The sequence below is a fragment of the Bubalus bubalis genome, chromosome 11 (assembly GCF_019923935.1).
Source record: "Bubalus bubalis isolate 160015118507 breed Murrah chromosome 11, NDDB_SH_1, whole genome shotgun sequence".
NCBI lineage: Eukaryota > Metazoa > Chordata > Mammalia > Artiodactyla > Bovidae > Bubalus > Bubalus bubalis.
In genome coordinates this window covers 9249654-9321742 of record NC_059167.1, presented here as the reverse complement: position 1 = coordinate 9321742, position 72089 = coordinate 9249654, and the positions used below count along the sequence as shown (strand labels likewise).

Sequence of the window (72089 nt, the reverse complement as noted above, 5' to 3'; positions counted from 1 at the left end):
ATTTAGACGACACAGAGTTAACTGATTTGCTAGTAACATCCACAAGGATCCATCAAAATAAAGAATTGTAAACAACTGCAGCAGACTGCTATTCTGGACTGGCACTGAGATCAATGGCCTCTGTATTGAATTGAGAATAAATAAAAGAAAACTCTTTCCAAAAATCTTTTTTTTTTAATTTTATTTTTTAACTTTACAATATTGTATTGGTTTTGCCGTATATCAACATGAATCTGCCACAGGTATACACGTGTTCCCCATCCTGAACCCTCCTCCCTCCTCCCTCCCCGTACCATCCCTCTGGGTTTCTTTTTGCCTCCTAAGACTCCTGTAAGGGCTTCCCAGGTGGTGCTAGTGGTAAAGAACCTGCCTACCAAAGCAGGAGAAGTAAGAGATGCAGGTTCCATCCCTGTGATGGGAAGATCCCTGGAGGACAGCATGGCAACCCACTCCAGTACTTCTGCCTGGAGAATCCCATGGACAGTTAAGCCTGGTGGGCTATAGTCCATAGAGTCACAAAGAGTCATACATGACTGAAGAGACTTAGCATGAATGTACACTGTATGACAAATGTTCGTATAGTCAGAGCTATGGCTTTTCTAGTAGTCATGTGTGGGTGTGAGAATTGGACTATAAAGAAAGTTGAGCACTGAAGAACTGATACTTTTGAACTGTGATGCTGGAAAAAAATCTTAAGAGTCCCTTGGACTGCAAGGACATTAAACCAGTCACTCCTAAAGGAAATCAGTCTTGACTGTTCATTGGAAGGACTGATGCTGAAGCTCCAATACTTTGGCCACCTGACACAAAAAGCTGACTCACTGGAGAGACCTTGATGATGGGAAACATTGAGGGCATGAGGAGAAGGGGATGGTACAGGATGAGATGGTTAGATGGCATCACCGACTCGATGGGCATGAGTTTGATCAAACTCAGGGAGATAGTGCAGGACAGGGAAGCCTGGAATGTTGCAGTCCGTGAGGTCACAAAGAATCGGACACTACAGAGCGACTGAAAATGGACGTGAATAAGAATATTTGCATCATTCCCTCTTTAATATATTATTGAAAGCTATACAGTTTGATCTTTGGACACACTGGGAGAGCACTTGATTGGGGGTGTAATAAGGTTTGAGCAGTTTATTATTTTGAAAAAGTAAGAAAGTGGGAAGAATAAGGTCATAGGACATCTGAAGTACTGCATCATCTATTTTCCAGTTTAGTTTAGACTAGTTCTGTTAATGGAACAGTTCTGCAAGTAGTAGGTATTTACTAAGTTCTGTATTGGAAGGTGGACTATTGAAGAAAGGAGCCTTCTTTCTCTACAACAATATGCTTTAGTTGAGAGAATATATAAATAAAAGGTGATGTACTGCTGAGTAAGATGGTGACTCTTCATGCAAAGGAGGTTTTGAAAGGGAAAGTTCAACATGAGCTAAAACAGGCAGAGATACTTCCTTGGAAAAGTACCAGTTAAACAGACCTTGGAACACAGACAGGGTTTTATAGGCAGGGGTTGTATTTGGTTGAGAGGAACACAGAATGAGAAAGTAAAAAAGAGCTAGGAGTCTAACAGTGGTTACAATTGGGCAGAGCAATTCTTGCTTTCTCAAGTCTGGATTTAATGCTTAAAGCCCTGCCTGAGTATGGAAGGAATGGAAGAAAAACTGAGCTTTAGACAGTTAATAAAAGACATTGTCCAATTTTATTCATTAGGTATGTGTTCATTTGGTTAATAATTGTATATAGGTGGATATTCATGATTTGATGGATGAAACAGGACCAGAGATGGTCCCAAAATTTATGCTCAACATATAATGAATGGCCTATTGGAATATGGTACATTTGTTGCTCTGAGCCTCAGAGTCTCCTAAGACTTGGTAGGTCTTCTGGGAAATTCTACAAATCTTCCCCTCTGCCCTGGGTTTATTTATTTATTTTTCTTCTGGGGCTTCTTGCAATATTAGAAGCCATTGTATTGAGGCTACTCAAGAACTTGAAAAGGAACTGGATTGCAATTGCAGATATTTGATACAAGAGATTAAACACAAATACACAAATCAAACATAAGACTAAATAAATGTGTACCAAGAGAACAACCAGTTCTCATAAGGCACATGCAAAATGCTGAGTTTGTTATAAAATACACACAAGGGCAAGCATGCATTTTATGTTTAACACTGGGGATTATTAACAGGATAGAACTAGGGAGGAGTCCTCCTCCTGGGCCTTTAGGAAGCTTTTTCTAATTCCCAACATAAACTCTTAAGCCTTCACCACCCCTCTCTCCATTCAAAACCATCCTCTCTAGCATTTCTTCCAGAGGTATTTCTTCATGACAATGTCACTATGAAATGATTTCATTTATTGTCTTTCTTTCATAGTAGAATAAAACTCCATGAAAGCAGAGACTTTGATTACCTTGGTTACTATACTTAGAATAGGGTCAGTCACATTGTGGGTGTTAATAAATATTTGTTGAGTCACAAGAGACTGAGCCAGACCTGCCTGTGTGTGTCTGAGGGTTTCCCGTGGAGGCAAGGGTCAGCGGTGGCCTGCTGCAGGGACAGGGCCCCTGGCGGGAGTCCTAGGATGCGTGGCACATGGCCTAAGTTCTCTCGGAGGAGGTCACCATTAGCCTCACCATCATAGAGCCACCGGGAGGGCGATTCACAAACCAGACAACAATTATACCAAAGAGCTATAACTTTCCACACTGCAGTGAAAGTTCTAGGTCCCATAATAGGCTTCCTGACCTGGGAATCCAGCAAAGGGACTGAGAATACCCAGGAGATCTGCCTTTGAAGGTCAGCAGGGTTTGATTACAGAACTTCCACAGGCCTGGGGAAAAAGAGACTCCTGAAGGGCACAAACAAAAACTTGTGTGCACCAGGACCCAGGGGAAAGGAGCCATGACCCCACAAGAGACTTGGCTAGACTCCTGGGAGTGTCTGGGAGTCTCCTGTGGAGGCGTGGGTCAACAATGGCCTGCTGTGCAGTCAGCGGCACTGGTGGCATGTGTAGAGGAGGTCCCCATTACCCCCACCATAGCTTGGCCTGAGGCCAAAATACAGGCAGGAAGCACAGCCCCACCCATCTGCAGAAAACTGAATTAAAGATTTACTGAGCATAGCTCTGCCCATCAGAGCAAAACCCAGGTTTCCTCACAGCCAGTCCTTCCCATCAGGAAGCTTGAATAAGCCTTTTATCCTCATCCATCAGAGGGCAGACAGAATGAAAACTACAATCACAGAAAACTAACCAAAATGATCACATGGATCATAGCTTTGTATAACACAATGAAACTATGAGCCATGCCGTGTAGGGCCACCCAAGACGGATGAGTCACGGTGGAGAGTTCTGACAAAAAGTAATCCACTGGAGAAGGGAATGGCAAAACACTTTGGAACTATTGCCTTGAGAACCCCATGAACAGTATGAAGAGACAAAAAGATATGACACAGAAAGATGAACCCCCTAGGTCAGTTGGTGCCCAATATACTACTAGAGAAAAGCTGAGAAACAGTCTAAGAAGGAATGAAGAGTCTGAGCAAAAGCATAAGTGATGCCCAGTTGTGGATGTGTCTGGTGATGAAAGTAAAGTTCAATGCTGTAAAGAGCAATATTGCATAGGAACCTGGAATGTTAATCCATGAATCAAGGTAAATTGGAAGTGGTCAAGCAGGAGATGGCAAGAATAAACATCAACATTTTAGGAATCAGTGAACTAAAATGGATGGGAATGGGCAAATTTAATTCAGATGACCACTGTTTATCTACTATTGTGGGCAAGAATCAGTTAGATGAAACAGAGTAGCCCTCATAGCCAAAAAAAGAGTCTGAAATGCAATACTTGGGTGCAATCTTTATTTGGCAAAACTAATACAATTATGTAAAGTTTAAAAATAAAATAAAATTTAAAAAATATCAAAAAAAATGACAGAATGATCTCAATTCATTTCCAAGGCAAACTGTTTATTATCACGGTGATTCAAGTCTATGCCCCAATCACTAATGCTGAAGACGAAGATGAACAGTTCTAGGAAGACCCACAAGACCTTCTAGAACTATCATCATCAAAAAAAAAAAAAAAAAAAGATGTCATTTTCATCAGAGGAGGCTGGAATGGGTAGGAAGTCAAGAGACACCTGGAGTAACAGACAAGTTTGGCCTTGGAGCACAAAATGAAGCAGGGCAAAGACTAACAGAGTTTTGTCAAGAGAATGCACTGGTCACAGCAAACATTTTTTTCCTAACAACCCAAAAGGTGACTCTATACATGGACATCACCAGAAGGTCAATACTAAAATCAGATTGATTACGTTCTTTGTAGGGGAAGATGGAGAAGCTTTATACAGTGACCAAAAAAAGACTGGAGCTGACCGTGGCTCAGATCATGAACTCCTTATTGCAAATTTTAGACTTAAATTGAACAAAGTAGGAAAAAACACTAGACCATTCAGGTATGACCTAAATCAAGTCCCTTATGATTATACAGTGGAGGTAACAAAAAGATTCCAGGGATTAGATCTAATAAGTGTGCCTGAAGAACTAGGGACTGAGGTTTATAACATTGTACAGGGTACAGGAGGCAGTGATCAAAACCATCCAAGAAAAAGAAATGCAATAAGGCAAAACGCTTGTCTGAGGAGGCCTTACAAATAGCTCAGAAAAGATGAGAAGCCAAGGGCTGAGGAGAAAAGGAAAGATACCCATGTGAATGCAGAGTTCCAAAAATAGCAAGGAGAGAGAAGAAAACCTTCTTAAGTTAACAGTGCAAAGCAATAGAGGAAAACTACAGAATGGGAAAGACTAGAGATGTCTTCAAGAAAATTAGAGATACCAAGGGAACATTTCATTCAGAGATGGGCATAATAAAGGACAAAAACAGTAAAGACCTAACAGAAGGAGAAGATATTAAGAGGAGGTGGCAAGAATATACAAAAGAACTGTAAAAAAAAAAAGTCTTAAGGACCCAGATAACCACAATGGTGTGATCACTCACTTAGAAACCACACATCCTGGAGTGTGAAGTCAAGTGGACTGTAGTAAGCATTACGACGAACAAAGCTAGTGGAGGTGATGGAACTCCAGCTGAGCTATTTCAAATCCTAAACGATGATGCTGTGAAAGTGCTGCACTCAATATGTCAACAAATTTGGAAAACTCAGCAGTGGCCACAGGATTAGAAAAGGTCAGTTTTCATTCTGATCCAAAGAAAGGCAATGCCAAAGAATTTTCAAACTACTGAACAATTGCACTCATTTCACACGCTAGCAAGGTAATGCTCAAAGTCCTTCAAGCTAAGTTTCAACACTATGTGAACCGATAACTTCCAGATGTACAAGGTGGATTCAGAAAAGGCAGAGGAACCAGAGATCCAATTGCCAACATCCATTGGATCATAGAAATAGCAAGAGAGTTCCAGAAAAAAAAAAAAATCTACTTCTGTTTCGTTGATTACGCTTAAGCCTTTGACTGCGTGGATCACAACAAACTGTGGAAAATTCTTCAAGATACTGGGATACCAGACCATCTGGCCTGCCTCCTGTGAAACCTGTATGCAGGTCAGCAAGCAACAGAACCAGACATGGAACAATGGACTGATTTAATATAGAGAAAGAATTATGTCAAAGTTATATATTGTTACCTGCTTATTTAACTTACATGCAGAGTATATCATGCAAAATGCTCAAATGGATGAAGCTCAAGCTGGAATCAAGATTGCTGGGAGAATATCAATAATCTCAAATATGCAGATGACACCACCCTTATGGCAGAAAGTGAAGAGGAACAAACAGCCTCTTGATGAAGGTTAAAGAAGATAGTGAAAAAGCCGGCTTAAAACTCAACATTCAAAAAATGAAGTTCATGGCATCGAGTTCCATCACTTCATGGCAAATGTAAGGGGAAAAAGTGGAAATAGAGAAAGACTTTATTTTCTTGGGCTCCAAAATCACTGAAGAAGGTGACTGCAGTCATGAAATTAAAAGATGCTTGCTCCTTGGAGGAAAAGCTATTATCAACCTAGACAGTGTATTAAAAACCAGAGACATCACTTTGCCAACAAAGGTCCATCTAGTCAAAATTATGGTTTTTCCAGTAGTCATGTATAGAAAAGAGAGTTGAACCATAATGTACGCAGAGTGCCAAAGAATTGATGCTTTTGAACTATGGTATTGGAAAAGACTCTTGAGAGTCCTTTGAACTGCAAGCACATCCAACCATTCAATCCTAGGGGAACTCAGCCCTGATTGTTCATTGGAAAGACTGATGCTGAAGCCCCATACTTTGGCCTCCTGATGGGAAAAGCCGACTCATTTGCAAAGACCCTGATGCTGGGAAAGATTGAAGACAGGAGGAAAAGGGTCAACAGAGGGTGAGCTGGGTGGATGGCATCACCCACTCGACGGACGTGGGTTTGAGTAAACTCCAGGCGACAGTGAAAGACAGTGAGGCCTGGTGTCCTGCAGCCCAAAGTGTCAGAAAGAGTCGGACACAACTGAGTGACTGAATAGCAACAAAGACTATACATTTTTTCTTGATCTCTTCCTTTAGAAAGAATGTGGAACAATAACCGAATTAGTAGTAACAACTTCTTGATGGTTCTTTACCATGAAAGTGAGATAGAAAAATAAGTATAGAGGATAAAGACACAATCTATTTTAGAAAAATAAGGAAGGCGATTGATGGCAATAATAGACACAAAGGAACTGAACAGCTTTAGAAAAGGGAAATTGATAGCTGATCCTGCCCCATAGTAAGCACTCATTAAATGCATAAAGTCTTCACCATGTTTAACTTCAAAAGTTGTAGAGTGCCTTATAATGCCCATTATAACATGTTAGACTCTTTTGCCCTTCATAAAAATCCTTAAAATGTTAGAATACAGTACCTAAAAATTTATTGCAACATCTTCCCTAATATAGAGAACTTGTACTGTCTTATCTGGGGTACAAACTAATATAAAGGGACTTTACCAATCTCATTCACCAAGTTTTACAAGTGCAGTAAAGATTATCTGTGGTGGGCCACAGTTCATGGGGTTGCAAAGTCAGACACGAGTGAGCAACTAAACCACCAAAGATTATCTGACACACTGAAGGTCTTGATTTTGGTCAAATTAATAACAAAAAAAAAACACATTAGTTATTCAGACTGTACACTTTGGTACATGCAGTTATGACATGAAATCTCCCAGTAGTTTAGGGGAAAAGAGCCTAATAAATTAATTATATAATATTCTCCACATGCAAAAACTACATGATTTAGTTGTTTTTAAAACAGCATATTAAAAAGCAGAGACATTACTTTGCCAACAAAGGTCCATCTAGTCAAGGCTATGGTTTTTCCAGTGGTCATGTATGGATGCGAGAGTTGTACTATAAAGAAAGCTGAGCACCAAAGAATTGATGCTTTTGAACTGTGGTGTTGGAGAAGACTCTTGAGAGTTCCTTGGACTGCAAGGAGATCCAACCAATCCATCCTAAAGGAGATCAGTCCTGGGTGTTCTTGGAAGGACTGATGTTGAGACTGAAACTCCAATACTTTGGCCACCTCATGTGAAGAGCTGACTCATTGGAAAAGACCCTGATGCTGGGAAAGATTGAGGGCAGGAGGAGAAGGGGATGACAGAGGATGAGATGGTTGGATGTCATCATCGACTCCATGGACATGGGTTTGGGTGGACTCCGGGAGTTGGTGATGGACAGGGAGGCCTGTCGTGCTGCAGTTCATGGGGTCGCAAAGAATCAGACACGACTGAGCATCTGAACCGAAAACCGCATTATCACCATTTTAAAGGTAGACCTTGAGAACATCATGGACTCATGGAGGTAATAAGATTAGTTAGATTTGACCTGACTTTCAATCAGTGACTTTGAGACAAATTATTTCCAGGTAAAAAATTAGCTTAAACAACTTTCAGGTGACTTAATTTTTTTTTAGGTGATTGTTTTTATTTTCCTCACTTTCATTGCCAACTTTAGACTCTGGACAAAAATCTCAAAATTTACAACTGAAATTTTACAAAGTTTATTGCTTGGTTTTTGAGATTTAAGAGTTGTGGACAGTTCGGATTAGGTTTTGCTAGAAAAGCATCAGTGAAAAAAAAAAAATCAAATAATTTTTTAAAGAAAAAAGTGACTTTTCTCCTATCAATAAAACTTCTAAAAGTCAGTACATATGACTTTGTCTTCAAAAACAGACATTAAAAATGGCAGATATAGGGCCTGTTCAGGCAAAGACTGCAAACAGAAGATAAAGGAAATTGGCTGAAAGAGGAATGTTTCTCCAGTAGAACCGGCAATGAAAGTGACCAGGCCCAGGGTAATGGTCCATGCAGCTAAGATTTGTGTGCAGTGGAAGGGTCTCAGGAAACTAAAGAAAGGTTTAGAAAAAAGCAGGATTAGGCAGGGGAAGTTGAAGTGCAAAGCTATTGAAAAGGAGGCCTCAGACAATCCTATGGGGAGTTCCCAACCTAGAAGAACCCTTTAAGACTTGTTCCAGTTTGAGGTCAAGGCCCAGGCCCTTATTCGGCTGCATGAGGCAGCTATGAGATTAGGACTACCTTCTCAGGGGACATCACAGTGGGTCTGCCTGAAGATAAGACCTGAAGAGGGACTCAGTTCTAAGAGCCATCAGCTGCACCACCATCAGCTAAGGCAATAAACAACTTAGTTTTGGTAGAGAATCTGGGTCACATATCACAGGATCCAGGCAGAGAATATTATGTTATTGAAAATGATAGCATTTAAAAAAACCTTCTTTTGATTTTATTCAGGAAACTCTAGTACAAAAACAAACACATGATAAAACACATGATAAAATAACATGCTGCCATTAAAAAAAAAAAAGAAGAAGAAAGAAAGAAAGAAAGGAAAGAGAAAGCACAGCACAGAGAAAAGGAATTGCCTCAGTGTGAGATTCTTGAGATAAAGGGCCCTGCCTAGATAGTTTACCACTTAAGAGTATTTGAAAATATTCTGACACATACACGTGTTCAAAACTTACTGTTTCACATAATCAATGCATTCATTATTCTTAGGCTGTTTTAAAATCAACAGAAACAGTTTTCCATGAAAACAATAGGTGGAAAAAATCTCCTTTGATTGCTTGGTTGACACTCTTGTAGCCTCTTTTCTGTAATGAACTACTTTTTTTCCTATTAAAAGCAACCCAACCAACACAGCTGGCTCAGCGGTCTTCTCAAAAAAGAAAGGAGAGAATCATCTAAAGGGATCATTGTGGATTTTCTTTAGGTTCATGTTAACTTGCCCACTGCTCTGAGTAGAGTTTGGTTTCAAACTTGGGCTCAGTCACTTAAGAGCTCTGTGACCAAAAGCTAGCTTCTCAACCTATCTCAGTCTCAGTTACCAGATTTCAAAAGTGGAATGTTGGTACAAAGTTGCAGGCTTGTTGTGAACTTTTAATTAAAGCTTTTTTGCAGAGCTAAAAGGATACTTGGGAAATTTTGTTAATAATTCTATTGAAGTGGGAAATTTCTTTACACAAAGCACAGAACCTAGAAATCACAAAGGACAACTTTGTGTGTGGTATCTTTTTTAGCCTTGCAGAGAGATTCAATTTATAAAACAAGAAGATATTTGTAACATTTAACAGAAGGCTGATATTTTAAATACATCAAAGCATTCTGGGCTTCCCCAGTGACTCAGTGGTAAAGAATCCGCTTGCAATGCAGGATATCCAGGCTTGACACCTAGGTTGGGAAGATCCTCTGGAGGAGGAAACGGCAACCCACTCCAGTATTCTTGCCTGGAGAATCCCATGGACAGAAGAGCATACAGTCCAGAACTTCACAAAGAACTGGACACGACGGAGCACACAGACACACACACAGACACACACACACACACACACACACACAAAGCATTTCATGGAATACTGAGGATAAGGCCAAGAACCCAATTGAAAGTTGAGTAAAGGACATACAGATGTAGTTCCAAGAAAACAAAATATAAATGATTCATAAATATGTGGCAAAGATTCAGTCTAGTGTCTCATTTAAAGATAAAATTTGCAATAATGATAACAAGTTTTCACTTTTCAAAAAGCAAAATGTAAAAAAGAAAGAGAAGGGACAGCATACACTGCCTCGTTGAAGGTCCAGCTATTCATGTTCATGGCTGGTAGAAGTGTAAATTAGTGTGATCTCATTGGAGAATAATTTGGAAATAGGTATTAAAATAAAGATAAACATTTTTTTGACTCAGAAATTTAATCTCTAGGAATGTGTATTATTGATAAATTTATTCCTATATAAATATTTGTTGCTGTATTATTTGCAGCAGGAAAAGACCAAAACAAACCTGTATTTATCTTAGGAAGGCATTTATTCAATAACAATATATGTATATACTCATAGCACTTATATATATATATATATATATATCTATGTATATATATACTGCTGCTGCTGCTAAGTCGCTTCAGTCGTGTCCGACTCTGTGCGACTCTAGAGACGGCAGCCCACCAGGCTTCCCCGTCCCTGGGATTCTCCAGGCAAGAACACTGGAGTGAGTTGCCATTTCCTTCTTCAATGCATGAAAGTGAAAAGTGAAAGTGAAGTCGCTCAATCGTGTCCGACTCTAGCGACCCCATGGACTGCAGCCCACCAGGCTCCTCCGTCCATGGGATTTTCTAGACAAAAGTACTGGAGTGGGATGCCATTGCCTTCTCCTATATATATACACACATATATAAATTTATGTTCTGAAAACAATAAGTAACTTATTGTACATGTTCCTGTGGAAAGAATTTAAAATTAAATAAGAAATAAAAGCAAAATATGGAAGACTGTAATATACTTCCAGTTACATAACTATATAAGAATATTCATATTAGTAGATAAATTATATTGAAAAGAAAAGATATTGGAGGCTTATTTGCAAATATTCACCTCAAAGAGGAGGCTGGAGGCTTGGGGTGAGAAAGAGAGATACTTTTTCATTGTATACACTTTATACAGCTTGATTTGTGAACTATACATGTATTGTTTTAAATTTCAAATACAGCAACTCAAAATGAAAACTTTAGAGAGCCCTTATCTAGTCTATTTCATTTAGTGCTATATGCTTACTACCTGAATCTCAGTCTGGCACATAGTAAACATTCAATATTGCTGCATTAATCCACATTGGAAAATTACATAGGAAATTTAGGATTCCCCCTTTATACCTCCAGCCCAGATTCTTCTGTTGAGCTTTCAAAAAGCATTTCAACTATGCTTTTGGAACCGCTACCTAAATGTGCCATCGTTACCGCATTCTCAGCACACTCAAGACCTTGGGTCCATAGTCACCTCTCCTCTAATATTTCCTGATCTTTTAAACTCTATCTCACTTAATGGTGTGACCACCCACTGAAAACAGAAGCCAAGATTTTGATTCCTTTTTATCACTAATGTTACTGACATTGATTTAGTTCACTTAAGCTAGTACAATTGAATTCTTCCCCTCTTCTTCTGCATTATAGATTTATGTAGCCAGAGAAAGATTGCTAAAGTATAATTATCATCATATAATTCCTGAGTTTACAACTCTTTCATGATCTCCCACTAACTGCAAGATAAAGTCCCAACTATTACCTATGGCCTATGTGGTGCTTCATATTTGAGATCCTTCCCAACTGCAGCCTTACCTATGGGCACTCTTACAGATACTGTACTACTTGTATTCTTCTTGTCACATGCTGTTTCACACTTATATACCTGTAATGCTCTCTCAACAGCCTCAGATATGGAGATGATACAACTCTAATGGCAGAAAGTGAAGAGGAACTGAAGAGTCTACTGATGAAGGTGAAAAGGGGGAGTAAAAAAGCTGGCATAAAACTCAACATTCAAAAAACTAAGATCATCACATCTGATCCCATCACTTCATGGAAATTAAATGGAGAAAACGTAGAAGCAGTGATGGATTTTCTTGGGCTCCAAAACCACTGTGGACAGTGACTGCAGCCACGAAATTAAAAGACGCTTGATCCTTGGAAAGGAAGCTAGAGACATCATTTTGCTGACAAAGGCCTGCATAGTCAAAGCTGTGGTTTTTCCACTAGTCATATACAGATGTGAAAGTTGAACCATAAAGAAGGTTGAATGCTGAAGATTGATGCTTTCCAATCCTGGCACTGGAGAGGATTCTTGACAGTCCCTTGGATTGCAAGGAGTTCAGAGCAGTCCATCCTAAAGGAAATCAGTCCTGAATATTCATTGGAAGGACTGATACTGAAGCTGAAGCTCCAATACTTTGGCCACTTGATGTGAAGAAGAACTGACTAATCAGAAAAGACCCTGATGCTCAGCTTCCCTGGTCGCTCAGGGGTAAAGAATTTGCCTGCAGTATAGGAGATGCAGGTTCAATCCCTGGGTCAGGAAGATTCCCTGTAGAAGGAAATGGAAACCCACTTCAGTATTCTTGCCTGGGAAATCGCATGGACAGAGGAGCCTGGTGGGCTACAGTCCATGGGGTTGCAAATGTGTCGGACACAGCTGAGTCATTAAACAACAAACAACAACTGATGCTGGGAAAGACTGAGGGCAGGAGGAGAAGGGGTTGAAAGAGGATGAAATGGTTGGATGACATCACTGACTCAATGGACTTGAGTTTAAGCAAACTCTGGGAGATAGTGAATGACAGGGAGGCCAGGCATGCTACAGTCTATGGAGCCGCAAAGAGCTGGACATGGCCTAGTGAGTGAACAGCAACAATAGTGTGCCTATAGACACACTTCTCTCCGGCTACATTACCCACTCCCTGTTTTATCCTAAAAAAATACTATCTCAACCCTTAATGTACAGCAGAGGTGTCCTTTGAGAAGCCGATAGTCAGACTAGCTGTTCTCACATTCTCAAATGGGCTTCTATAAATATATGTACACAACAATGAGGTAACTCTCTGCCTGTCTGGTTCTTCACTAGACTATCATTTAGAGGGTTGACTACCACTGAGCTAAAAGCAAGTAGGGAGACTGCTGTAGGTGAACATCAGGCAGGCAAAGTTGGAACGGATGGAATAAGTGTTATAATTTACAGAAAGGAGTTAAAAATTTATTATCTACTATATGCAAGTCTTTGTGACTTTCCTAAAACCTTCCCCAATTTTTGTTAATAGTATCTTTGTTAAACTCACCTAAAATTACCCACTTTGATGGAGCCATCTATTCTCTGCCTGTGCTGTGACTGATATGCAGTCTCACTCCTAGTTGGTGATTATGAGTTCATACTGCTAAACTGTGTTAAATTACTAATGTGTTTTCTCTAATTGATCTTATTAAAAAGAAAGTATTTGTGAGTGTTCTCACAGTTACTTTGTTTTGTCTGATGGATTTTGTAAGAACTAGTTTATAAGTCAATTTTTGTACTTCTAAGGACAATTTTGTAAAAAGTTGTTACTGATATTCTGGCATATAGGTTTAACCTTATCAAGGAACTGTCTCATCTTTCCTCTCACTTTTTACAGTCTCTGCCCTTTGTTCTTATCCTCAAAACCCATATCTTTATGTATATTTATAAGCACCGACTTAGTTATTCATCAATTTATTCACTTAAAACTATTTCCCCCAACTAATTTACATTATTGGCTATAAGGGCTAAGTTCCTTTATCAGAATTCAATCTCCTTTGTGTAAATCCAGTATCAAGAAAATTCTAAAAAGCAATTCATTCAAATTCAGTATTTCTGTTAATGATCTGCTAATATTTGATAAGAATTATTGATATAGAAATGGATAAGGAAATTTTTTATTTAAATTGATTACCAGTCAAGCTATAGTTACACAACAAATTTTAATCAAAGAATTTTTATTGTTCCTGTTAGTTCTAGGTGAGAATAACTGTTTGATTTTGTGGCTTATTGACTTTATAATGTTGAAATATAGAAAACTAATGCTAAAATGATAAATAAGTTAGCAAAAATAGAACTAAAAAAGAGAAATTATTCTATGCAATAAAGAGAATTAGATTTGTTTCTTTAATGGAAGAAAATTAATATCAGTTAAGCACATTATACAAGATATTGTTTAGTATTTTCATGTAGCATTTCATTCAATCAGCAGAGCAATTTTCTGATAAAGTATTTCTGAGAATAGTAATTTTGCTTTTGTTGTTGATGGAAATAATCATGGCTCAGAGAGATTTTGAATCTTGACAACAACCATATTCGGCAGATCAGTACTCAAATCTCAGACCCTACATGTATTTGTTACCATAACTATCTGCTAATAACAACTCCCAGATCCATATTTTCCCTTTTTTAAAAAAAATGCTGGGCTATTTCTCTTTATCAACTTGTCTAGCTATTTGAAGTAGCTATGTATGTACATAAGAATGAATGTATGGAAAACTGAAATGGCATTTATCTATTGTTAATCATGGATAGCTTATATAGTAGGTTTCAAATGACTTTAAAAATATTATTCTTTATTCTGGTTAATACTGATTCTTTAAAGAAATGAGCATGCATTTCTTTTACAATTTCTCATTCCAAATAACTAAAGAACATACTGCTTCTATACATATTTAGAAGGTCCCATAAAAGCAGAGATATTACTTTGCCAACAAAGGTCCATCTAGTCAAGGCTATAGTTTTTCCAGTGGTCATGTATGGATGTGAGAGTTGAACTATGAAGAAAGCTGAGCGCCAAAGAATTGATGCTTTTGAACTGTGGTGTTGGAGAAGACTTTTGAAGAGTCCCTTGGACTGCAAGGAGATCCAACCAGTCCATCCTAAAGGAGATCAGTCCTGGGTGTTCATCGGAAGGACTAATGCTGAAGCTGAAATGCCAATACTTTGGCCACCTGATGTGAAGAGTTGACTCATTGGAAAAGACCCTGATGCTGGGAGGGATTGGGGGCAGAAGAGGAAGGGGACGTAGGGGATGAGATAGCTGGATGGCATCCCCGATTCGATGGACATGAGTTTGAGTGAACTCCGGGAGTTGGTGATGGACCGGGAGGCCTGGCATGCTGCGATTCAGGACACAACTGAGCGACTGAACTGACTGACTGATACTGATGCTCCATCTTATGTAAAACTATGGTTTGACCTGTCCTATTGTGGACTTTTTTTTCAGTTTTATTGAGATATAATTGACACAAAACATTGTACTGTCCAAGTTTCCCTACAAGTAATTTGATATAAGCACACACTGCAAAATGATCACCACAGTAAATTTAGTTAACATCCATTCCTTCACAGATATAAATTATTGATGATTATCTTTAAGATTTACTCAATTAGCATCTTTCAAATATATGATACACTACTGTTAACTGTAGTCACCATGCTGTATATTATTGTCTCCAGAACATATTTATCTTATAATAGAAGCTATTTTCTTTTGACTGCCTGTGCCTGTTTTTCCCAACCCTACCTTCCAGCTCTGGCGATCATCAGTCTGTTTTCTGTGTCCATAAGTTTGCTTCTTTAGATTCCACATATAAATTAGTTCATATAATATTTGTCTTTCTCTGATTATTTCACTAGCATAAAACCCTCAAGGAGATCATCCATACTGTTACAAATTATAGGAGTCCCTTTTTTTATGGCTAAATGATATTCCATTATTATTCACATCTTTTTATCTATTCATCCAATAGACATCCAACTGTCAATTGTCAAGATACAGTTGCTTCCATATCTTGGCTATTGTAAATAATGCTATAAGAAACATGGGGGTGCATACATCTTTGTGAGTTGTTTTTATTTTCTTTGCATAAATACACAGTAGTGAATTATTGGATCATGATAGTTTTGTTTTTAATTTTTTTTTGAGGAAGCTTCACATTGGTTTTTGTAGTGGCAGCACCAATTTACGTTCACATCAACAGTGCACAGGGGTTCCCTTTATCCTCACCAACACTGGTAGTATTTAAAATAAGAGCCAGTCTAACAAGTGGAGGTGCATATTTCACTCCCCTGCCGAGCAGTGATCTGAGCACTCATATATTTTGACCATCTGTCTGTATATTTGGAAAATGTATATTTAGATCCTCCACCTATGTTTAATTATTTTTTTGTTCTTGTTTTGTTTTGTTTTTTTTTTTGCTGTTGCTGTTGTTGAGTCGGATGAGTTCTTTATATATTTTGGATATTAACCCCTTGTCAGATATATGATTTACAAGTAATTTCTTTCATTCTATAGGTTGCTTTATCATTTTGTTGATGGTTTCCTTTGCTGTGTCAAAGGTCTTTAACTTGATGTAGTTCCTTTTTTTTTTTTTTTTCTTTGTTGTCTCTACTTTTGGTGTCAATGTCCAATCTTGGTAGTATGACTACATTTTTCATCTTGTTTGTATTGTGAGTACAACTGGGATGCGGTGAGAAAAAAACCAAGCTGCCGCCCATTCTATGCAATCATGCAAGATTACCAAAAGGAGGCGGTGCTGTATTTATTAATAACATGTGGCTGTATGGTCACCTACGACATCAACATCAGTTGGCAAAAATGGAGAGAGAGATAGAAGAGAAAGAATCACATGGGGGGTTTATGGGCCAGGCTTGACAGTGGTACGTGTCAAACCCATACACATCCTCTTGGCTAGAATTCAGTCATACGGTAATATTTAAATAAAAGAAGCCCTGAAAAATAAGTCTAGATATGTGCCCAGTGAAAAAGGGAAATGGATGCTGCGAACAGCTAATTGGTTTCTGTCATTAAAAAAAAAAAAAATGGGAGACCTTTACTAAAATTCATCTATAGTATCCTCTTATCCTCTTATAAGTTTCCAACTTTACCGATAAACCATCAATTACATTAACATGTACTGAAGTGAGTGAAGTCCCTCAGTCGTGTCCAACTCTTTGTGACCCCCACAGACTGTAGCCCACCAGGCTCCTCCGTCCATGGGATTTTCCAGGCAAGAATGCTGGAGTGGGTTGCCATTTCCTTCTCCAGAGGATCTTCCTGACCCAGGGATCAAACCCGGGTCTCCCACATTGTAGGCAGATGCTTTACCGTCTGAGCCACCTAAGTCAAAAGGACTGTATCAAAATTAGGGTTTTTAAGAGTTTCTATGACTGACTGCTTTATTTTTGGGGGAAGAATCTCACTAATGATATGGATCTGCTATTTATCATTGCATTAACTTCCTCTGAGGATGCGATAATGACTAGCATCATTTCCAACTTTATCTATTACTTGTACTTTTTCAATAAATTCCATGTGAATACTATCTAGCAAACTCTGACCTTTTTCTATCCTCAACCCTCAAGCCTAAGAATTTAATTTGCCTCACGTATTTAAAAAAGTGAATCATTCTCCTAACCTATTTCAACAGCTTACTAGAATGAATACATTGGATAAAAATTATCTCAACTGCTGTCTTTTTCACACTCCTCAGTGTTTATCATGAAAATGGGATTACTACATAAAAAAACAAAAAAGGCACTTGGCAAAGTCCCCTTCAATGAAAACACCAACTTAGCCTCATTAAATAAATACACTTATCACATTTGTATTACAAACATCCATTTTTATCACATGGGAAAAATATCAGGTATAAAAATAATAAATTTGCTGCAATTATTGATCCTACTAGGTTTAATAAAAATTTAAAGATATAGTGGGGTATTTTCCATATAATATAAATAATGATTTAACTTTTTTAAAGATTGAATTTTCAAACATGGCTAGAAAAGAAAATATTAATCAACAAATATTCTAGCATTCAGGTTCATGATTTGGGCTTAAGATCTGAAAATGGATACTGAATTAAGCAGGTCTGAAGGAATTTGATTCAAAATTTCTGAGGTAGGTAAGGTTCTACAACATCTGGGGCTTTTTTTTTTCTTCTTGTATTAACTGACCAGGGTAAATATGTTTTAGCCAAACATCTGCTTGGTTAACCCCAGGATTGAATTGGTTTCATTTTAGAGTCATAATTTTCTAGTAGAAGATAGTAATGAATCAACCATAGAAAACTAACTACCTACTGTATTTAATTTCCTAATTCTTAGGAAGAAAATATATAATTCTTTTTACAACTTTCTGATCTTAAATACATGTTTTGCTTTATATCAGCTAGCTGTGGTCCACATGGTAGAAATACTTTCTCAAAGTCCGTTGAATCGAACCTGGGTCTCCCGCATTGCAGGCAGACGCTTTACCGTCTGAGCCACCAGGGAAGCTCAAATATAAAAATACAATGTCCAAATCTTTGTACTTAAACTTGTAAAGTCTGCTTTGAACAATACAAAATACAACAGGCAAGTTACAACTACACAAATATCGGTTATCTCAGAGTTGAATATATGTGAAAATTTTACTTGGTTTACTTCATCCTAGAGAAATAGAAATGGCTTCCTCATGAACAGAATTGTTTTCATAATAGAGCATTCTGCACTTATGGTATAAGACCTTTCAGTCAGACTGAGCACATTGTTATTGACAATTGAATGGTGACTTTCAAAAGGACTAAAACTGAAGGTCATTTTTGCCTTTCTCATTTTCTAGGACTTCACAAAAGTGCAGAAAATGTTGAGGCATTATTTTTTCCTACTATATGTGTAGAAATTAAGCCAGAGAGCTAATGAGTTCATTGTCATATGAACTTCAAAGTTAAAGAAATTAGAGTATCCTCTTTTTTTTTTTTTGCAATGACCAACACTAATAGAAAGGGCTTGACTGGTTTCCGAAAAGACATTAGTTTTTATAACTATCTAAACATATGTCACTAAACTATGACCCATGGGCCAAATATAGCCATCTACCTGTTTTTGTCTTAAGCAAATGGAACCATTTAAAAGCTTATTTAAAAGCTACATTATAGTTTATCAAAAAGCATAACACCTTTTGTCTTCTTTTTTTCATTCAGAAAAAGAGGGTTCAGTGCAGTACATGGAAATATGTGCTGTAAAATCAGAATGGGCATGACACTGTGTGCCCAGGTGACATAATTAAGAATGAGTTTGCATTTTACAGAACTGTTCTATGCTAAGTCTCTCAACATTAGTCCGGTAACTCACTCCTTATATATTCAACTTCTGAATGCCAATTCCTGAGGAAATGTATGGAGAAGAGGAGGTGAAAGGACATAAAGATTACATCTGAAATGATGTCTAGAAATAATACAAACATATTCTCTAATATGAAAGTGAACACATCCCAGGTGGTTATAATTACTTTGTTGTTGTTGTTGTTGACAAAGTAATGTCTCTGCTTTTTATTTTTTTTATTATTTTTTTTAAAATTTTATTTTTAAACTTTACATAATTGTATTAGTTTTGATTTACAAAAAATTACCAATTTGGTATAAAGGATGTTCATTTTATGATAGTGACAACTTGATACCCCTTCTTATGGGAATACATAGTATATTTCATCTGAGAAACATGTATGAATTTTATAACAGTGTCAACAGTGATGCAGGAAGATGGTTAAGCAAAATCTAAAGAGATTACGCAAACATATAGGCATCGGAAAAAACTGCAAAGCTCATTACTTCTGTGGTTCTGTGATGCGGCTTAAATATATTCATCCATCATTGAAACCTATAGAACTTACAGCGTTAATTTAGGCTTGCTGACAGTTGTGTGGGAGGACTAGTGTCAAAAACACAGCCGTATACTTTGCACCCCTTAGTTAAATGTCACTCACATTTTCCAATATGAACCTTTTATTGACTGAGATTTCACCTTGGAGGTGAAGACTGGCAGTGCAGAATGCTTGGTTGTTTTGAATTGGTTATTTGTTTGATGCAGAGTCAAATAAATGTCCAAGTCAATCAAGAGATTTCCAAATGCCTTTGAATTTTCAGGGCATAAATAAAGCTTTGCCTTTGAAAGGACAGCAAATTTAACTTCGTGTTACAAGACCTGCATCTATGTCACTAGAAGCACCATTTTTCAAATGGTTCCTAGGGAGAAGATTAAAAAAGAAGTCAATCCTGGCCAACATTCTGACATCTTCTTTCCTCAGGGATTTAGAACAAAATTGTCGCCATTAGTTCAGTGTGAATTGATGCCTCTGGATATTTTTAGGAAAAAGAAACTTTAAAACAAGTGAGACATTATATCCATCCAAAAGAGCTACAGGCAAAAGGTGTTATGCTTTGTGACAAATTGTGATATGGCTTTTGAATAAGTGACTCTCAATTTTCTGTTATAACTCTTCTTGTTATTATATATGCTGGGAATTATGGGTAAGTTGTTCCTAAAGAACATTGCTTATCATATTAGTACGCATGATGCAGGTAAACAAGTGGCTCATCTTTACACTTTAAACATAAACTATCTTAAAAATTTAAAAGTCTAGAAAAAAATTGTGAAAAATTTGGCTTACACTGTAGCTTGTTACCATCAAAAAGTAGATGTGAAAACAGTGGGTACTTATTGGAAAATGTCTTTTGAATAATACATTCAAAATCGATACATTCAGAAATAAAATATAAGATTATTCAAAAACATGATTCTAATAAATATTATTTTATCTAGTTTATTTTGATAAAACTGCTTTCATAGGCTTTTTAATTTAATGCTTGGTAAATGATCCCCAGCTGAATTGTGAAAGTCCAGCTCTAGCTCCTCTGGTAGTCAACCAGGCAGAATGATGTTGTGAAGATGGTGATATCTATGAGAAGGAAGTTACTGTTACTAGCAGAAACATCAACTAACCCGTTATTGAGGGCTTACTATATGCCCGACCCAGTTCTACATAAATACTTATTAATATCCCTATTGTAAATACTATGAATCACCACATTGCACAGATGACAACTTTGATATTTAGAAAAGCTAAGAAGTACTGCTAAGTTTACATACTAGAAAATCGTATGGATATAAACAATGACATGATCTGCCTAATCCAACATCTTGCATAACATAATCAATACACACTTTTCATGGATTTTAATAGTGATATGTTCTGGACTTATTGTAAAAGCATATGCCACCAAAATTATATTTATAATTATATATTTACTGATAGAAGAAGATCCATTAGAAAGAACAAGTTTCAGATTTCTCATGCATACTAGTCATTAATATTTTGACTTTCCCTAATACAACTGAGTTTGTCTTTTGGAATTCCAAGAATAATAGGAGTCCCATGTACCTCTTATTAGCTTTGGGACATTAATTAATCTCTGAATAAGTTTTTTGTCTTTCAAGTAAGCATAATGAAAATATCCACATCGTATTCTTATGAGAATTAAAGAAGAAATGTAATTAGAATGAGCCTGGTAAGGTATAAAGTGCATACAATTATATATTATTGTTAATAGACACAAAAATATCATATTCATAATTCTTTATAACGGGAAGCATGTGCTTAGTGGCTCAATGGTGTCTGACTCTCTGTGACTCCATGGACTATAGCCCACCAGGCTCCTCTGTCTATAGAATTTCCCAGGCAAGAGCACTGGAGTGGGGTTGCCATTTCCTTCTCCAGGGGATCTTCCTGACCCAGGGATCAAACTCATGTCTCGTGCATCTCCTGCATTGGCAGGTGGATTCTTTACCACTAGCACCACCTGGGAATGCTACCAATAAATATATGGTTTTATGCATATTCAAAAGCAGAGACATTATTTTGCCAACAAAGGTCTGTTTAGTCAAGGCTATGGTTTTTCCAATGGTCATGTATGGATGTGAGAGGTGGACTATAAAGAAAGCTGAGTGCCAAAGAATTGATGCTTTTGAACTGTGGTGTTGGAGAAGACTCTTGAGAGTCCCTTGGACTGCAAGGAGATCCAACCAGTCCATTCTAAAGGAGATCAGCCCTGGGTGTTCATTGGAAGGACTGATGTTGAAGTTGAAACTCCAATACTTTGGCTACCTCTTGCGAAGAGCTGACTCATTGGAAAAGACCCTGATGCTGGGAAAGATGGAGGGCAGGAGGAGAAGGGGACGACAGAGGATGAGATGGCTGGATGGCATCACTGACTCGATGGACATGGATTTGGGTGGACTCCGGAAGTTGGTGATGGACAGGGAGGCCTGGTGTGCTGCAGTTCATGGGGTTGCAAAGAGTCGGACATGACTGAACGACTGAACTGAACTGATACAAACCTCCAGGCCATACATAAACCTAAGATATAGCATCAAATAAATAGCAACCAGAAGAGAAATATTAAGTAGTTGGGTCTAGAAATTCTAGAACTTCTCTCTTTAATGAAGTGATAGATTTAGCAGGAAAAACAGAATTAAATATAAATTGAATAATATGTTATTAGCCTGATAAAGATTATACATCTATAAAGATTACTACAAAACAATGCAAATAAAATATATTCTGAAAAATGGAAATGTAGCCTATATTCTTGAATGGAACAACTCATAAATCTTTCATTTTCTCCCAGACTAATCCATATGTTTAATGAAATGTGTAAATTAACGAGCCTACCAAATTCAAACAGGCAACATTTATTTTTGCAGAGCTTGTGTATACGAAGGGAGTTCACCACCACCATCACTAACCTTTAGCAGACTCAAAACGAAGGCAGGCAGAAAAGCGAGAAAGCTTTATCGAGAGAAACTAAAGGCAGGCTAAACAGAAGTGGATCCCACTTGACTGGTTACGGGCACACATTTGGCCTTCTCAGGTTGGTCCTAAGTAAGAAGTGGGGACAGAATTAGGAAAGGTGTCAGTTATTAATCAGGCCCTGGCTATTAGCGCCTACCATTTCAGTAGTTATTGTTTGTTTTTCTTGACTAGACAAAGTGGTCTGATTTCCCATAAGTCTAAGTTGTAGATTAACAGGCTGGCTTATTGGGCTGATTACTGTAGATAATGGCTTTGTTTCCTGGGCTGGTTATGGTAGTTTGAGTCAGAATTCTATTTTTATAAATGATCTGGACATTATTTTTATGAATAGTCTTTCACTATCATAATCAATGATTCTGGTGGATGTAGGGGGAAAGCTTAACAAATTCATTAAAAAATTTGTATTGAAGAACTAAGGACCATAGAAAGCTTATTTAACTTTGAAAATGGATTAAAGAAAGATTTATGGTGAAATACATACTCAAATTCATATTAATAAAAAGTCACAACAGGACTTAAGTAAACAAGTAAGCCTTGTGCTGCAGTCTGTGGGTCACAAAGAGTAGGACCTGGCTTAGCCCCTGAATGACAATGAACAAAACAAAGCTGATAACTGATGGATGGACAAGCAAAGGGGTTCCAGGCTGTTTGCATGTTCCCTCTGAGAGCCTTTCATGTTGCACATCATTGTGGTTAAGCTGGTGACTCACTCACAACATTATCAAAATAGTCCTTAGATCTCTGCAGAAAGAGATGGATGTTATGAGGAGCTTTTTTCTTAAAAAAAAAAAAAAAAAAAAAAAGCTGGTGCACTGGGATGACCCTGAGGGATGGGATGGGGAGGGAGGTGGGAGGAGGGATTCAGGATGGGGAACACATGTACACCCATGGCTGACTCATGTCAATGTATGGCAAAAATCACTACACTATTGTAAAGTGATTAATCTCCAATTAAAATAAATTAATTAGTTTAAAAGAAAAAAAAACTTCCTTTTCTAGAAATTTAGGGAAAAAGATGCATTCACTACTGAGTTATTTAGAAATGAAATGCAGATTTTCAACAACTGCACCTGCTTCATTTTAACATTGTCTGCCAACATGCATGCCTCATTTCATCCCTAATCTCATCACTATCTATTAATTGTTTGGATCGGGCACTGTGCTGGGTGCTAAGAATATGAGTATGAATTTTTTTTTCCTTTAGGAACTCACAGATGTAAATATTTTTCATGCACAATTAGAGCCAAAATTGAAAATAGAGAAAAAAGAGAAATCTCAGTATCAGGTGAAGTAAAGGGACTAAGTACACTGAGTAAGATGTGCAAAAACACAAGTTTAAAAGTTTGGTTTGTTTGGAATGTTGAGAATTTTTTTCTAGCAAGAGGGTTAGTTAGGATGGAGTCAGAGGTGTTGTTAATGCAGGTGTAACTGTGTTATAAATGGTTGGATGTCATCCTCATGGATCTAGCCATTCCTTGGAAGAGAAGCTACGACAAACCTAGAGAGCATATTAAAAAGCAGAGACATACTTTGCCAACAAAGGTCCATATAGTCAAAGCTATGGTTTTCCCCAGTAGTCATGTATGGATGTGAGAGTTGGACCATAAAGAAGGCTGAACGCCAAAGAATTGATGCTTTTGGCCTGTGGTGTTGGAGAAGACTCTTGAGAATCCCTTGGACTGCAAGGAGATCCAACCAGTCCATCCTAAAGGAAATCAGTCCTGAATATTCATTGAAAGGACTAATGCTGAAGCTCTAATACTTTGACCACCTGATGTGAAGAACTGACTCATTTGAAAAGGCCCTGATGCTGGGAAAGACTGAAAGCAGGAGGAGAAGGGGACGACAGAAGATGAGATGGTTGAATGGCATCACCGACTCGACGGATATGAGTTTGAGCAAGCTCTGGAAGTTGGTGATGGACAGGGAAGCCTGGCATGCTGCAGTTCATGGGGTCACAGAGTCAGACAAGACTGGGCAACTGAACAACAACCATCACCAGAAGAAAATCAAGGAAATATCTCAGGTTCTATACATACTGTCAAGATCTATTCTGCATTTTGAACAATAACTCTGGCAATGAACATGTAGGCTGAGAATTAGGGTAGAGTATAAGTATGGGCAAAGGGCCAAATAATAAGTACATTTCTAGAGAGAAAGAACAGACTCCTATCATTCCTTTGCTTACTCCAAATACTCATTAACACATTCCTTTTAAAACTGTGCATTCTGAAATCTATTCATCTCTCATAGCCACATTCCAAATTCTAAATATTTACTAAACCGCCATATTGAATATGAACATTGAATATTTTTTCTCTATTCGTCTATTATATATATTATAGGGGTTGTTCTTCTGACTCTTTTATTTGATATTTACATACATATATGTATATATATTTGGTTCTGGAAAGTTCAGTTAAGAATTAGGATCTTGTGTTTGTTGTACCAAACCATTTTACCCTGGGGAGTGGCAAGGAGAAAGTTAAAGGCCTGTGGCTCTATGGCAAATGGTTTTATTCCTCTTTGTCTAATTTCTGTCTTTTGCCTTAAAAAATAAACTGAGGGAGAAATAGGAAGAGGAAAAACACAGATCAACGGCTCAACATTTTGGAAGATTATCTTGAACCCTTGAAATCTGACAAAGTACATTGAAGTAGAAAAACTGAGATATTGTTTTTTATGCACGTTAATTTTGTGGTATGCCTAAAAGTCCTGGGAATCTTTTTTTTTTTTTTTTTTTAACATTCAAGTTCAGCAAGTTTTTTTTAGTTTCTCTTTTTAGAAAGAATGCATATCATTTTTACTTGTGTCCACCCCCACACTCAGCTCTTATTCAGATTTAGACTTGTTATTCAGATTTAGACTTGTTATTCAGATTTCTTGCCATACAATTTTTAAAAAACTAGTTTTGAATAATTATGGCATCAATAAGAATAAATATATGTATACTTTATAGGCACCATTCCAGGAACTTCTGGGTGCTGTTTATTTGACTGTTCAATATATCAGTATTACTAAATGATAAAGATACCGTATAGTAGACAGATTATGGTATAAAATACTGATCATTTACTGCCACAATTATTATGTGTTTTTATTAAAGTAAATTTATTTTAGAAATGTTGGGAAATTCACAAGATATAAAATTATTATGAATAATCTATACCTTCCTCTGTGGCAATACCCTTTGTATAAATCATCCCTGTCACGGTTTTATATATTCATATATCTTACATAGTAAAATTTTATTCCACTTACCAATATCATGGACATTTTCTCATTTTCTTGAAAAACCTCTTAATATCATACTTCCATGGATACAAATTATTCTTTAATAATGGATGCTTTCATTTATAAAACTTTATAGCATAGAGAGATTATGAAACTGAGCCTCAGGGCCAGATTGCCTGAGCTTTAATCACTGCTTTACTATTATTGACTTTTGAACTTGAGCAAATTCGTTAATTTCTCACTTTCTCAGTTCCCATAAATGAAAATAAGGAGTAAAAACAATTCTACTTCATAGGCTTGTTCTTCTAATCAGATGGTTTTATATATATGTTGATTGATTTAATCAATGCCTTGAACATGATAAATATTATTTAAAACACTAGATTGCATTATTGTCATTTATTTTTAAAACTCCATATTGTGAGACATTTATATTGTTTCCAACTTTATGGACTTTTGAATAATGATATGCTCAATAAATAAATCTGAATATAAATCTTTCTAAGACTATCATGGCCAAATGATTCTTGATTTTGATATACAATGCAAAATTGCCTTCTAGAAAAGTTATAAAATTTATCTACCATCTGTCAGCTTGAAAGATAATGCTTGATGAGCATTAAGAGGCCCCACAACTAAGTGGAATGCATTTTATTGGTGGAAAAATTAAATCTTTGTTTTACTGATTTATATATTTCACTTTTAAAATTGCCTATTTCTTTTTAAATTTTCTTTTTAAAGATTTATTTTTATAGTTTCAATATTCTATAGATGATGATGCTTGTCTTATTACAAAATATCATTCATTATTTGGTTTATATTTGAATATCTTGAGTGGAAAATATCTTTTATGCTTTGTGCTTAAGCACACTTCTTAACATTAACTTTGTTTTTTTCTCATTTACATGCTTTCCTGGCGTGTTTGTGATCAGCATCTCATTTAGTTTCCCAGTGTTTTCTGTTTTAAATAACTTCCTGAAAGCACTATACATTTAGACTGTTTCTTGTCCAGTCTGTCTTCTAATAGTGAAATTTAATCCATTCACATTTGTTGCTTTAATTAATATATTTGCTCTTTAATTGACCATTTTTTTGCCTTAATATTGGATACCTCATTGTTTTTCCCATCCTCTTAATTTTGATAAATATAACTAATGCCTTCCTTTGTCTTTCAGAAATTACATCTGTTAGTATAATCAGTTCAGTTCAGTTGCTCAGTCATGTCCAACTCTTTGCGACCGCATGGACTGCCACAAGCCAGGTCTCCCTGTCCATCACCAACTCCCAGAGTTTACTCAAACTCATGACCATTGAGTCGGTGATGCCATCCAACCACCTCATCCTCTGTCCCCTTCTCCTCCTGCCCTCAATCTTTCCCAGCATCAGGGTCTTTTCAAATGAGTCAGCTCTTCGCATCAGGTGGCCAAAGTATTGGAGTTTCAGCTTCAACATCAGTCCTTCCAATGTATATTCAGGACTGATTTTCTTTAGGATGGACTGGTTGGATTTCCTTTCTGTCCAAGGGACTCTCAAGAGTCTTCTCCAACACCACAGTTCAAAAGCATCAATTCTTTGGTGCTCAGCTTTCGTTATAGTCCAACTCTCACATCCGTACATGACTACTGGAAAAACAATAGCTTTGACTAGATGGACCTTTGTTGGCAAAGTCATGTCTCTGCTTTTTAATATGCTGTCTCATATCTTTAATTCCAAGGAGCAAGCATCTTTTAATTTCATGGCTGCAGTCACCATCTGCAGTGGTTTTGGAGCCCCCCCCAAAATAAAGTCTCTCTATTCCCATTGTTTCCTTATCCATTTGCCATGAAGGGATGGGACTGGATGCTATGATAGTATATATAGTTAGTAAAATGTTAGGTAGTATAATATATAGTTAGTATACATAATTAGATATTTAGTATAATGGTTATTATTAAATTTATTTTTATCTAATTTCAAAGCCAGTACTGAAACTATCAGTTTTCTGGTTCTCAGTCAGTTCAGTTAGGTTCAGTTCAGTCGCTCAGTCGTTTCCGACTCTTTGTGACCTCAGGAATCGCAGCATGCCAGGCTTCTCTGTCCATCACCAACTCCCGGAGTTCACTCAGACTCATGTCCATCGAGTCAGTGATGCCATCCAGCCATCTCATCCTCTGTTGTCCCCTTCTCCTCCTGCCCCCAGTCCCTCTCAGCATCAGAGTCTTTTCCAATGAGTCAACCCTTTGCATGTAGTGTGTGGCTAATTGGCTCAGTGGTAAAGAATCTGCCTGCAATGCAGGAGACATGGATTTGATGCCTGGGTCAGGAAGGTCCCCTGGAGGAGGAAATGGCAACCCACTCCAGTATTCTTGCCTGCACATTTCCATGGACAGAGAAGCCTGGTGAGCTACAGTCCAAAGGGTTGCAAAAAGTTGGACCAGACTGAGCGCAAGCCCTAAAAAAGCCTTTACTAGAATTTCTTCAGTATGTCGATTAAAAATGTATACAAAATTGAAAACAATCTTTGCTAGGTAAATGGAGTCTAGAATATTTGAGGAATGTCCACTACCTGTACGTATAATCTTTCTGACACAGATGTAACTCCAGAGAAAGACTGCTAAAGAAAAGGGAAGCTAGAAACATTATGTATCTCTTTCCATGTCTGACTGATACAAAAGCTAAGACCCTGAGTTACTGGGAAAATAGACAACATCTCATTGAAAATTGAAGAAAATATGATAGACATAAGCAGAGAGAGTGGTGTTTTTCTAGAAGAGAAAGAGCAGATAAAAAGATTTAAAAAAGAAATGATCTTTTATTTAAAAAAGAGAAAGAATAGACAAAAGGAAATTATCTTTTATTTAAAAAGGAAAAAGAAAAAAAGAAAGAAAACCTAACTAACCTAACTAACTAACCTAACTAACTAACCTAACTAAAACCTAACTAACAGCCCAGGAACACTGAAGAGCAGCAGTACAGCCGCCATACTTCCAGGACCTGGGGTCTGATTGCTCGACATTAAGGAAGGGAATGTCAGATGAAGCACGGACATGCACAGTTTTATGTTACTCTTGACAAATTTTTACTCTGCAAGCAAAGTATAATATTAATAGTAGTCAATACTGACAATTGCTAAAAGCTATCCATTCTCATGTACAAAACTAGCTTGAAAAAGCCACATTCCCAATTTATCAAGACAGAAACAGTAAATTTTGTATTATAACACATTTTAAGCTATTTGGCCTCTCAGCTAAGGGGTAAATGTGTTCACTTGATAATAATATTTATTATATTCTGGATCCAAAGTGATGGAACAGAATATACTAAAAGCAAACATGTTAGCAAGGATCAGAACTCTGAACTTGAGGCAGTTTATAAATTTTCATAGGTACAAAAATACCTAGTTGGAGTGCTTTGTTGAGCCGGCATTCCAATCAATAAAATATGTACAATATCAATGTGCCATTAAGGTCAATCAGTTGTGTAAGATCATCAAATGCTATGCAGTTGATATTTGCAGGAAAAGGGGAAAAAACCTTTCCTGAAATCTGTGAATTTCCATGACTTCACAAAGTATGTATTTCACATTGTTAAGCCCTAGGGTCTTTCACTAGAGATATTAATAGTTAACCTCGAATCATTGCATATTGATTTGCTAAACATGAAACTTATAGGGAAAAATGGATGGTGATTATGATGAAGATGGTAATGAAGCCATCATTTAATGAGATCTATGTGCCTAATTTCGTGATAAGTTATGTGTGTGTGTGTGTGTGTGTGTGTGTGTGTGTGTGCTCACTCGTGTCTGACTCTTTATGACTGTAGCCCACCAGGCTCTTCTGTCCATGGGATTTTCTAGGCAAGAATATTAGAGTGAGTTGCCATTTCCTCCTCTAGGGGATTATTCCTGACCCAGGGAACAAACCCAAGTCTCCTGCATTGACAGCCACATTCTTTACCACTGAGTAGGTCTTTCAGAAAAAAATGTAAGATTCCTTCCGTTGTCTGTTCCTACAAACAGTACAATTGTATTTTGCTTCTTTTTCACTACATCAGTCTTTTTTAATCCCTTAAGGAAAACGGAACTATTTCTAATGATAAACTGTCAGGAAAAAAAATCAGTTTTCTTTCAATAAGATTTCATTTATATTTAAGGGCAACAAAATAGCTCATTTACTAGAGCGTAGAGATTTGCCAATGCATTTGTATTTTCCTGGCTTCTGGTCTCCATATTATCAATTAAATTGTCCTGAATTTTTGCCCTTATAAAACATGATGATTGCAACACATGAGTTAAAATAACACTATTTAGAGAGTAGATTATTTATATTTTAGTAGGAGATTCTGAAAAAGTGCTCTGCAGTTCAAGACCCTAGGATGACTATTTGGGTCTTTAGAGGGACTGCAAAAAGGCAATTTGGAACAAAAGAAAAATCCTATCGCAGAAGCAACCATCAACTTTTTAAAAAATTAATTTATTTTTTATTGAAGGATAATTGCTTCACAGAATTCTGTTGTTTTCTGTCAAACCTCAACATGAATCTGCCATAGCTATACATATGTCCTCTCTCTCCAGAACCCACCTCCCATCTCACTCCCCATCCCATCCCTCCAGGTTGACATAGAGCCCCTGTTTGAGTTTCCTGAATCATATAGCAAATTCCCATCGGCCATCTATTTTACATATAGTAATGTAAGTTTCCATGTTACTCTCTCCATACATCTCACCCTCTCCTCCCCTCTCCCCACGTCCATAAGTCTATTCTCTATGTCTGTTTCTCCATTGCTCCCCTGTAAATAAATTCTTCAGTATCATTTTTCTAGATTTCGTATCTATGTGTTAGACTACGATATTTATCTTTCTCTTTCTGACTTACTTCACTCTATATAATAGGCCCTAGTTTCATCCATCTCATTAGAACTGACTCAAAGGTGTTCCTTTTTATGGCTGAGTAATATTCCATTGTGTATATGTACTGCAACTTCTTTATCCATTCATCTGTTGATGGACATCTGGGTTGCTTTCATGTTCTGCTGCTGCTGCTAAGTCACTTCAGTAGTGTCTGACTCTGCATGACCCCATAGACAGCAGCCCACCAGGCTCCCCCATCCCTGGGATTCTCCAGGCAAGAACACTGGAGTGGGTTGCCATTTCCTTCTCGAATGCTTGAAACTGAAAACTGAAAGTGAAGTTGTTCAGTCATGCCCGTCTCTTGGTGACCCCATGGACTGCAGCCCACCAGGCTCCTCCATCCATGGGAGTTTCCAGGCAAGAGTACTGGAGTGGGGTGCCATTGCCTTCTCGGGCTTCCATGTTCTAGCTATTTTAAATAGTGCTGCAATGAACAATGGGATACATGTTCTTTTTCAATTTTGGTTTCCTCAGAGTATATGCCTAGGAGTGGAATTTCTGGGTCACATGGTGGTTTTATTCCTAGGTTTTTTTTTTTTTTTTTTTTTAAGGAATCTCCATACTGTCTTCCATAGTGGCTGTATCAATTTACATTCCCACCAACAGTGCGAGAGTGTTCCCTTTTCTCCACATCCTCTCCAGTATTTATTGTTTGTAGACTTTTTGATAATGGCCAGTCTGATGGGTGTAAGGTGATATGTCATTGTAGTTTTGATTTGCATTTCTCTAATAATGAGCAATGTTGAGCATCTTTTCATGTGTTTGCTAGCCATCTGTATGTCTTCTTTGGAGAAATGTCTGTTTAGGTCTTTTCCCCACTTTTTGATTGGGTTGTTTTGTTTTCTTGGTATTGAGTTGTGTGAGCTGCTTGTATATTTTGGATATTAATCCTTTGCCATTGTTTTCATTTTCCATTGTTTTCTGCCATTCTGAGGGTTGTCTTTTCACTATGCTTATAGTTTCTTTCCACTGTTTCCCCATCTATTTCCCATGAAGTAGAAAGAAACTATAAGCATAGTGAAGAGACAACCCTCAGAATGGGCTCCAAAATCACTGCAGATGGTGACTGCAGCCATGAAATTAAAAGATGCTTACTCCTTGGAAGGAAAGTTATGACCAACCTAGATAGCATATTCAAAAGTAGAGACATTACTTTGCCAACAAAGTTTCGTCTAGTCAAGGCTATGGTTTTTCCTGTGCTCATGTTTGGATGTGAGAGTTGGACTGTGAAGAAGGCTGAGCACCGGAGAATTGATGCTTTTGAACTGTGGTGTTGGAGAAGACTCTTGAGAGTCCCTTGGACTGCAAGGAGATCCAACCAGTCCATTCTGAAGGAGATCAGCCCTGGGATTTCTTTGGAAGGAATGATGCTAAAGCTGAAACTCCAGTACTTTGGCCACCTGATGCAAAGTGTTGACTCATTGGAAAAGACCCTGATGCTGGGAGGGATTGGGGGCAGGAGGAGAAGGGGATGATAGAGGATGAGATGGCTGGATGGCATCACTGACTCGATGGACATGAGTCTGGGTGAACTCCAGGAGTTAGTGATGGACAGGGAGGTCTGGCGTGCTGCGATTCATGGGGTCGCAAAGAGTCGGACACGACTGAGTGACTGAACTGAACTGACTGATAGTTTCTTTGCTGTGCAAAAGCTTTTCAGTCTAATCAGGTCCCACTTGTTTACTTTTGTTTTTATTTCCATTACTCTAGGAGGTGGATCATAGAGGATCTTGCTTTGATTTATGTCATTGAGGGTTCTGGCTATGTTTTCCTCTAAGAGTTTTATAGTTTCTGGTCCTATATTTAGGTCTTTAATACATGTTTTCTTTGTGTATGGCATCAGGAAGTATTCTAATTTTATTCTTCTACATGTAGCTGTCCAGTTTTCCCAGCATCATTTACTGAAGAGGCTGTCTTTGCCCCATTGTATTTTCCTGCTTCCTTTGTCAAAAATAAGGTACCCATAGGTACATGGGTTTATTTCTGGGCTTTCTATCTTGGTCCATTGTTCTATATTTCTGTTTCTGTGCCAGTACCATACTGGCTTGATGACTGTAGCTTTGTAATATAATTTGAAGTCAGGAAGGTTGATTCCTCCAGCTCCAATCTTCTTTCTCAAGACTGCTTTGGCTATTCGGGGTCTTTTGTGTTTCCATATGAGTTGTGAAACTTTTTGTTCTAGTTCTGTGAAAAATGTCATTGGTAATTTGATAGGGATCACATTGAATCTATAGATTGCATTTGGTAATATAATCATTATCACAATATTGATTCTTCCTACCCAGGAACGTGGAATATTCCTCCATCTGTTTATGTCATTTTCTATTTCTTTCACTAGTGTCTTATAATTTTTTGTATACAGTTCTTTTGTCTCCTTAGGTAAGTTTATTCCTAGATATTCAATTATTTTCATTGCAATGGTGACTGAGATTGATTTCTTAATTTCTCTTTCTGAATTTTCATTGTTAGTATATAGAAATGCATATGATTTCTGTGTATTGATTTTGTATCCTGCAACTTTGCTAAATTCACTGATTAGCTCTAGTAATTTTCTGATATTATCTTTAGGGTTTTCTATTTACAGTATCATGTCATCTACAAACAGTGAGAGCTTTACTTCTTTTCTGATATGGATTCCTTTTATTTCTTTTTCTTCTCTGATTGCTGTAGCTAGGACTTCCAGAACAATGTTAAATAATAGTGGTCAAAGTGGACACTCTTGTCTTGTTCCTGATCTTAAGGGAATGCTTTCAGTTTTTCACCATTGAGAATAATGTTTGGTGTAGGCTTATCATCTATGACCTTTACTATGTTGAGGTAGGTTCCTTCTATGTCCATTTTTTGAAGAGTTTTGATCATAATTGGTTGCTGAATTTTTTCAAAGGCTTTTTTTTTGCATCTATTGAGATTATCACATGGTTTTTATCTTTCATTTTGTTAATATGGTGTATCACATTGATTGATTTGAGTATATTGAAGAATCTTTGCATCCCTGGAATAAACCCAACTTGATCATGGTGTATGAGCTTTTTGATGTGTTGCTGAATCCTGTTTGCTAAAATTTTGTTGAGGATTTTTACATCTATGTTCATCAGTGATATTGGCTGGTAGTTTTCTTTTTTTGTGTTGTCTTTGCCTGGTTTTGGTGTCAGGGTGATTGTGGCCTCGTAGAATGAGTTTGGAAGTGTTCCTTCCTCTGCAATTTTTAAAAAGAGTTTTAGAAGTATAGGCAATAGCTGTTCTCTAAATGTTTGATAGAATTCTCCTGTGAAGCTATCTGGTCCTGGGCTTTTGTTTTTTGGGAGATTTTTAATCATAGTTTCAATTTCAACACTAGTAATTGGGTTGTTAATGATTTCTATTTCTTCCTGGTTCAGTCTTGGAAGATTGAACTTTTCTAAAAATCTATCCATCTCTTCCAGGTTATCCATTTGATTGCCATATAGTTGTTCATAATAGTCTGTTATAATCTTTTGTATTTCTGCATTGTCTGTTGTAACCTCTCCTTTTTCATTTCTAATTTTTTGATTTGATTCTTCTCTTTTTCTTGATGAGTCTGGCTAAAGGTTTGCCAATTTTGCTTATTTTCTCAAATAACCAGCTTTTAGTTTTATTAATCTTTACTATTATTTCATTTCTTTTTTCATTTATTTCTCTGCAGATCTTTATGATATCTTTCCCTATACCAATTTTTTTTTTTTGTTCTTCTTGTTCCAGTTGTTTCAGGTGTAAAGTTAAGTTGTCTATTTGATGTTTTTTCTTATTTCTTGAGGTAGGATTGTATTGCTGTAAACTTCCTCTTATAACTGCTTTTGCTGCATCCCATGGGTTTTGAGTTGTCATGTTTTCATTGTCATTTGTTTCTAGAAATTTTTTAGTTTCACTTTTGATTTCTTCAGTAACCTGTTAGTTATTTAGAAACATATTGTTTAATCTCCATGTGTTTGTGTGTCTTACAGTTTTTTTTCTTGTAATTTATATCTATTCTGATAGTGTTGTGGTCAGAGAAGATGTTTGATACGATTTCAATTTTCTTAAATTTACTGAGGTTTGATTTGTGACCCAAGATATGGTCTATCCTGGAGAGTGTTCCATGTGCACCTGAGAAGAAGGTGTATTCTTCTGCATTTGGATGGAATGTTCTGAAGACATCAATGAGATCCATATCATCTACTGTATCATTTAAGGCTTATGTTTCCTTATTAAGTTTCTATTTTGATGATCTGTCCATTGGTGTGAGTGGGGTGTTAAAGTCTCCAACTATTACTGTTTTACTGTCAATTTCTCTTTTTATGTCTGTTAGTGTTTGTCTTATGTATCGAGGTGTTCTATGTCCAGTGCATAGATATTTAAAATTGTTATGTCTTTCTCTTTGATCAACCATCTACTTTTAATTTGTGGATTACCAAAATGATTGTATTTTCTCCACATTTTAAGCTTCAATTTCTCTACCCCTAAATAAGGGGGTAATAATACACACAGGATTGGAGAATTAGACATCATAAAAGTACCTAGTACCAATCTTACAATTTCAGTGCATTTCTTAGAAGCAAACTTTTATTCCTTTTCTTTTTCCTCCTCCTTTTCTTTTTACTCTGTTTCTTCCACACTGCCTTATTATTATATAATTTCTATAAAAGAACAATGTTATGACATTTTAATTTATGTGCATTTATTTATACATGCTTGATTTTTCTGCAACCTAATGATCTATATTATCCCCCTATATAGGGCAGTGACACAAACCAAATCATAACTAAAACAGAGATGTTATTTTCGTGGAGTATAAAGCCTAAGGGACACAATTTTCTATGATGTGGTTATTGGAAGCAGGTTTTTTAATCATGGCGTTGGAAAGTTCTAGTTCCACATCCGTCCTATAACATTACTGAGACAGAGCAGGATTCTGTGGTACTCACCCACAATGTCCTTTGCCTGACTTTTGTCTGTGGAAAAGCTTCAGCCAAAGAAAACGTTTAATTAGAGAAGTGAGAAAATGCAAAAGCAAAGGAAAACAGTCAAAGGAGAACAAATAATAATAATGGAGTCATTAAGCATAGTCGAGGACCTTTAGTTCCTTATCAAAACCTTTTGCTCCTTCTCAAGGGCTATAGGTAATATTTTGAGCCAAATCCTGTGGTATGTTCTGTAGATACCGAAACCCCCACCAGCTGGGAGAAGTTAACTATTAATACACGATGACCAGACTGTAGCCATGACATAAGCTGCCACAATTCTGAGAGCTGGCCTCAAAGAAATGGGAAAAAACTGACTCTGTAACTGAAGATGAACTGTACATAAAACAACCAAAATGATGCTGGTCAGACCACAGAGATGACTAATTTCCAAAATGACCTTCAGAGCTAGCCATGTCTTTTCAGTATGTAGCCTCCTCCCTCTGTCTGTAAAAGCTCCTGACCACTGATTATCAGGAGAGGGTGGGAAGTCAGCCTTTGGACAGGCATCCATCCTCTCCCCTCTCCCCTTTTCCTGGTGGGTGGCATCCAAAATAAAGCAAACTTTCCTTTCCATGAACCTTGAATCTTTATTGACTTTTGAGTGGTAAATAGCTGGATCCCACTTTCAGTTACACTATCTAGACCCAATATCATCATTGACTCAACTGGACATGTGTTTGGGTAAACTCTGGGAGTTGGTGATGGGCAGGGAGGCCTGGCATGCTGTGGTCCATGGGGTCACAAAGAGTCGGACATGACTGAGTGAACTGAACTGATACCCAATATAGAGGTTGTCTTATGAGACTCAGCAACAGAAGCATATCCTTATTAAACCTTTATAAACACTAGCTATGAATTTAAAGACATACACTTGTTCATATATTATACATACACACACACACACACACTTATGTTTTACCTTGCATCAAAATAATCTATAATTTCTTTAGAATGAAATACATGTAAATTCAAAATTCTTCCATCTACTTTAACATATGCATTTTATTGGTAAACTGAACACAGCTATGTTTGCTCTGACGTTTCCATGAGCCACATGGGTGCAGTTGGTGTAAGCTCCTTCTGTGTTACTGTTGTTGTTCAGTCACTCGGTCATGTCTGACTCTTTGTGAATCTATATTACTGTACTGATTATCATATCCATCCTAGAAAATTCTACAATTAATGTATCTACAGATCCATTTTTACATATTTGTCATTAAATTTACACTCCATATGCTTTCTACCAATTTAAAGAAAAGGAGAGATAAGAAAGCCTTCCTCAGCAATCAGTGCAAAGAAAGAGAGGAAAACAACAGAATGGGAAAGACTAGAGATCTCAAGAAAATTAAAGATACCAAGGGAACATTTCATGTAAAGATGGGTTCGATAAAGGACAGAAATGGTATAGACCTAAAAGAAGCAGAAAATATTAAGAAGACGTGGCAGGAATACACAGAAGAACTGTACAAAAAAGATCTTCATGACCCAGATAATCACAATGGTGTGATCACTCACCTATAGCCAGAAATCCTAGAATGTGAAGTCACATGGGCCTTAGAAAGTATCACTACAAACAAAGCTAGTGGAGGTGATGGAATTCCAGTTAAGCTATTTCAAATCCTGAAAGGTGATGCTGTGAAAGTGCTGCACTCAATGTGCCAGCAAATTTGGAAAACTCAGCAGTGGCCACAGGACTGGAAGAGGTCAGTTTTCATTCCAATCCCAAAGAAAGGCAATGTCAAAGAATGCTCAAACTACTGCACAATTCCACTCATCTCACACGCTAGTAAAGTAATGTTCAAAATTCTCCAAGCCAGGCTTCAGTAATATGTGAACCGTTAACTTCCAGATGCTCAAACTGGTGTTAGGAAAGGCAGAGGAACCAGAGATCAAATTGCAAACATTCGTTGGATCATTGAAAAAAGCAAGAGAGTTCCAGAAAAACATCTATTTCTGGTTTATTGACTATGCCAAAGCCTTTGACTGTATGGATCCCAATAAAATGTGGAAAATTCTTCAAGAGATGGGAATACCAGACCACCTGATCTGCATCTTGAGAAATTTGTATGCAGGTCAGGAAGCAACAGTTAGAACTGGACATGGAACAACAGACTGGTTCCAAATCGGGAAAGGAGTACATCAAGGCTGTATATTGTCACCCTGCTTATTTAACTTATGTGCAGAGTACATCATGAAAACGCTGGGCTGGAAGAAGCACAAGCTGGAATCAAGATTGCCAGCAGAAATATCAATAACCTCAGGTATGCAGATTATATCATTCTTACAGCAGAAAGCTAAGAAGAACTAAAGAACCTCTTGATGAAAGTGAAAGAGGAGACTGAAAAAGTTGGCTTAAAGTTCAACATTCAAAAAACGAAGATCATGGCATCTGGTCCCATCACTTCATGGCAAATAGAAGAGGAAACAGTGGAAACAAACAGTGACAGACTTTATTTTTCTGGGCTCCAAAATCACTGCAGATGGTGACTGCAGCCATGAGATTAAAAGACGTTTACTCCTTGGAAGGAAAGTTATGACCAACCTAGAGAGCATATTCAAAAGCAGAGACATTACTTTGCCAACAAAGTTTCGTCTAGTCAAGGCTATGGTTTTTCCTGTGGTTGTGTATGGATGTGAGAGTTGGACTGTGAAGAAGGCTGAGCGCCGGAGAATTGATGCTTTTGAACTGTGGTGTTGGAGAAGACTCTTGAGAGTCCCTTGGACTGCAAGGAGATCCAACCAGTCCATTCTGAAGGAGATCAGCCCTGGGATTTCTTTGGAAGGAATGATGCTAAAGCTGAAACTCCAGTACTTTGGCCACCTCATGTGAAGAGTTGACTCATTGGAAAAGACTCTGATGCTGGGAGGGATTGGGGGCAGGAGGAGAAGGGGACGACAGAGGATGAGATGGCTGGATGGCATCACCGACTTGATGTATGTGAGTCTGAGTGAACTCTGGAAGTTGGTGATGGACAGGGAGTCCTGGCTTGCTGCAATTCCTAGGGTCGCAAAGAGTCGGACACGGCTGAGTGACTGAACTGAACTGAATATTTTTGTAGGCTCAAAACACAAAGAATTTATTTTCTAACAGCTCTGGAGAACGGAGGTCTGAAATCAAAATGTTGGTAAGGCCACACTCCCCTGGAAGCTATATGAAGAACCCGTCATTATCTCTCTCAGCTTCTGATGGCTCTCAGTGTTCCATGGATTCCTTGGCTTGTGGCCACATCCCTCCCATCTATGCCTCTGTATTCCATCACTTTTACCTACACTTCTCTGGTCTCTAAGGACACTTATTACTGGACTTAGGAAAGACCTACCTAAGTAATTCAGGATACTCTGATCTTAAGATTCTTAATTACATATACAGAAGCCATTTTCTCCCCCAAACTAAGTCATGCTCACAGATTTCAGGGACAAAAACAAACAAATAAACAAACAAAAACATTATTTTTTGAAGCCACCATTCAGCCTACTACAGGTACCATCTGGTTGAGAACTGACATGTCAGTAGCACTCTCTGCCTCTGCACTGAACAGTACTGACAATATATAAATCATAAGCACGTATCTTTTTAACTTCCTCCTTTCTTGATTTTAAATAAAGTGTCCTCTTTCATGAACTTATTTAATGTATTTTAGAGATTGACAGAAGATATAGTATAAAAGGTGAGTGACATCAGATGAGTTTCTAGAGATAAATAGAGGCTGATTAATGCAGCATCTTGGAGGCCATAAAAAAAGTGTGAATTTTATTCAAAGTATAATGTAGCATGTGTGTGTGTGTGTGTGTGTGCACGTGTGCACACAAACACACACTAGCTAGCTGTGTCTGACTCTTTGGGACCCCATGGACTGCAGCCCGCCAGGCTCTCCTGTCCCTGGGATTTTCCAGGCAAGAATACTAGAGTGGACTGCCATTTCCTCCTCCAGGAGATCTTTCCAAACCAGGGATCAAACATGGGTCTCTTGTGTCTCCTGAGCTGCAGGCAGATTCTTTACCACTACACACCTGGGAAGCTCTTACAACCGGTGAAAGCTATCTCCATTTTTAACCTATATTTAATTATGAGTATCTACATACATGTCTCTATTTGCATCAGTGTCCACGTTCAAGAACATCATATTCTGTATACATGCAACACTAGACCTTTCAATACTGAACAAGTATTGAGATGGTTGGATGGTATCACTGATGCAATGGAAGTGAACTTGGGCAAATTCCAGGAGATGATGAAGGACGGGGAAGCCTGGTATGCTGCAGTCCATGGGATCGTGAAGAGGTCAGACATGACTTGGCAACTGTTCAATACAAACAATTGTTTAGTATTAATAAAATATCCATTCTCCCATGGATGCCAATGAAACATGGAGAGAAGAAACATTTACATTTTGCTTCCATGTCCTACAATTCACTTTTTCCATTCATCTTGCTAAGGTGATAACTGGTGTTGATTAAAGGATGAATAAATGGTCCTTGTTGCATAAGCAGAGTGAAGGAATTGTATGAGCATTTCCAATTTTGCTACTGTTCTCCTTTTTACTTCAGAACTTTAGACATTCTATATTCTTTGTTGTAGACTCCAAAACATACTGAAGCACCCCTCCCTTTCTCCAATTCTCACTCTTTTGATTTTGTTCAGTCCCTTTCCTCCTTTGTTAGTCTTCTCCCAAACCATACCATACCACGACCAGGTCACCACACAATCCCACTCTCCCTCACTTGAGTGGACTCTAGAATCCCACCCATTCCCCAGCTAAGCAATGATTAATTAAATCACAGAGCAATGTCCCATATCTCTACCACTCCTTTATTGCTCTGCCTAAATACCTAAATATTCATGTTTTTGAACTTCCCTTTCACTCACCACTTCACAAAATCTCCTGACTCCAGTGCTCATATATAATGTTAGGAGTTTATTTTATGTGACTGTTTAATGTTTGCACAGTTGTCTGGATGGGGCCCCTCATCTTTCCACACAAATGAACAGACATTTCGCATTATGTCAATGGGTTGTTTCTAATGACATGTGGGCTCAGATGGAATGTGAAAACGAGCCTGCAGAAAGTTTGATCCACATGTGCCAAGAAAAATAATTTTTGTGTTAATACTCATAGTCTCATCTAACTATTAGCAGTATGTGTTGATCAACCCACTGTAAGGGGTCAAGAATTTTATCGGAAACAGAGGACACAGCCTCTGACATTTGGGAGTCTACAGTATAAGAGAATGCACATGACCAGAAATAAGAAACCATACAGAGAAAATTAGAGAAATTCGGGCATTTGTTGGAGTCGTGGTGCATGAATTGTCTACTTCCAGATGGATCTGAAGAGTTTTGAGATGTCACAGATGTGTGGTAGGGTTGTCATCAAGAGGCAAACAGGGGCGTTACTGAAACTTGGCTCCAATACTCATAATTGTATATTCCAGAGTTTCCTATTTTTCATCTGCAACATGGGAATTCTGGTATCTTCCCTTACCAGGAGTATCCTGAATATGAAATGAATATGTATATGAAAAATACTTGGGGTATAGAGTACTTGCTTATATGTTAATTCTCTGCCATCTTCACCTCAACCAAGATATAGACTTGGTGTCAATAACATAAACTCAGCATCACAAGATTTTTGCTTGAAGAGGGTGATGTCAATGTGGCTATAGAACCTATAAGTATAAGAAAGACAAGCATCCAACAAAAAAATCTAGGGAGGTACCTATATATACAAAATTTTACTACCTAATTTTTAATAAAAAGTTTATGACATGAACATAACCAACTGAATATATTCAAACATAATCTTAAGTATTCAGAAATAAATATTTCAGTTTTTACTATTTTTTAGGGACAGTACCATTTAAATAGAAATGGTAGAGACCTAGTTGATGCTGAAGAGATCTAGAACAGATGGAAATAATGTATGGAAGATCTGTACAAAAGAGATCTTAATGAACTGGTTTACTACGATGGTGTGGTCAGTCACCCAGAGCCAGACATTCTGAAGTCAAGTGGGCCTTAGGAAGCACTGCTGTTAATAAAGCTAGTGGATGTGATGGAATCCCAGTAGAACTATTCAAAACCCTAAAGGATGATGCCATTAAGGTGTTGCATTCAGTATGTCAGCAAATATGGAAGACCCAGCAATGGCCAAAGGACTAGAAAAGGTCAATCCTCATCCCAATTCCAAGAAAGGTAGTACTAAAGAATACTCTCACCTTCAGACAATTGCACTCATCTCCCATGCTAGTAAGGTCATGCTTAAAATCTGGCATGCTAGGCTTCAGCATTATGGGAACCAAAAACTTTCAGATGCCCAACCAGGTTTTAGAAAAGGAACAGGAACCAGAGATCAAACTGCCAACATACTCTGGGTCATAGAAAAAGCAAGGGATTCCAGAAAAAACATCTACCTCTGTTTCATGGACTACCCCCAAAATCTTTGACTGTGTGGATCATAACAACCTGTGGAAAGCTCTTAAAGAGATGGGAATACCAGATGATCTTACCTGTCTCCTGAGAAACCTGTATGCAGGTCAAGAAGCAACAGTTAGAACACTGTATAGAACAACTGATTGGTTCAAGATTGAGAAAGGAGTATGACAGGGCTGTCTGCTGTCACTTTGTTTATTTAGCCTATAAACTGACAACATCATGAAAAATGCCAGACTGGATGAATTATAAGCTGGAATCAAAATAGTTGGGATAAACATCAATAACATCAGATATGCAGGGGATACCACTCTAATGCCAGAAAGTGAAAAGGAACTAAAGAGCCTTTTGATGAGGGTGAAGGAGGAGAGTGAAAGAGCTGGCTTAAAACTAAATATTATAAAAACTAAGGTCATGGCATCTGGCCCATTACTTCATGGCAAATAGATGGGATAAAAGTGGAAGCAGTGACAGATTTCATTTTCTTGGGCTCTAAGATTACTATGGATGGTGACTGCAGCCATGAAATCAAAAGATGATTGCTTCTTGGCAGGAGCTATGTCAAACCTAGACAGTGTGTTGAAAAGCAGAGACGTTAGCCTGCTGACAAAGGTCCTTATAGTCAAGGCTATGGTCTTCCCAGTGGTCTTGTACGGTTGTGAGAGTCAGACCATAAAGTAGGCAGAGAACCAAAGAATTGATGTCTTTGAACTATGGTGCTAGAGAAGACTCTTGAAATTCCCTTGGACAGCAAGGAATCAAACCAGTCAATCTTAAGGGAAATCAACCCTGAATACTCATTGGAAGAACAGATGTTGAAGCCCCAGTATTTTGGTCACCTGATGCAAAAAACTGACTCATTGAAAAAGCCCCTGATGCTGGGAAAGACTGAGGGCAAAAGGATAAGAGGGCATCAGAAAATGAGATGACTGGATGGCATTACCAATACAATGGACATGAACTTGGGCAAACTTAGGGAGATAGTGAGAGACACGGAGGCCTGGTATGCTGCAGTTCATGGGGTTGCAAAGAGTTGGACATGACTGGGCAGATGAACACCTACTTAAATGGTCCATTTTTTTTTTTTTGCCAATTAAACATTTAAACCAGTAATTTTTTTACATATAATATCCATAAAATTAAATACAGATATCATGAAAATATATACCTAATATATTATTGTAATACTTTTATAAGCAATGTTGATGGCCAGGCAATGTGTGATTAAATATGTATTTTTTGCAGTTATATAATATTTTATGCATTTATTTTAGGTTAATTAAGCTTTCTGACTTACATCCTAATACTGAAAAAATAAGATCATTGATCCTGATCATGTAGCATGAGATACATCATAACATCTTTTTCTTAAAGGATAAAATATCCCAAGGAATGAGGACAAGAGATTGTATGGAGGGAATGAGAGTTACAAAAAGACTAAAGCTCATTTCAGTCACTTAGTCCTGTCCAATTCTTCGTGACCCCATGGACTGCAGCACGTCAGGCTTCCCCATCCATCACCAACTCCAGGAACATGATCAAACTCATCAACTCAGTGATGCCATCCAACCATCTAATCTTCTGTCATCCCTTCTCCTCCCGCCTTCAGTCTTTCCCAGCATGAGGGTCCCTTCCAATGAGTCAGTTATTCACATCAGGTGGCCAAAATATTGGAATTTCAGTTTCAACATCAGTTCTTCCAATGAACATTTAACTGATTTCGTTGGATCTCCTTGCAGTCCAAGGGAATCTCAAGAGTCTTCTCCAACACCACAGTTCAAAAGCATCAATTCTTCAGTGCTCAGCTTTCTTTATAGTCCAACTCTCACATCCATACTTGACTATAGGAAAAACCAAGGCTTTGACTAGACAGATCTTTGTTAGCATAGTAATGTCTCTGCTTTTTAATATGCTGTCTAGGTTGGTCATAACTTTTCTTGCAAGGAGCAAGACTCTTTTAATTTCATGGCTGCAGTTACCATAAGCAGTGATTTTGAAGTCCCCCAAAATAAAGCCTGTCACTGTTTCCACTGTTTCCCCATCTATTGGCCGTGAAGTGATGGGACCAGATTCCATGATCTTTGTTTTCTGAATACTGGGTTTTAAGCCAACTTTTTCGTTCTCTTCTTTCACTTTCATCAAGAGACTTTTTAGTTCTTCTTCGCTTTCTGCCATAAGGGTGGTATCATCTGCATATCTGAGGTTATTGATATTTCTCCCAGCAATCTTGATTCCAGCTTGTGCTTCATCCAGCCCAGTGTTTCTCATGATGTACTCTGCAAATAAGTTAAATAAGCAGGGTGACAATATACAACCTTGACATACTCCTTTCTCAATTTGTAACCAGTCTGTTGTTCCATGTCCAGTACTAACTGTTGCTTCTAGACCTGCATACAGATTTCTCAGGAGGCAGGACGGGTGGTCTGGTATTTCCATCTTTTAAGAATTTTCCACAGTTTGTTGTGATCCACACAGTCAAAGGCTTTGGCATAGTCAATAAAGCAGAAATAGATGTTTTTATGGAACTCTCTTCCTTTTTTGATGATCCAACAGATGTTGGCAATTTGATGATCCCTGGTTCCTCTGCCTTTCCCAAAAACCAGCTTGAACATCTGGAATTCCACGTTTCATGTATTACTGAAGCCTGGCTTGGAGAGTTTTGAGCATTACTTTGCTAGCGTGTGAGATGAGTGAAAGTATGTGGAAGTTTGAACATTCTTTGGCAATGCCTTTCTTCATTTTTAAGAATTTGAAATAGCTCAACTGGAGTGAAAGCACCCCCACTAGCTTTTTGTCTAGTAATGCTTCCTAAGGCCCATTTGACTTCAGATTCCAGGATGTCTGGCTCTAGGTGAGTGATCACACCATTGTGGTTATCTGGATCATGAAGATCTTTTTTGAATAGTTCTGTGTATTCTTTCCACCTCTTCTTAATATCTTCTTCTTCTGTTAGGTCCATACCATTTCTGTCCTTTCTTTTGCCCATCTTCGCATGACAATTTCTCTTGGTATCTCTAATTTTCTTGAAGAGATCTCTAGTCTTTCCCATTCTGTTGTTTTCCTCTATTTCTTAGCATTGATCACCGAGAAAAGCTTTCCTATCTCTCCTTGCTATTCTTTGGAGCTTTTCATTCAAATGGGTATATGCTTCCTTTTCTCCTTTGCCTTTCACTTCTCTTCTTTTCACAGCTATTTGCAAGGCCTCCTCAGACAACCATTTTGCCTTTTTGCATTTCTTTTTCTTGAGGATGGTCTTGATCCCTGCCTTTTGTACAATGTCATGAAGCTCCGTCCATAGTTCTTCAGGAACTCTATCAGATCTAATACCTTGAGTCAATTTCTCCCTTCCACTGTATAATTGTAAGGGATTTGATTTAGGTCATACCTGAATGGTCTAGTGGTTTTCCCTAATTTCTTCAATTTATGTATGAATTTAGCATTAAGGAGTTCATGATCTGAGCCACAATCGGCTCCTGTTCTTGTTTTTGCTGACTATATAGAACTTCTCCATCTTCGTCTGCAAAGAATACAATCAATCTGATTTTGGTATTGATGATCAGGTGATATCCATGTGTGGAGTCTAGTCTTGTGTTGTTGGAAGATCGTGTTTGCTATGACCAGTGCATTCTCTTGGCAAAACTGTTAGCCTTTGTCCTGATTCATCCTGTACTCCAAGGCCAAATTTGCCTGTTACTCCAGGTGTTTCATGACTTCCTACTTTTGTATTCCAGTCCCCTGTAATGAAAGGGACATCTTTTTTGGGTGTTAGTTCTAGAAGGATTTGTAGGTCTTCATAGAACTGTTCAACTTCAGCTTCTTCAGTATTATTAGTCAGGGTATGGACTTGGATAAGTGTGATATTGAATGGTTTGCCTTGGAAATTAATGGAGATCATTCTGTCATTTTTGAGATTGCATCCAAGTACTGCATTTTGGACTTTCTTGTTGACTATGATGGCTATTCCATTTCATCTAAAGGATTCTTGCCCACAGTAGTAGATATAATGGTCATCTGAGTTAAATTCACCCATTCCAGTCCATTTTAGTTCACTGAGTGCTAAAAGTCCTAAAGAATATTATATGAATTAAAAAGAACCAAACTGATGTCTTCTTTATGAATTAACTAAAATAAATAGGAATGCATTTATATTGCTTTTAGATTAAGATTAAAGCATATTTATGATTCTGCAGTGTTTGTCCTATTCACCAACTCAGTCACCACTATGAGGATGTCAAAGTTCACTATTACAAAAAATGAAATTTCTACTCTATCATCTAAAAAGTGTTCTCAGTTAGTACTCAAGTCTGTAAACCAAACCCTGACAGGGTGAAGCGAAAGCCTTTGTGACCAGCAGGCATCTATTGCATCATGGTGAGCACAGTGACTTTGAGAATTAGAAAACATGAGTCCAAATTCCAGTTCTATACTTTAATCACTGCCATCTCAAGCAATCATATAGCTATTTGAAGTATCAGATATGACATTTCTAAAATATGGATGATGTATAAAAATGGTATCTCAGAGGATCAAATGGCAGGATAGTTTGGCATCAGAACCTAGCTATTCATTTATTGAAAGAAAATAATTTTTCTCCTCCCTGAATCAAATCTAATCTAAACTCCAGACAAATGAGCTCAGGCCCAAATACTTTGTGTGTAATAATTGATTCATTCTTCTATAGATCATCTGTATGGTACTTTTAGTGGGAAATCAGCCATGGGCATACTCTGGAAATCATGTTAGAAATTTACAACCATCATTACCCATTCTTGAAGTGATATTGCCCTTGATCACTGCCTATTTTGAAGACAGCAAATCTAGTGATAAACTCTCCACATAACTTATAATTTTAAGTTTCCATAATAGAGGAATATTATATCATGTATTTCTTATTAACTCTCAGGAATTTGGTATAAAACAAGGGCTCTGTAACAAGCTAGAGGGCTGTGAAGGGGTTGAAAGTGGGATGGAGGTTCAAGAGGGAGGGAACATATGTATACCTATGACTGATTCATGTTGATGTATGGCAGAAACCAATGCGGTATTACAAAGTAATTATCCTTCAACTGAAAATAAATTTAAAAAAATAAAATAGTGCCAAATCTCTGAGAAGTTAAAAAAAAAAGAGTAATAATAAAAATGGTTAATCATGCTTACTTGGGTATGGTTCAGAGGAAGGGCTATTGAGGCAAAGTACTTTTCCAAATGTGAAATGTCTTATATGTCTCTCAGTAATGCTATAAAATTAACCTTCTAAGGTGGCATGGCCTCAAATGCACCTCTCCCTTTAGAATAAGTATTGTGTGATTGATGATGGGATGTTATATCACTTGCTTGTGTTGGAGTAGAAAGTGGTTAAGGAATCATTGATGTTAAAGGCATAATTTTTGTTTCTTTTTAATAAAATAACTATCAATTATGTGGCTTCTTATACATGCCTCTCCATTTCTTGACTTCTAGTTTACATTAGTAATATTTTATACATATCAGTAATATTTTTTTACACTCTACTACAATCACCTACTCACAGAGATTCTATCCTTAGTCATCACCAGATTGGCAACAACTATAGAATCTGTTTCAACTCCTCCACTCTCTAAATATTTTTGTCTTATTTCTCCAGCTTGCTCTTTGAGATGTTTCAATCCATTAACTCTAAGACTTGTTTTTTATAATGCCTGTTCTCCACAGATCTTCATATCCCTACTAGGACAATATTCCATATTTTAATATTATTTGGGTTTTTCCATAACAGCTTATAGAAAAACGTGAGTGGACTTTTTTGCCAACCCAAGAGAAAAACTTTAATGTATTTAATTTGAATAAAATGAATAAATTGAAAATTTATTTATTTTCCCTTTCCTGTCTCAAGAAAGTGCTTGCTTGACAAACCTATTAACAATACATGCAATCATATATAGCATCAGAACATTGCTTGCAAAAAAAAATATTTTGATGAGTAGATTCATTTCAAATTTATAACCACAAATTTCAAATGGATACTCAATGTTGCCAGACAAGCCTTCAACACTTGCCTGGTTAATTCATTCCCTTATTCTCAAAGAGGACTCTTTCACAGCCTCTCAAATCCCTCTTATTCTTTTCCAACCCTCTTTCATAACTTTCAGCTGATGGCACTACAACATCTTTTATCAAGAAAATCCATATGAACAAGTTCCTACTGTGTAGCACAGGGAACTATATTCAATATCCTATAGTAAACCATAATGGAAAATATGAAGAAGAATGTATATATACATATATATCTGAATCATTTTGCTCTATAGCAATAATTAACATAAAATTAGAGAGTCCCTTGGACTGCAAGGAGATCCAACCAGTCCATTCTAAAGGAGATCAGCCCTGGGATTTCTTTGGAAGGAATGATGCTAAAGCTGAAACTCCAGTACTTTGGCCACCTCATGAGAAGAGTTGACTCATTGGAAAAGACTCTGATGCTGGGAGGGATTGGGGGCAGTAGGCAAAGGGGATGACAGAGGATGAGATGGCTGGATGGCATCACCGACTCAATGGATGTGAGTTTGGGTGAACTCCGGGAGTTGGTGATGGACAGGGAGACCTGGCGTGCTGCGATTCATGGGGTCGCAAAGAGTCGGACACGACTGAGCGACTGAACTGAACTGGTACTTCAATAATAAAATCCATGTGAGTATTGCCACAAATTACCAATTTTATGAACCTACACGACTACAGTTTGACTTCCTTATTGCTACAGTGGATACGTCCCTTTGGTCTCTAAACTGAATCTTCCATTTGTGCTGCTCTGTTTCCCATCTCCTTTCAATTTTTCAGGAATGGTATTCCTGAAATTAGCTCCTATATTTCTTGCATCAACATTTTATCCTTCTCTCCTGGGCTACTCACATTTATTTCAAAACTCGGTCAGGTTTACGCTTATCAGAATATCTTGTCTACACTTTCCTTCAACCATCCTCAAAACTTGTTTGCTTCGATTCATGGTAAATAGTTCTCTATGAGTTGTCTATGCTGGCTGTCTCTATTTTGTCTTCTCCTATTCTCTCTCAACTCCCTTTAACTGGGGTTTTATCCCACTGCACCATAGGAAGTGACCAGTGTTACTAGGAATAAAAGCTTGTGAAAAACAAATTTTCCCTCATTTTATTGAACTCTCAGAAAAATTTTACACTGTTGAACACTCCCCATCCCTATCTCAATAAGCATGCTGTCCTCTAGTCTTCTATGCCTCTACACAATCATATTTTCCTCCTGCCTTGAACACTCCGTCTAAGGCTTTTTTCAGGCAATTATTCCTACGTTGTTGTTGTTCAGTAGTGAAGTCATGTCTGATTCTTTTGCAACCCCATGGACTGTAGCCTTCCAGCCTCCTCTGTCCATGTGATATTCCAGACAAGAATACATGAGTGGATTTCCATTTACATCTTCAGGGGATCTTTTTGACCCAAGCATCAAACCGATGTCTCCTGCATTGGCAAGCAGATTCTTTACCACTGAGCCACAAGAGAAGCCCAGTTATTCCTGTACTATTAATAGATCTCTATTTTTTGCAGAGATTCTTATCCTTCTTCTGAATCCTTTTCTCGCTTTATGCCCTCTGTCTAGGAAATTTTATCCACTTTTATGGTTTCAAAGGCCACTCTCTAGCTTGCTGAATCTCCAGTTTAGTTTTCTAACCTTTATCTCTTCCTTACAATCTGGACATATGCCCAGATATCTTCTTGGAACTTCTGCTTAGAAGCTAAAATGCTTTCAAACTGAATATGTCCAAAACACATTCCAAATATTTTCCCATGTAATACACTGAATGTTTTGCTTTCAAAATAGATGACACCATCCATTGCACCAGACCAAAACTATACAATTCACTCCTTATTCATTCTTGATTTTTACTTTTAACACCATATCCAGTTGCCTCTACCTCCAAAAACATCTTAAATCTTACCATCTTCCAAATGATGGGCCTCTGTTACCTACACAGCAATCTAACTGGTTTTATTATCTACATTTTTGCATCTGGTGCTCCCACACACCAGTTTATCAACCATTTTTCCCATTTATAATAGTTGCATTTGTGTAGTTTTATCTACCAATAATTTTTAGCTGCTGTCACTACTTTCAAGAGTTAATTATTAGTACATATATTTTTAGATACATTACACTTCTTAATATTTCTAATTTATTATTGTATGATGCTTTTTGCCTTCCTTTGTTTTCAAATCTCCCTTGTCATTTAATTTTATCATTAACTATAGTTTGAGCTCTTTATGAAGTTTATATTTTTATTGTATAATTATAAAGCATTAAATGGTCTTTCCAGTGGTCATGTATGGATGTGAGAGTTGGACTATAAAGAAAGCGCTGAAGAATTGATGCTTTTTAACTGTGGCGTTGGAGAAGACTCTTTGAGAGTCCCTTGGACTGTCAGGAGATCAAACCAGTACATCCTAAAGGAAATCAGTCCTAGGTGTTCATTGGAGGGACTGATGTTGAAGCTGAAACTCCAATACTTTGGCCACCTGATGCCAAGAGCTGACTCATTGGAGAAGACCCTGATGCTGGGAAAGATTGAGGGCAGGAGGAGAAGGGGATGAGAGAGGATGATATGGTTGGATGGCATCACCGACTCGATGGACATGGGTTTGGGTGATCTCTGGGAGTTGGTGATGGACAGGGAGGCCTGGCGTTCTGCGGTTCATGGGGTCACAAAGAGTCGGCCATGACTGAGTGACTGAACTGAACTGAAAGTAAGAAATGATAAAGAGGTTTACATTCTATTCTTTGTGCTATAATTTTTCCAGGATGATTCTTTGTCTTTTTGTTTCCTTCTTTCTTCCATCCCTCCCGCCTTCCTTCCAATACATCAAGCTCTCATTAAAAGGTAGCAGAGAGAAAATAAACTGGCCTCTGGCGAGTGGAAACAGAATCATGATCAATTAACCAGTCAATCAAAATTCCTTATAAAAGCAAGGTCTGAACAAAGCTGCAGAATGAAAATCTGCTGATATTTGTGTTGTAGCCACTCCTGTGTGACCAGGGAAATGGAGGAGTGAGCAGCAAAATTCAGTTGAAACAATACTCTGTCTTTCGAATGAATTTTTTTTCTCTCTGCTTGAAGTGACATATATCATTTTTAGGTGGAGTGGTAAGGCTGTGGGTCATTTCTCCAACCCTCGTGTTTTACTGTTTGGTTTTCAGTTACTCTTGTTAACAAGGTATATTATGAGAACTGTCAGAGCTTTGTCAAATCTTAAGTAGGACTTCTATAGAATCACTCCTTACTGTTTATATGTGTGTGGTGATCTTACTGGCCATCACATTTAAGAGTATTGTAGGAGATTGTGCCTATTTTCTAAATTGATTGCTGATGGTGCTTTTATTACCCCCCTTTTTAATAAGCATCAGGGGAAGGACATGATCCAAGGAATTTTCTGTCTTCTGGTTCAATGGTGAAACCCTACTAAACAATGTTGTTTATTTCCCCAATATAAAGATATATTTGTATTTTGTGCTAGTTTGCAGGTTGGCTGCCTCCATATGTTAAAATGCATTGTTTATTTTGCCGTTTACTCAAACCTAACCCCTTATCTAGCTCATCTCAGAAATTTTTGAGCACAAATTGCTGAAGGAATGTGCCCTGAAACTATCTTTTCTTACTTTTTAGTTTCTCACTATTTCCAGCTCAGACCCATGGGTATCAGGAGAATGTCTCAGCTGCAGGAAAGCCTAGAAACCATTTCACTTACAAACATCCTTAAATAAAAGCCTCTACCACCACTCGGCATTGTTAAATTTGTTCTCTAGAACTGTGTGGAGATTTCTTGGACAGGAATGAAATATAAGCACATAATTTAAGATTTTCTATTTTCCATAGTTTGGTTTGTATAAAATATTTTATAGACAGAGCTTAGTTATTATGATTAGGACACCTTTACTTCCTTCCGCTTAATGAGCTGCTGCTGCTGCTGCTAAGTCGCTTCAGTCGTGTCCAACTCTGTGTGACCCCATAGACAGCAGCCCACCAGGATCCCCCATCCCTGGGCTTCTCCAGGCAAGAACACTGGAGTGGGTTGCCATTTCCTTCTCCAATGCATGAAAGTGAAAAGTGAAAGGGAAGTCGCTCAGTCGTGTCCAACTCTTAGCGACCCCATGGACTGCAGCCCACCAGGCTCCTCCATCCATGGGATTCTCCAGGCAAGAGTACTGGAGTGGGTGCCATTGCCTTCTCCGCTTAATGAGCTAGCTTCATTTTTCTCTTAAGAAAATCATGGGCATATATACAGACAATAAGGAGGTATGGCTTGTGTGATGAAAGGAAAGTCAAATATGGAAATACTAATGGTTTCCTATCCCATACACATTTATTGACACACAGCAACAGCTTTAAAAGATGAGCAGATTATGCATTTCATCATGGTCTACCTACAGATTAATACTGAATCATATTTACTCCGTTGAACAGAATAAAGAAATTCCTCTTAAAGGAGCACTTTGTGACATATTATGGAAAATTTCTTAAAATGAAAATACTTGGACCAATGGTTTTTGACTAGCTTGTGAAGTTTTATAGAATGAAAAAAAATCAATAATCACTACTCATATAACTTCTAACTCATTTATTAAGCATATCCACTAGTATACAAAAACTTATAGAGGCATGTTCGATGAGACATGAAAGATTCTGCTCATAATTATAAACACTATTATGAAAATACTGCAGTAATCATGACCTTGAAAAATGGGAGAGAACCTGGTAAGCAGTGGCATATTAAAAAATGTTATTCCTCTTGCAGAAGTTACACCTCAGTTACATTGAGGCATTTGCCAGTCTTGCTAACCTTTTTCTTTGATCTCATCTTTTCTCAACTTCTAAACACCATCTCCTATCATATGTTTTAGTTATAAATATTACACAAGTTTGTGACTTTTAAAAATTAAGACAACATAAATTCAATGTTTATTTTAGCCACTCTTCTCTCATTCTCTGTTATTAAGACTCAAGGCCAATAGACAAGATAAATTAATAGAAAACTCCACCTTTTGTACCATTCAGCCCTTTATTTTGGTAAATTTTAAATCATTTTAGTAGCAAAGTTATTATTCAGTTGGGACTAAAGACTATAAACGCTTCAAGATTTACACCTACTCCAGGTATGAAATTTACTGTTCTTTGTTGAAAAAAATTTACAGAATTAAAATGTCAGAAAGGCCAAAAAATTAATCTCACTTTCCTTATTATCTTCTCTGGTAGGGTACCAATGCAACTGAATGGATGTAGTATACAATATAATGAATAACTACATTTTTGTGAGAAGTAATTGCAATTGTAGATTTTGAAAGCCCATGAGATAATTTAACTGCAGGGAGATTGTCAGATTAGGTTGTTAGAAGAAACATATGTAAAATAACAGGACAAGGATTTCCTAAGCTTGTGGGGCGTTACATCTAAATTCAGGTATTTCTATTTTAATTGAATGGAAGTCATTAAAAAAAAAAAAAAACTAAAATTTCAGAAAATATATTTACTACTACCACCATTTAGTAAAATCTAGTAGTTATGTCGTTTTGCAATTCTAATGAATCGTTCTTTCTTGAATTGGATTTATGAACCTTTCTGATGGTATGTTTTGTTCTCAGGGACACAGGACAGTGAGACTATTTTACTGATTATTACTTAGTCTGAATATTCTAGACATACTTCTTCTTCCTTCTTCTGATCTATGGAGAAACAGTGCAAGCCTATCAACTCGCCCTCCAATACAGAGACAGCAGCTGAAAAAGGCTTTAGGCATTTGTTTTGCTTTGCAAGTTCATAGCCAATTTTTTTTTTTAAATAATAAAGAAGGCACTTTCCTGTATTGTTTATAAAAGGTCATTATTCCTATGCCTACTTTCCTTATTTTCCTAATGTCATAAAATAATATATACAACAAACTCTTAAATGCATATTTTACCCACTCACCATTTATTTATTGATTTATTTAATTTCAATTGGAGGCTAATTACTTTACAATATTGTATTGGTTTTGCCATCACCATTTATTTTTGAGAAGTCCTTTTGGAGACTCACTTGCAATCAAAAATGTTCCAGACTCTGAAAGGTGCTCTGAAGCAGCTTTAATTTAATTATATGAATTATTTAAGAACATCCTTTGATGTACTGATGTTGCTCCTGGAAATTTGTGTGTGCTAAATCAGGCAGCAGAAGCACAGAAACATCTTTATAACTGCCAAGTGTTGTTTTTTTTTTTTTTTTAAGGAACAGAAAAGCCTACACAAAGTCAAACATCCTAACATTCCTTATGCTAAAAATTAAAGCTATGCATTTCCATAAATATAGTGGTTAAAACAAGCCAAAAGATATAGCTTTTGGGGAATTTGACAAGAAATAATAATTATAATTATTCGAGATTGAACCGGACCAGGACACACAGAACCTCCTGGAGTCCGTGAGCAAACATGGAATTAACAGAACCAGAACCTTCTGGAGTTCACTGAGAAGTCGAAATTAAATGAAACCAGAACCTTCCGGAGTCCACTGAGCAAACTCAGAATTAAACGGAACCAGAACTTTCCAGAGGCCACTGAGTAAACACTGATTAAGGCAACCAGAACTCACCAGGAGGCATAGGGCTCGCAGAACCACCGTGCAACCTTCCCCGGCAGGCTTGGCCGTCTGGCTGGTCACCGTCCCTGTGTGAGGCTGTCCTGGCCTGTCCTCGGGGATCCTGTCCTGTCCTCGCCGCCTGGCTGCACTGACTCTCCTGCGGAGGCTGGAGTGCCGGGGCGGCTGCAGATGCCACACTGGTTTGTGCAACTGCAGGTCGCTGGAGGCGGGATGGGAGCTGAAGCCACTGCCCTGGCTCCTCGTGGACCACGTGTAGGCCCATTGGCATCACCTGCATCTTGTTAAAGGACCAAATCCCAGGTCTGCAGCAGCCGCAACAGATTGTTAGAGAATCTTTATTTGACAAGGTTTCTCAGGTCTCGAGATCCACGTAACAAATCATGCCAAGAAGAGGCTACAAACAGAAAACATTATGATCTCACACTGTTTCTGAGAATGAGGGAGCATCTTTGCTGGGTGACTCTAGCTCAGTCCTTCCTGAAGCTGTGGGAAGATTGGCCAAGGCTGGTGGGGAGCCGCAGGGCCCCCTCGCTGCTTGGCCAGTTTAATAGGGGTGTGGCTGGAGGAGACAGCTTCTCACCATAGAGCCCTCCACCCCATGGGACAATTCCAGTGTTCTGGAGTCAGCCGGGGCCCCGCAGCAGATGGTCCAGGAGAGCAAAGAGGAAGCCCTGGTGCCTCCAAAGTCGCTTGTTATTAAACAGGTTGGCCCCACTCAGACTGGGAGGGATGGCTTGGCCACGATTGCCACGAGCGGGCTCACTGGTGCCCATGTGAGCTGCCAGTCATACGTGTTAGGGGTGGAGAAACACTAGCTTCTCTGTGAGCTCACGTCCCTGATGCACACGGACTGGGAAGGTTTCTGAGATTCCTTGGTGGTGGTGGCATGGGGCCTTCTTCAGGACGGTGGATGGCTCTCACAGGCCAATCCAGATGCCCGATGGCTGGACACAGCCTACTCACAAGCCACTGACAGTGGAGCTATTTGAACAGCACATGGCCAGTGAGTACCACTGTCTTTCCAAGGGGTCGAGGTGACTTGCTTTCCCACCAGCATCACCATTCCTCCAGATTGCATCAACACCTGGTTTTGTCCAGTTTCTAGTTTTTACCCATGTGATGAGCATAAATTGGGTCTCGTATTTTTCATGTGGATTTATAACATTACTAGTAAGGTTTATTAGCCATTTTAGATTTCCTTTGTGTGATTAGATTTTCCTTTGTGTGAAATGCCCATTTTTCTACTACAGTGTTTCAGTCCTAACTGTTGGCATCCTTTATATGGTTTGGATATTAACCTTTTACAGTTACATGGATTACAAATTTTTAAAAAATGCTAATGGCTCCCCTGGTGGCTCAGACGGTAAGGAATCTGCCTGCAATCCAGGAGACCTGGGTTTGATCCCTAGGTCAGGACATGGCAACCCACTCCAGTGTCCTTGCCTGGAGAATCCCATGGACAGAGGAGCCTGGCAGGCTACCGTCCATGGGGTCACAAAGAGTCAGACACGACTGAATGACTAACACACACACACACACACACACACACACACACACAATATGCTGGGTAAAACTACCAGATGCTGGGGATGATGCAAATGGCTAACTCTCCTCCCATGTGTATCCAAGCCCTGAATCATGATTACCTGGCCTCACTCAATACCCATAGTCTTGGAGCAGACTTTTCTTTATGAAAAGTTAGTATTGGAATGAAGTGCCAATTCTATCCTATAGCCAGGAACAGTTCTTTGGGGGATATTGCTTCACTGCAAAGAAGGATTTAAATTTTCTAAGTTATGAAAATTTAAGGCAAGTAGGCAATCCTTGACAGTGAAAGTTTCTGTGTAGGTGTATATATATATAGAGAGTTGTGTAAAAAGACTGTGTGTTTGTTGTCTTTCCCCTTTATGTGCAGTGTAGGGATCCCTTGTTGAAATGTGCTGAGATGGTCCATTGAGGGGAGGGGAGCAGCACACGAGGCTCCATGGAGAAGACTTATTCCAGTCCCTCAGGAGCTGGGGCCAGGTTCTTCTCCAATGTGACCCACCTGGCACCAAGCTAAGCTTTAGTGGGGAATGTCTGAACATGTGAGTGTGATATAAAAGAGGCATCTTCAGAACTTCGGGGGGAGCTGCTGGGGTGATGGGAAGAAAAGAGCTGAATTAGTAGGTATATGGTAGGAGGAGAACAGGTTTCCTGCCATCAGAATGTGCAGCACTGCCTGTTATCTCACGTGGCTGAGACCAAAGCTGTGGTGTTAGTGGACTGGCCACGTTTCCTGGTTTTCTCTTGCTTCCTGGCTTTTTGCAGCAGGAGTAACTCCCTCATGTTCCTGCCCCAGAAGGGTGGTTTGGGGAGGCCTTGGGCGATGAGGGTGCTTCTATCACTAAGGGCAGGTGGGTGCTCAAGCAATAACCTTAAAAAAACATAATTTGTTTTGTTCCTTATGATTTTAAAAATTCTTAAAAAAAAATCTGATGTTGGATGCAGGGAACAACTCTCTGAAATAGGCATTATTAAATCCCAAATTGTTAAGTGAGGGAGCTGAGACGAAGGAAGATGAAAGGCTCTAAATTCACAGAGAGGAGACTGAAATTCAGTCTCCCAGAGAGTGAAACTCAGTGTTTCAAGAGATTCAAAAATACTACTTCACTTTATTGACCCTTTCCTTAAATACACATTAATACTCTAGCAATGGTTGCCACTTTCATCTGAGAACATGATGCTCTTGTTTAATCATCCAGTAAATTATCCTAGTCACTCTGGTAGTGGGGTGTCTACATGTCCCCCATCATTCCTGACCACTGATATGGACAGACTGTATAAACTTGAGGGACAGCAGACTCTGTGAGCCTGAGGAGGTCTCTCTTTTATGATGATGTTGTGTTACATGCCAGAAGGAAGTTTAGCCAGGGGGTCACTACGAGTCGGATACAACTGAGCGACTTCACTTTCACTTTTCAATTTCATGCATTGGAGAAGGAAATGGCAACCCACTCCAGTGTTCTTGCCTGGAGAATCCCAGGGATGGGGGAGCCTGGTGGGCTGCTGTCTATGGGGTCACACAGAGTCGGACACGACTGAAGTGACTTAGCAGCAGCAGCAGCAATCAGGTAGGGGAGAGAAGGCAATGGCACCCCACTCCAGTACTCTTGCCTGGAAAATCCCATGGATGGAGGAGCCTGGTAGGCTGCAGTCCATGGGGTCACTAAATCGGACACGACTGAGCGACTTAACTTTCACTTTTTGCTTTCACGCATTGGAGAAGAAAATGGCAACCCACTCCAGTGTTCTTGCCTGGAGAATCCCAGGGACAGGGGAGCCTGGTGGGCTGCCATCTATGGGGTTACACAGGATCGGCCACGACTGACCGAGTCTGGTATGGGGGCTTCCCAGGTGGCACTAATGGTAAAGAATCCACTTGCCAATGCAGAAGGCTTAAGAGATGTGAGTTTGATCCCTGGGTTGGGAACTTGCCCTGATGGAGGAAATGGTACTCCACTCCAGTATTCTTCCTGGGAGAATCCCACGGACAGAGGAGCTTGGCAGGCTACAGTCCTTGTGGTTGCAAAAAAGTCGGACATGACTTAGCAACTAAATAGCAACAACAAATCAGGTATGGTTTCAGTTCAGTTCAGTCCAGTTGCTCATTCATATCTGACTCTTTGCAACCCCATGAACCGCAGCACGCCAGGCCTCCCTGTCCATCACCAACTCCTGGAGTTTACTCAGTCTCATGTCCATCGAGTCAGTGATGCCATCCAGCCATCTCATCCTCTGTCGTCCCCTTCTCCTCCTGCCTTCAATCTTTCCCAGAATCAGGGTCTTTATTCAAATGAGCCAGATCTTCACATGAGGTGGCCAAAGTATTGGAGTTTCAGCTTCAACATCAGTCCTTCCAATAAACACCCAGGACTGATCTCCTTTAGGATGGACTGGTTGGATCTCCTTGCAGTCCAAGGGACTCTCAAGGGTCTTCTCCAACACCACAGTTCAAAAGCATCAATTTTTCTGCACTCAGCTTTCTTTATAGTCTAACTCTCACATCCTTACATGACGCCTGACCTAATCAAGTGAGCCCTTAAAAAGCAGACAGCATTCTCTGGCTGGTTGTAGAGGAAGACATCAGAGAAACACACTCCTGTTGGCTTGGAGGAAGTAAACATCCATGTTGACTTCTATGGGACACATGTGCTAAGGAACTGTGAGGGTATTTAGGCACTAAACATCAGGCCTCTGCCTGACAACTGACAGGTAAAAGAGACCTGTTATTCAGGTACATGGAGATGAATTCTAACAACCAAGGAACTTGGAAGAGGGCTCCAAGCCTCACATAATTTTTGCTGGTTTATATCTTCATTAGAGCCTAGTGATCCCCTGAGCAGTCCAGCTAACCCACACCCAGACTCCTGAGCCATAGAAACCTTGAGCTGATCAGTCTGTGTTGTTTTAAGGTACTGAGTCTGTGGTCATTTGTTAGACGGCCATAGAAAATAAATACAGTTCTCTTTCCTGATGATATTAGTATGCATGTCAAATTCCCAAGTGACTATAATGTTCAATCAGTTTAGTTCAGTCACTCAGTCATGTCTGACTCTTTGGACCCCGTGGACTGCAGCGGGCAGGCCTCCCTGTCCATCACCAACTCCTGGAGCCTATTCAAACTCATGTCTGTCACTTTGGTGATGCCATCCACCCATCTCATCCTCTGTCATCCCCTTCTCCTCCCACCTTCAATATTTCCCCAGCATCAGAGTCTGTTCCAATGAGTCAGTTCTTCACATCAGATGGCCAAAGTACTGTAGTTTCAGCTTTAGCATCAGTCCTTCCAATGAATATTTAGGTTTAGGATTGACTACTTGGATTTCCTTACACCCTCTTCCAACAACAAAAGAGAAGACTCTACATATGGACATCACCAGATGGTCAATACTGAAGTCAGATTGATTATAGTCTTTTCAGATAAAGATGAAGAAGCTCTATACAGTCAGCAAAAACAAGACCAGGAGCTGACTGTGGCTCAGATCATGAACTTCTTATTGCCAAATTCAGACTTAAATTGAAGAAAGTAGGGAAAACCACTAGACCATTCATGTATGACCTAAACCAAATCCCTTATGATTATACAGTGGAAATGAGAAATAGATTTAAAGGATTAGATCTGATAGACAGAGTGCCTGAAGAACTATGGATGAAAGTTCATGACATTGTACCAGAGGCAGTGATCAAGATCATCCCCAAGGGAAAAAAAAATGGGAAAAGGCAAAATGGTTGTCTGAGGAGGCCTTACAAATAGCTGAGAAAAGAAGAGAAGCTAAAGGCAAAGGAGAAAAGGAAAGATAATATTCAATAGTGAACAAAAAAAAATTAAGAAAATTTTAGACTATTGATGGAGATTTTGAGTTTTTCCCCATTTTACTGTCACCAGCCATCTTTTGAAGATAGGTTTCCTGAAAAGATACAAAAATTTCTAAGTATCATGTACTAGCAATTACTTCCCCACTGATATGGTGCATCATCGACTTTCCCTGTTACAGATTCCCTACAGTGTTATCCTCCTCTTAATTCTTTTCTCTGGATATTCCTGCTATATTTTTCTCTGGTAAATTCTGGTTACTTGGATAGCTTTACTTTCACTATGTTTGACTGAATGATATTTTCTTGGTCCAGGTGTAAAGGTTGCTTTGATTCTTTCTTATAGGTGAAGTAACCATTCAGGGTTTCCATAATTTGCAAACAAATGGGAACGTAACTGGTATTTGCCTGTAGCAGCTCTGAGGAAGGAGTCATGGGATCACTAGTTTCACAAGCAAAGCCCGTCATGCTGGGAATGAACTTCACTACTGAGGTTTTGTGGGCTGCTTAAACCAGGAGAAACATATCTTGGGCCTCTAAGGATCTGAACAGGGAGCCCTGCAGTCTTTGGTGGTGCTTTTGTCTCTTAAGAACAATGCTACCTTTGGCTGTCTTCTTCTGGACTTGATAAACTGTAAGATGAAATGGCAGCTTGGTTGATTGCAGTGATTGATTAGTAATATCTGCAGTGGTCATGACATAGGAAAATGTTTATACTCACAAGAATTACATGAACGATAACCCTGAAATAACTATAACTATCTATAAAAATGAATTGAAAATATGAATCATTTATATGAAAGATTTCAAGGAATAAAAACATGTAATTGGAGAAATTATCATATTTCAGTTTTATGTTCTTTATTATCTAAATTTATCTGAGTCAATGGATATTTGTTCTTTCTTTAGGCAAACATAGACACCCATACAATTTTCTTGTTATATCTCATCCTAAGATTTATTCAGACATTTAAGGGAACCATAAATTCCCAAATTGCTTCCTATCTTAAAATTGATTTTATTTTTCCCAGTTTGATAACCCTTCAAATTATGTAATGAATTAATCAGATACTGCATAAAGTATCCTGTTTATCTTTAAATACTTCATTTGTATGGTGATATCTAGAAGTCTACATCTGAAAGCTGGTGTCTGGGAAATGAAAATATAATTACCATCCATGTGCAGCTCTCTTCTCCACTTCTAATCTGGTTAGAAATTGCGTAGGAACATTGAAATAAGAGCATGTACATTACTTTCCTACGCTATGGAATGGGGCTAATTTCAAAGCTATTTATTTTCCTCCTATTCATAGAGTGAGAGTGGGAGTTTGATACGTATTTAACAGATATCTGGGCTGTGAAGTTCTTCAAGCATCCTTATGTTTCCTAGAGAAAATAAAAAGTGGGAATTATGCTACCCACAAAAGGCAGTTGGTGAAACCTGTAAGGCGGTTCATCCCATCAGCATGAAAGGCCCATCTCTCACTACCTTTTAGTCCCCGTTTCTCATTATCATTGGCTCCAGATTAGCACTGGGAAGATATAGGTTATACTACAGATTTTGCTTCTGTCCAAGATGACTTTCTACAAGAACAATAAGCTTCATTGAGGGTCTACATAGCAGAACATACTAACTTTTGCTAACCCATAGACTACAGAAACTTATGTCATCTTCTTTTGGTCTTAATGACATCTTAAGAAGGCTAAAAAAATATGCCGCTGATTATGCCTGAACGTCAGTGGTTTACATCTGCAATGTGTAGTTCTACTGTAAGATTTTAGCCCCAATACACCATGGTCCTCATAGGCAGAGAGAAGGTCATATTATGCAGAAAACAGACAGTCTTGTGTATAAACAGAGAACAGCTACTTATATACCATGATTTGACAGAGCATAGGAGGAGCCCCTTCTTGAAGATATGAACTTGACTGATTATCAATCCAGCATTGCAGTCATCAGGTCATAAACACAATCTAAACTTCATTGAGATTTTTTTTTCTTTTTCTTAATTTTCTATCAAAATACAACTCTTACCGATCATAGTCTTAGAAATATCCCCACAATTAATCTGATGCCATTCCCTACGCACTCAGCATCTCTGGCATGGCTTATTTTTATAAACTTCCTGATATGTTCATATTAAAAACAATGGGTTGTGTTCATCACTCAGTTGTGTCTGACCCTTTGCAGACCCCATGGACTGTAGCCAAACAGGCTCCTCTGTCCATGAGATTCTTGAGGCAAGAATACTGGAGTGGGTTGCCATTTCCTTTTCCAGGGAATCTTCCCAATCCAGGGATCAAACCCGGGTCTCCCGCATTGTAGGCTGATTTTTTACTGTCTGAGCCACCAGGGAAGCTCATTAGTAACAGTAGTTAGCATTTATTAAGTACCTATTATTTGCCAGACTCTGTGCTAAGTCATTTACATGCATTACATCATTGTAATCCTCAGAGCAACACCATGAGGTAGGTAATATTTTTACCCTCATTTATAAAGAAAGACATGTGAAGGTTCCACAGCCAATTAAGTAGTGGAGCTGAGATATGTTCTAGTCTCTTTCCACTCCAGTTCATCTTCACTAAGGATCACAAACTCAGAAGTCTATGGGAGGAAGCAGGAAACAGAAATGTGTGATGAAAGTATATTCAAACTGTGCTGTGCTGTGACATAGTTACCGCCGGTTACATTATCCTTTGAAATACATCATTGGCCAAACAACCACTTAAGGAGGAACAGCCACTAGTTATCAAATTCTGATCTTTTTCCTCTGTACAATAATAGTGTAGCATTATTAAAAACCAATTTAGCCATGTGCTTCTTCTGAAATCTTCACTAGGCTCTGTATCATATTTAAGGTTAAATATTTGGGCAATTGCCCTGTACAAATTCCCTTCGCAGTGTGATCTTAAAACATGTCATTCTCCTACCTACGTGGTCAGACATCCTATGGTCCAACCACAATAAGCATTTGACTTTCCCTAAGTAATTCTTTCTTTTGATGTTCTGTGTCTCTCCAGTTTCTGTTCCTTCTACCTAAAATACTCTTTCATTATTCCCACCCAGATAATGGTATTCGTCCTTTGCAATGCAAGTTGCACATAGCTATAACTTTATAACTATTTCCAAGTCATAAGAAAACACTCTGTGCTGTTAATGCTAAACCAGCATGATGAGTCTTACTTCTAGGAGTGTAGACAATATTGTGAAGCAAATATACACCCTCTGAGTCTGTTCTTAAGAGGGAGCATTGTTTGAAGCAGTTTTATCTGAGGAGTTTTATCCAGATAAGTGTTTGAAGAATAAATAATTATGTTTTCAATCAATCTCATGTGTCATCTCACTATCTATTTGAAAGAAAAAAAAAGAAGCTTTTGATCCTTGTAATTTCCAGAGGGCAGTAATAAATCATTAGAGCAATGAGAATCTTCACTTATTCACCTACATTGCTTTTTGTGGTTCTGAGTACCACTATGTGTATTTTTTCTTGATTTCTATGTGCAAGTTGGATTGAAAATGAAATTGTAAATATCTAAAAAATGTGAAAAACAACATGATTCTTGCTTGGTCCTTTGTTTTCCTATGAGTTTGTTGAACAAAATATCATTACCTGTTTCCTTTCACAGAGTTCAAGTAAATTACTAACCTTTGTACGTGGTTTCGAAGAATCCTGCTGTACGAATATAGTGCTTGCTCTAAGATAAATCACAGTATATAGCATACATTAGAAAATCAATTGTTTCTGAAAAACTAGGAAACTTGATTGTATTAAGACATACCAGCTTAGAAAAAATTCATCTACTGATCATGTATACATGTTGAAATCAGTTTAATAATCATAGATGGCGTGATCACTCACCTAGAGCCAGACATCCTGGAATGTGAAGTCACGTGGGCCTTAGGAAGCATCACTAGGAACAAAGCTAGTGGAGGTGATGGAATTCCAGTCGAGCTATTTCAAATCCTGAAAGATGATGCTGTGAAAGTGCTGCACTCAATATGCCAGCAAATTTGGAAAACTCAGCAGTGGCCACAGGACTGAAAAAGGTCAGTTTTCATTCCAATCCCAAAGAAAGACAATGCCAAAGAATGCTCAAACTTCCACACAATTGCACTCATCTCACATGCTAGTAAAGTAATGCTCAAAATTCTCCAAGCCAGGCTTCAGCAATATGTGAACCGTGAACTTTCAGATGTTCAAGCTTGTTTTAGAAAAGGCAGAGGAACCAGAGAACAAATTGCCAACATGCACTGGATCATCAAAAAAGCAAGTGAGTTCCAGAAACTTTAGTGTTCACTTTTTATATTCACCTCCTCTGAAAGATCACATTCTTTGGCTCTGTGTTGTCCATTGTGGAAAATAGTCACTACATATATAATATTTTTCCAGATTTTTGGTTAGTTACAGTGGGACCACAAGCTATCTCAATGGTTTCAAATTCCAGTTAGGATGAAGTCTCTAAGAATTCTAATAATTTAAAGATGTAATAATCCTGAGTCTAATAACCCTATTCTGGTCTTCAACTTCTGACCTTTATGTGCTTTTGATGAGAATGAGAAGTTAAGAGACACGTAATTGGGCATGAAATATCTCCTTTGTATATCCATCGTCATGGTGTCTAACTTCACTTTGGAATGTTGACCTATGTCTTAGAACCTCAGATAAAACTTTTGTTTTAGCATCCTGTAACACACACACACACACACATGCAAACACACTGCTCACAGTTTTTCTTATACATATGAAAATAACATATATGACTTGTTTTATATCCTATATTTGAATGGTTTTCACAGTGATTATGTATTGCTTTATTATGTTAAATTTAATATAAATTAAATATAATTTAAAAGTATGGTAATGTTTAATTTATGATGAAGTAAAGGAAACCAGGGCTTCTCTTGTGGCTTAGGTGGCAAAGAATCCACCTGCAATGCGGGAGACCTGGGTTCAGTCCCTGGTTTGGGAAGATTCCCTAGAGAAGGGAAAAGTTACCCACTCCAGTGTTCTGAGATGGAGAATTCCATGGACTGTATAGTCCATGGGATTGCAAAGACTCAGACATGACTGAGAGAATTTCACTTCATTTCAAAGGAAAAAAAGATTAAAACTTTGAAAAATGTTTTGTTGAAACATCTAATGATAAGACTTCAGTTCAGTTCAGTCACTCAGTCGTGTCTGACTCTTTGCGACCCCATGAATCGCAGCACTCCAGGCATCCCTGTCTGTCACCAACTCCCGGAGTTCACCCAGACTCACGTCCATCGAGTCAGTGATGCCATCCAGCCATCTCATCCTCTGTCGTCCCCTTCTCCTCCTGCCCCCAATCCCTCCCAGCATCAGAATCTTTTCCAATGAGTCAACTCTTCGCATGAGGTGGCCAAAGTACTGGAGTTTCAGCTTTAGCATCATTCCTTCCAAAGAAATCCCAGGGCTGATCTCCTTCAGAATGGACTGGTTGGATCTCTTTGCAGTCCAAGGGACTCTCAAGAGCCTTCTCCATCACCATAGTTCAAAAGCATCAATTCTTCGGCATTCAGCCTTCTTCACAGTCCAACTCTCACATCCATACATGACCACAGGAAATACCATAGCCTTGACTAGATGAAACTTTGTTGGCAAAGTAATGTCTCTGCTTTTGAATATGCTATCTAGGTTGGTCATAACTTTCCTTCCAAGGAGTAAGCATCTTTTAATTTCATGGCTGCAGTCACCATCTGCAGTGATTTGGGAACCCCCAAAAATAAAGTCTGACTGTTTCCACTGTTTCTCCATCTATTTCCCATGAAGTGATGGGACCAGATGCCATGATCTTCATTTTCTGAATGTTGAGCTTTAAGCCAACTTTTTGACTTACAGAGCATATAACACAGAAATGTATGTATAACTTCTAAATGTTTCAAATAATTAAGTATTAATGGTGGGTTAGTGGCTTAGTTTTATTTTCCTTATATTTATTTTGCTTTGTAATTTTAAAATTATTATATATTGTTTTATAATCAGTAAATAGCAAAAGAACTAGTGGCATGATGTAGACCTAGTTTAATCTCAAAATAACTAAAAATCTACTAGAATTATAGCTATGTATGACTGACAGCTGTGCTTTGCTTTATTGAAATGAACATTCAACACATACAACTCTTCTAAGGGATAAATCTTACAGTCACTTCTCCACAAGTTTGCATAGAAAAAGATTATGAAAAAGTCTCAGTTTTAGAACAATCTATATTTGGGAGTTCATGTTACTTAGTTTCTTTTTCCTTTCCCAGAGTTAGTGCTTTTAATACAAAAGTTCATGTTCTTTTCATTTTATCTCTACACGTTTACTTTTTCACAAATAAAAACTACACATCCTGCTACTGAATTGGGGAAACCTTACTGTAGGCAATGTAGTTAACTGTTTTAATGACTCTGTATTCATGACAGACTAATAATCCTACTCTGATCTTCAACTTCTGACCTTTATGTGCTTTTGATGAGACTGGGAAGTTAAGAGACAGATTACAATGAGTTAAAATTGGTAAAGAGAAAAAACATTGGCTTGTCATCATTTCATGCACACAAAATAGCCTCATTATACCCTGTGAAATAAGTGCTTCTATTCTACCTAGTCAAAGAAGATAAAAGAATATCCAGTAATTTCCTCTAAAAATGAAACATATTAACTATTGATAATAAAACATTGATCCAAGTGATGGACATAGGAAGTAAGATTAAAAAAAATAAATTTTCCACATTATAAATTATCATCAATCCTATTACCAAAGATGGTGAAATGACCCTGGAAGTTAATTTTTTTATATAACCATGTTCTGAAATCTAGAAAAGATTATTAGAGTTTTATTTAAAATCTAACTGTTGAATCTTCTAGGAGTTTCAGTTTGGTGTTTTTCATATACAAATAAGTTGAATTATCTCACTTGAACTCAATCTCCTTCTCATCAGTCATTCAGTGGGCAATATAATTAACTGCTTTTTGAAGACAATTACAGTGATTGATTTCCATAACCCAGATAAGATAATCTTGAACACATAATACAGTGGTCTCTGCATCTTAGGTAGAATTTAGAACAATCCCTTACTATCATGAAAATGCATGGCTTTAATCAATGGTTTGAGCATTCTTTGGCATTGCCTTTCTTTGGGATTGGAATGAAAACTGACCTTTTCCAGTCCTGTGGCCACTGCTGAGTTTTCCAAATTTGCTGGCATACTGAGTGCAGCACTTTCATATCATCATCTTTCAGGATTTGGAATAGCTCAACTGGAATTCCATCACCTCCACTAGCTTTGTTCATAGTGATGCTTTCTAAGGCCCACTTGACTTCACATTCCAGGATGTCTGGCTCTAGGTGAGTGATCACACCATCGTGATTATATCTGGGTTGTGAAGATCTTTTTTGTATAGTTCTTCTGTGTATTCTTGCCATCTCTTCTTAATATCTTCTGCTTCTGTTAGGTCCATACCATTTCTGTCCTTTATCGAGCCCATCTATGCATGAAGTTTTCCCTTGGTATCTCTGATTTTCTTGAAGAGATCTCTAGTCTTTCCCATTCTGTTGTTTTCCTCTATTTCTTTGCATTGATCGCTGAGGAAGGCTTTCTTATCCCTTCTTGCTATTCTTTGGAACTCTGCATTTAGATGCTTATATCTTTCATTTTCTCCTTTGCTTTTCACTTCCCTTGTCTTCACAGCTATTTTTAAGGCCTCCCCAGACAGCCAATTTGCTTTTTTTGTATTTCTTTTCCATGGGGATGGTCTTGATCCCTGTCTCCTGTACAATGTCACAAACCTCAGTCCATAGTTCATCAGGCACTCTATCTATCAGATCTAGGACCTTAAATCTATTTCTCACACCACTGTACCACTGTATAATCATAAGGGATTTGATTTAGGTCATACCTGAATGGTCTAGTGGTTTTCCCTACTTTCTTCAATTTCAGTCTGAATTTGGCAATAAGGAGATCATGATCTGAGCCACAGTCAGCTCCTGGTCTTGTTTTTGTTGACTGTATAGAGCTTCTCCATCTTTGGCTGCAAAGAATATAATCAATCTGATTTTAGTGTTAACCATCAGGTGATGTCCATGTGTAGAGTCTTATCTTGTGTTGTTGGAAGAGGGTGTTTGCTATGACCAGTGCATTTTCTTGGCAAAACTCTATTAGTCTTTGCCCTGCATCATTCCTTATTCCAAGGCCAAATTTGCCTGTTACTCCAGGTGTTTCTTGACTTCCTACTTTTGCATTCCAGTCCCCTATAATGAAAAGGACATCTTTTTTGGGGTGTTAGTTCTAAAAGGTCTTGTAGGTCTTCATAGAACCGTTCAACTTCAGCTTCTTCAGCATTACTGGTTGGGGCATAGACTTGGATTACTGTGATATTCAATGTTTTGCCTTGGAAACGAACAGAGATCATTCTGTCTTTTTTGAGATTGCATCCAAGTACTGCATTTCAGACTCTTTTGTTGACCATGATGGCTACTCCATTTCTTCTGAGGGATTCTTGCCCGCAGTAGTATATATAATGGTCATCTGAGTTAAATTCACCCATTCCAGACCATTTTAGTTAGCTGATTCCTAGAATGTCGACATTCACTCTTGCCATCTCTTGTTTGACCACTTCCAATTTGCCTTGATTCATGGACCTGACATTCCAGGTTCCTATGCAATATTGCTCTTTACAGCATTGGACCTTGCTTCTATCACCAGTCACATCCACAGCTGGGTATAATTTTTGCTTTGGCTCCATCCCTTCATTCTTTCTGGAGTTATTTCTCTACTGATCTCCAGTAGCATATTGGGCACCTACTGACCTGGGGAGTTTCTCTTTCAGTATCCTATCATTTTGCCTTTTCATACTGTTCATGGGGTTCTCAAGGCAAGAATACTGAAGTGGTTTGCCATTCCCTTCTCCAGTGGACCACATTCTGTTTTAGAAAAGGCAGAGGAACCAGATATCAAATTGTGAACATCTGCTGGATCATGGAAAAAGCAAGAGAGTTCCAGAAAAGCATCTATTTCTGCTTTATTGACTATGCCAAAGCCTTTGACTGTGTGGATCACAATAAACTGTGGAAAATTCTGAAAGACATGGGAATACCAGACCACCTGACCTGCCTCTTGAGAAATCTGTATGCAGGTCAGGAAGCAACGGTTAGAACTGGACATGGAACAACAGACTGGTTCCAAATAGGAAAAGGAGTACGTCAAGGCTGCATATTGTCACCCTGCTTATTTAACTTATGTGCAGAGTTCATCATGAGAAACGCTGGACTGGAAGAAACACAAGCTGGAATCAAGATTGCAGGGAGAAATATCAATCACCTCAGATATGCAGATGACACCACCCTTATGGCAGAAAGTGAAGAGGAACTCAAAAGACTCTTGATGAAAGTGAAAGTGGAGAGTTAAAAAGTTGGCTTAAAGCTCAACATTCAGGAAACAAAGATCATGGCATCCGGTCCCATCACTTCATGGGAAATAGATGGGGAAACAGTGGAAACAGTGTCAGACTTTATTTTTCTGGGCTCCAAAATCACTGCAGATGGTGACTGCAGCCATGAAATTAAAAGATGCTTACTCCTTGGGAGGAAAGTTCTGACCAACCTAGATAGCATATTCAAAAGCAGAGACATTACTTTGCCAACAAAGGTTCGTCTAGTCAAGACTATGGTGTTTCCTGTGGTCATGGATGGATGTGAGATTTGGACTGTGAAGGAGGCTGAGAGCCGAAGAACTGATGCTTTTGAACTGTGGTGTTGGAGAAGACTCTTGAGAGTCCCTTTTACTGCAAGGAGTTCTAACCAGTCCATTCTGAAGGAGATCAGCCCTGGGATTTCTTTGGAAGGAATGATGCTAAAGCTGAAACTCCAGTACTTTGGCCACCTCATGCGAAGTGTTGACTCATTGGAAAAGACTCTGATGCTGGGAGGGATTGGGGGCAGGAGAAGATGGGGACGACAGAGGATGAGATGGCTGGATGGCATCACTGACTCAATAGACATGAGTCTGAGTGAACTCTGGGAGTTGGTTTTGGATAGGGAGGCCTGGCGTGCTGCGATTCATGGGGTCACAAAGAGTCGGACACGACTGAGCGACTGAACTGAACTGAACTGAACTGAATCAATGGTTTCAAAGGCAGGAGTAAGGGTAATATCTTCTATATTTTTCATTTCATTTTTAAGAAAGAACCTTAGGGATAAGAAGTGCCCTAGTCAGAAGGAGCTGGAAGCTGTGAGGCCTGGCTTTTTACTCACCACCTGGGCCAGTTCCTTTACCATCTGGGCTTCAGTTGTTTATGGTTTATATCTAAGACAGAGAAAATGGAAATAACCACCTGTTTCTACTGACTTTCAAATCTAAAAATGTAATGAAAAGATTTCAATAAAGTATATAACAGTAAATAAACCATTGAGGCTTCCCAGGTGGCTCAGCGGTAAAGAATCTGCCTGCAATGCAGGAGACATGGGTTCGAACTCTGGGTGGGGAAGATCCTGTGGAGAAGGGGTTGGCAACCCACTCCAGTATTCTTGTCTGGAGAATCCCATGGACAGAGGAGCCTGGCAGGCCACAGTATGTGGGGTCGCAAAAGAGTCAGACACGACTAAACAACAACAAATAAACCATTGTCTCTGTATTTTTTTCCTTCCAGAAAAAGAGCCCTGACATTTCATGGTCACATACAGTAGGAAAAATCACACAAGTTTTCTTCAATAACTGAAACTTTTTACTCAATATAATTTGAAGAGTCATAAAGAATACCTTCTCACAAGCAGAATAATCTTTCTGAAGGTGTTCTGTTGTTGTCGTTCAGTTGCTAAGTTATATGTGACTCTTTTCTACCCCATGGACTGCAGCTAGCCAGGCTTCCCTGTCCTCCACTATCTCCTGGAGTTTCCTCAAATTAATGTCCATCGAGTCGGTGATGCTGTCTAATCATCTTATCCCCTTCTCCTTTGGCTTTCAGTCTTTCCCAGCATCATGGTCTTTTCCAATGAGTTGGCTCTTCATATCAAGTGGCCAAAGTATTGGAGCTTCAGCATCAGTCCCTCCAATGAATATTCAGGGTTGATTTCCTTTACCACTGACTTATTTGAACTCCTTGAAGTACAAGGGACTCTCAAGAATTTTCTCCAGCACAATTCGGTTCAGTTCAGTTCAGTTCAGTTCAGTCGCTCAGTGGGGTCCGACTCTTTGTGACCCCATGGACTGCAGCACACCAGGCCTCCATGTCGGTCACCAACTCTCAGAGCTTACTCATACTATGCCCATTGAGTCAGTGATGCCATCCAAACATCTTATCCTCTGTCACCCCCTTCTCCTCCTGCCTTCAATCTTTCCCAGCATCAGGGTCTTTTCCAGTGAGTCAGCTGTTCACATCAGGTGGCCAAAGTACTGGAGTTTAAGCATCAACATCAGTCCTTCCAATGAACACCCAGGACTGATCTCCTTTAAGATGGACTGATTGGATCTCCTTGCAGTCCAAAGGATTGTCAAGGGTCTTCTCCAACACCACAGTTCAAAAGCATCAATTCTTTGGTGCTCAGCCTTCCTTATGGTCCAGCTCTCACAACCCTACATGACTACTAGAAAAACCATAGTTTTGACCATATAGACCTTGGTTGGCAAAGTGATGTCTCTGCTTTTTAGTATGCTCTGTATGATGTCTGAAAAGAACATTGATTTGATATCACTGAGTAGATGTCTGAAGTTAAGCAAGTCATTGAGTATCTCTGAATTTTAAATTTCTCCTTTTAAACAGGGATATGAGCATATATTTCCTTAGAAAGTTTGACTTTTAATTGAAATATAGGGTCTAAAGTGCTAATTAAAAGTAAAAATATTTTCTATAACCTGGGACATAGCATATCATGTTTTGATTCCATTTTTTCCAATAAAAATTACGGATTTCTTTACTCAAAATTAACTCCTGTAGATGACTTTACTTGGAGCTCATCCAAAGTTTTTTAATTATGTGAAAGTCACCTTATTTTGCCATGATTTTCATAGCTGAAGTTTCCTAAACTAAGTTTCACATCCTTTAATCTTTTATTACTGTGTGTGTGATAAATTATTTGACACCACATGGATGTTATTTGG

The 72089-nt window shown here is 38.3% G+C and overlaps 1 long non-coding RNA gene across 1 annotated transcript; it reads right to left on the bottom strand.

The window, feature by feature from the left end:
- Nucleotides 1-20438: 20438 nt before the first annotated feature.
- LOC123464721 lies at nucleotides 20439-55015 on the bottom strand. Its single transcript, XR_006639761.1, has 3 exons — nucleotides 54625-55015; nucleotides 22432-22563; nucleotides 20439-20584 (listed from the first exon to the last, which is right to left on the bottom strand). It is a non-coding gene; the product is annotated as an uncharacterized LOC123464721 (long non-coding RNA).
- Between the last annotated feature and the right edge of the window lie 17074 nt (nucleotides 55016-72089).